The 72,089-nt window shown below is 38.6% G+C and overlaps 1 protein-coding gene across 1 annotated transcript; it reads left to right on the top strand.

Annotated features, from left to right (window-relative positions):
* Nucleotides 1-19,031: 19,031 nt before the first annotated feature.
* LOC137503273 (zinc finger protein ZFP2-like) lies at nucleotides 19,032-69,480 on the top strand. Its single transcript, XM_068230819.1, has 2 exons — nucleotides 19,032-20,220; nucleotides 68,681-69,480. Exons 1-2 carry the CDS (start codon nucleotides 19,032-19,034, stop codon nucleotides 69,478-69,480), a joined length of 1,989 nt encoding a protein of 662 aa, XP_068086920.1.
* The last annotated feature ends 2,609 nt before the right edge of the window (nucleotides 69,481-72,089 follow it).

Raw genomic sequence — 72,089 nt, 5'->3', positions numbered from 1 at the left:
CCGAAGAGCATACGTAGGCAGCCCATCTTGACTTCAAGGGAGGAAGGCATGCTCTGCATAGAATTATGGGAATCTACTTTACTCTTTACTTTTCCAAAGTAACCCCATATATCGTAAAATTTTGGACATGTATATGAAAACTTATGTCCAAATATGCATGTACATCTGGGGAACTGTGAAAGCTGAATTTCTAAAATAAAAACTTTCTTTTTAACGTATTGTTTGAAAATACATATTAATATACTCTCACAGTAAGTATTGGAAGAGAAGGAATTCAAGCAATTGCTTCCTTGTTGTACTGAATAACTGGCCATGTAGCTCTTGGCCTGCATTTATAAGATCCTGGGCTCGAACCCACTGTCGACAGGCCTGAAGTGCATGTTTCACATTTTCACAGCAAACAAATGGTGCGAATGTACCTTAATTAAGGCCACAATTGCTTCCTTCTCATTCCTAGCCATTTTTAGCTCATCATCGGCATATGACCTATCTGTGTCGGTGTGAAAGAGAAAGGTAGAAACCATCAAATAAACAATATGCCGTAGGTTATGTTCAATTAACTTTCATTAATATGGCTTAAATTTATGATTATAACTGGCCACTGTTCTTTGACTGATAATTACATTCAAACTTTTCACCTTTTTGTCTCTTTGATGAATCAAGGAAACTAAATTTTATGTACATAGTCAATTAATATTTACATTCTCATAAGTTCCATAAATTCATACTTTAGGAATATTTGTTGCTTCAGTTAAACTATTGTAGTTAGGATACATCTAAATGTGGCTTAGAATTATTGTAGAATAATTATTTTATTAGTAAATATCATTCTTGCTTTATGATTACTTAATCTTTTCATTCTATTGTTCCTGTTAACCTGTTGCAATTTGGATAATGTAAGTCCGGTTTAGAATTGAAGTGTAGCTATGTAATTAGATTTTAAGTTGCTCGCTTTGCAAAGGCTAGAAATCTCATGACATCGAAGATGTCTGTGAACTTATCTGCCAGGTTACATCCAGCAGGAATGGTGTTGATTTCATTGTGTTCGCAAGCATGCAAGATTGAGTTGCTGAGGTTCAGTGCTATTCCGACAGCCTTATGTGAATTACATTCAATGTTGCATCCTCTCGAACTTGTGTTTTCTATGTCACAGTCTGGCTGTGATGACCTGGATAAGGAAGTGCATTGGCAGGAACTACGAGGTCATGTTGCAGCGTATCCTGAAGATGAGTTTCCACTTCTCTGTGATGACCTTAATGCACATGATGGTCACTAAGAATTTTTATAGCTGCCATGGTGGTAATACTTTCGGTACCTGATATGATGATGGAGCTCATATTTGAGGTTTCACTTGTAACTGCAGCAAGCAAATTTACCTGATCCTCGTTCAGCACCGTGATCTACGACGAAGAAAGGATGTGAATGTCATATCATCTGACTGTATTCCACCTCTGCATAAGGTAGGCATAGCGGATTTAAGGATCTCTATGCCCCTGAGAACATCAAGTGGTGGAAGCTTAAAGACTAGAAGGAGACCCTAGCAACAACATAAATTTTCCTATTGTTGATCTTAATGCATTTGACAACATGTAGACACATTCTACAGACCTTACACTGCAACCGTCACAGTAAACTTGGGTACGATATAACCTAGTTCCTCTTGTATTGAATATCTAACGTTCCTATGGAAGATTGCAGTCCAAGAAGAGTTGTAGGATAAGACAAAGGCATACTGTATATAAATCTCAATCGAGACGCACTCACTGTAATGACCTGTGTACAAGGTGTATCAGAACTATACTGACAGAGAAATCAGGGATGCTCTTCGTGGAATGTTGAGAATGATGGTGCAGTCAGATTCTCGGGGAAATGTTTCCTTTTGAGGAAATGAAAGTGACCCTGTTACTTCCGGTCATGCAGTTCAGATTGATGAACTTGCTCTATTTGCTATGTCAGAGAGTCAACCGCAGTGCGTCAGAAAAGAGAAGGGAGGGGAAGTGAAATTTGGAGAAATAGGTAATTCTCGATGCGAATGCACAAGTTTCTCATTCTTTTGGCATAGTCGCTTCCACACTCCGGTAGGCACTGTACAGTTTGTTCTACACGAATTGACTACTATGTGAACCCTATAGAAAGAGAAGCATCTTGTAACAAGAATACAGGCAGCTTTCCAAACCGTTCGCCACACACTACACATCCTGGACATAGTCCATAGTCACTCACTACTACGCCATAGTGAACTATACACCAAAGTAGGAGGGGGCCTTATTGAACATACACTGTAATCAAATCACTCGGCGTGTTGATTCCTTCATTCAGTATTTCCTTGAGTTACATTATTATGAGGGAAGGAATACACAATCTTCGAGCATGTTAATTAATATAGAATATTACTGCGACAAACAGACGAGAGGAGAAACAATCTGGTGCTTTCCTTGACTAACATTTGTGTCTTAAATAGAGTGTGTTCTTTAACTGTGTGTGCAGTTACAGCTATTAGATAAATGGACTGTGGATATTGCCTGTTAGAGACAATAATATTGAAGTCGTATGAGGAAGCATTATCTCTGTCTGCGCATACACTCCACAACGCCTCCCCTACCCTTATCTTCCCTGAAAGGCGGCAGCAGCTCTTCAATTTCAATCGCGCACCAGGAAGTAACAATTTAACCTCATTTTCTCAAAAATATTATTTTTCCCGCCAGTCTGATTGAACCATTGTTCTTAACATAATACGAAGAGCATCCTTGAATTTTTGTCGGTGTAGTCCTGATAAACTCTGTACATCTCTGAGCTCAAGGGAAGAAGAAGAGAACTGTTTTCCATCTGATGAAAATTGACACAAGTATTGAGCACACTGTCTGCATTAGAGACAAAGATGACCAGTGATTAGAGGACAAACAATAAATCCTCAATCATCGGCAACAACATTTGTAGATATTTCCTGCATTGAATTACCACATCACCCTATTCCTGATGGTAAGTCCCATCTTATGCATCACATCAAAGGAAGTGGAGAGTGCCATTAGGAGTATGAAGGACCATAACGCGCCAGGACCGGATAACCATCCAGCAAACTTCTGGAAGATGAGGCAGTTTAAAGAACTCATTATCAACTGGCTGACAAGCTTATTCAGTGCCAGAGTTGACTCTGGCTCTGTTCCCAGTCATTGGACTGTAAACATCCTTGTGCCTATTTTTGAGCAAAATGACGATTCAGCAGAATGTGCAAATTACCATACAAATTGCACCCAATTGTACATGAGAAGATCTTTTAGAGTAGCCTTCATTATTGACTGGGTGAAATCGCCGGCATTATTGCTATCCAATGCATCTTCATTAAGGGTGCTGGAACAACTCATGCAATTTTCACTGCCAGAATGCTAATTGAAAAGCACTGAGAGCACCACCCGGTAGTGTACATTGTCTTCCTTGATACTGGAATTACTTTCAGCCGTGTTACTACGGCTTGTTGCTGTGTACGGTGTTGAATGTTGACAGATTTAGAAAGGTATGAAGTAGCAATTACACAACATGGGAATGTTTATACTTCATTAGTCGATGGGCATCGCAGCTGTCACTCGTGATGCATAGGATATGTCACCAATGTATGATCATGTCCTTTTGCAGTACCTGACACAGTTGACAATTTCACTTAATCCTTTGAAATTACTTTACAATATCCACTATAAGGAACATTGAAGGTAATATACAAAAATTTTAAACTAGTAATGCTGCTGGGATGGGTAAAATTTCTGGGCATATACGAAAGTGAGTTCTTTGAGATATTGATTAAAGTATGTATGAAACAGCTATACCAGATGAATGAGTACTTAGTGTAGTAGCACTCTGTGTATAGAGAAAATGTGCTAAACTTAAAGCTAGTAATTACACAATAGTCGTCTTGACTTGTGTTGCATGCAAGCCCTTGGAATGCATTGTTTCTGATTATGTTATACACATTTAAGAAATTACCAACTGGCTCGATAGAAGGTAGTTCAGGCTTAGGAAATATTATTCCACTGAAGCTCATCTTGTGGATTCCAGCAGGATATAGCAGATATATTAGATTCAGGAAGTCAAATGTATCACGATTGACATATCTAAGGATTTTCTTAGGGTAGATCTCGGGAAACTCCTGACAAAGAATTAGTGCGTTTGGGATAGATAAAACAATGGCTAAATGGGTGACTATAAAGATATGGCCAAATTATTAAACATTAAAAATTTGAGAATTGAACACTGAGATGTTACCAATTTTTTAGTTCATGACATTAGTACTTGGTATGCACCCCCTTAACTTTCATGAGCGACTTGATTAGACTGGGCATACCCTCAAACAGTATTTTACACTGACTCTTTAAATCGTCATCATGACACCACATCTGACCGAGCTTCTCAATCAAGCCAATTTTTGTCGTTATTTTTCTTTGGACTTTTCTTTGCTATCGGCTAAGGATATTCTATGGGGTTCATGTCTGGACTGTTTCTAGGCTTTGTGGCAAGGAGGCTCATCTTGCATAACAATAAATTCACTTTGGCCAAACTACTCTTGCACCTGAGCTACCAAAGGGTTCTTAATACTATACTGTTCACGTCTGATAGTTCCTTCTACAATATATAATCGTCCACGGCCATACCAAGAAAACTCACTCCAGACCATCACTGAAGTTGGATGCCTCACTCAATCTGGATGGAATGCTTCTCCTTATCTTTTGACATATTGACTTGTCTCTTCTTCGACAGGAAATACCAATTCGTCACTAAAGCAAACCTGAAATAAATAAAACAAATTAGCCTAGCATTAAATGCAATAAGCTGTAAGGTTTAAAAGAAGAATTTCTTACATTTACTGTGCTGTACGGTTACATCACTTAGATTGGGTTATAATGGAATAATGTATGATAATTTAGGAATTACAGTAATTGTCATGGACTTGCCTGTTTCCATTCATCAGATGACCAATTCTGGAGAGTCTTGGCACACTGGAACCTCTTTGCAGCCATAGCAGGAGTAAACTTCGCTTTGCCTTGAGGTCATCTTGCGTTCATTCCAGCATTAAACAGCTCTCGCCTCAGAGTCCTGGCTAATACAAATGATCCATACTCTTCTAATTTCTTACGTAAATCCAAACTAGTAACCTTGCGGTTGTTTACTGACAAATTAATCAGTTTTGCTTACTCCTTGGGGTTGGTTTCTTCTTTTGCCCACAGTTTCCAACACGTTGTTGACATTTTGTCTTGGGCCGATGACCTTCGATGTTAGGCCTCTTAAAACAACAATCATCATCATCATCATCATCATCACATTTTGTCTTCCCGTTATCTTCACATTTTAAAATTCTACTTACAGATTGCTGTGGTATTTGCAATTTAGAATCTATTTCTTGTTGTGAATGACGTTTCTCAAGAAGTAGCTCTCTGACAGTGCCTTTCTTGGCGAAAGGTATCTTCGTCTTCCCATAACCTCAAAATTTGACAGTTCTCTAGGACCACTCTTAAGAAATACAACTGAACTCCTGAATAGTATCAATAATACATGTAATTTACAGAATGCACAGTCTTAACAATAGGTCACATTATTTACTTCCAAACAGCAACAATATGTAGATAATAAAGATAAACAACAGAACATGCTCACTAACAAAAATGACACAAAACCATGTGAATAATGAAATTACATTGTGGTTCTCACTGTAGCCACTGTATGAAAAAATACAATAGTGTGGACCAGGATATCCCAAGTGGAAACTTTGCCTCCAAATAAGTTCAAGGATTAGGCTATAAAGGTTGATAGTTTACATAAAGGTAGAAATATACCTTTTTACCATTAAAATTTGGCCACATCTGGTGTATTTCTACAAAATAGAACTCAGAGCATAAGAGTAGGTGCAGCTTTATTTGATCCTGTAACAATTATGGGATTGTGTCCCACAGGGCATTATTATGAGACCTTTATTCTCTGATATATATAAACAATATGAATAATGAACTGAAATAAGTGATGAGGCTCTTTGTAATAAATAAGTTTCAGGATTATGAGTAATTGAAAAAGACCTTGACAATATTGTAAGATGGACATCGGGCAATGATATATTTGTAAACGTGGTGAAAAGTCAGTTTCTTTTTTTCACAAATAGAAAGAGTCCTTTCCAGTTTTATTATTATATTGATGGGTGAAATTTCTTCATGGGGATCTCTGTAAGTACCTAGCTATTCATAATAAGGATATAGCTTCATTATGGTAATCATTTAAACATATTGAAAATAAAATTTACAGACCTCTTAATATGATTATGAGGTTATTTAGGGGTTGTAAAGGAGAGGGAATATAAATCTCCAGCAAAGCCACAATGAGAGTGTGAGACCATCACCAGTATTACTTGAGTAGAGAACAGGAAATGATCCACAGAAATAGCTCCATTTCTTGTGGGTGATTTCTAACAAAAGAGTTGTGTTACAGAGATGTTGCAGAGTTTCAGCTGGGGAGACTTGGAGAAAGGAGACAAGTTGTTTGAATAAGCAGTATATTCTGAGATGTCATTGGAGAGATGGCTTGGAATGACATTAGTTGATGAATACATTTAAATCATGTTCTTTAAGTCTAGGAAAGGTCGCAACATGAAGATAAGTTTGAATTCAGGGGGTCAAATTTTGGCAAATGTTCACTTACAGGAAGATGATTTAGTGATTGAAATAATTTGTTTCATATATTTCCACAATTATTTTCTATTTAAACAACCAACAGCCCTAATTGCTGTGGTTTGATTGTTTCATTGATTGATTCATTCATTGATTGGGACATTAACTGATTTATGCTTTTGGTCTTAATGTGATGTACAGAGGGGGATGATGGATATATCTATGCTTATGATATAAGCATTGTCCAGTTGTTCGGAAAGTGGAGGGAGTACTGTGGGATAATTTGATATTACAGTGAAGTGTTTTTGGGAAGAAAGTATATAGGAACATGGAAATGAACAAAGAGGTGACAAGTCAAGTCATATGTAGGAAGATGGGAACAGGGGAATATGAATATAAGAGGATGAAGAAAATGGCTAGTCATTGTGGAATTAGGGATCAACAGAAAGAGAAACAGAAGCAAGGAATTGTATTGGGCAATGATTTGGGGATACTGCTTACTATTATTTAATTTCCTAAAATTGTACATGTTCACATACACGTATGTGTACATATGCTCTGCTGAATATTCACAAATATGTAGGTGATTTTAAATTTACAAATTTGCAATGTTCCTCCCTTTCTATGCTACTGTGTCTACTGCTGTCCATCAGTGTGTTCCTTTTCATGTTCTTATATCTCATCAATTGTTTGAAAAGCAGTGGCAAAAGGGACTCAGGTTAAAACACAGCAGGTCATTGTGCAAGTTATGTTCCAAAAAGGGTAAAAAATAAAATAAATAAGTAAATGCAATGTAAATTTTAACCTAATAGAATTTGTATAGTATTATTTGGAGTAGTTGCACAAGTGGTATGTGTGTTGATTATGTTTTTAAAACAGAAAATATTATGAGTAAGAGTTTGTAAATTCTTTACATTTATTAAGGATGAGTTGTGTGCTTAATAGAAAAAAATAGCAAAAATTGTATAATACTGTTTTTATGAAATTGTCTTCTTCTCTGTTCTTTTAAAATTTATTGCTTGATAATAATGTATTTTTGTGTACCATTTGCCACCAAGGTAGACACCTCTCTTGCATTCAATGGGATTTTCATTTGATTGTTCCTTTCCATTATATATTTTTTAAATGGGAGATAAATTAATTATAGTCTTCTTGTGCCACTATGAAATTTATTTTCTCAGCTGTTTCTATTTTAGGCCTATATATTTTTGTTTCCTTACTTCTTTATTCTACTTTTCTTATTTCTTACTGACAGCCTTCCGAAGATACTAAGGAGGAAATATTCATAGAGGAAGAAACTGATGATCAGCTGTTGCCATACATCAAAGAAGAAACAAAGTATGTATACTACAAGTCCTATACAATATGGAATATGTTGTACCTATTCACAGTTGTGTTCAGTTGTGGTTGGTTTATCTCCAAAAGTGGCCATTTTCATCAGTTCAATCCTGTCTCTACAAGGTTACATTTAAACACTAATATTTGTAAATCCTATTGGTTAAAATTATCTAAAATATTCAAGAACTTTAAGATCATTTTTAATGTTCCATCATGTACTCGTAGTTTTATTCAATATATATCTACAAAAAGAATCTCTGGTATAGCTAGATATTTTTGAAGTGTATTTGTTTACAATACCTTTAAGCAACCATGAAAAAGTGTTCTTTCTTTCACTTTCTCTGCATCATTTGTTCATCACATTCGTATCATCTGAAATGCTATCTGAAACTATTGCTTCGAGATATTCTGAGTAATATTTTTATACGTTCATTCCAACTGTGACACACAGAAAAAGCGATATTTGTAGATTAAAACTTAAATCTACAAATTCGAAATTGTTAAATTTTATGTACATTGTAAACAATAAATATTTAAAACTAACATAATCAGTTTCATTAATCAATATAATGATGGCTGAGTTGAATAATGTGATGACTCAAAGAATGTCATTTTGAAATTATTTGGTTAGATTCCTTTTTTCTGATCATTTCTGTTCTCTTGTGTGTTAAGTCAGATTCCTCCATTTGTGGATGCCAAAGCAGATAATGTGTTGTAGAAATGAAACTTTGAGGTCAGTTATGCTACATCTTCGGTATCATAGTTTTCAAATAAAACTTGTGCATTGTTGTAAGCATAAAAAAATTGTGCTATTGAATTTATGTTCATTCCAGTGATGTGGTCACACTTTCTGATTCATTTTAGTGTTCATTGTCAGTCAGGTGCTTCTAGTGTGTTGATTGCAAACATACTTACACAATTAGTATTAACTAATAAAATGGAAAGGTACAAGTGGAGTTTTAAATTTGTACAGGTTGCCTAAAAAAATTCAGAATTCTTCAAGTAAGTGAATTTATTATCTCATAAAAGTTGATAAATAGGCGGTACATTATTGCTTCACGTCTGTAGGTTTACCCTCAGAGTGCCCTACACGTGACCCCCATGTGGTGCTAAGAAAGCAATAACTGTAGCTGCTGGACCTATCTTTTTAAAGATCCTCCAGCAATGGCAGAAGTATTTCATGGAAACGGCTCTTCTCAGAGCTACCAGACAAGAAACATCGGACCTTTCATCCATGTTTTCGAGCTTAACGTAGAAAGCATCAGCAGAGCAAAATGTGGCTACCTATCCAAAGTTATCCTGAATAATAATATAGAGGTTGTGGGTATACATGAAATCCATACAGCCAATGAAGAAAAGTTTCGGAAAAGGTGCCTCATTAATGGTTTCACAGGTCTTGGTGCAACATATCACAGTGCACATGGTATAGCTACTTATGTTCGTAATAATATCCAAGATGCCTCAATGCTCTTTCAAAACGAAGACGAAGATATCCATTGTGTTGCTGTGCGAGTGGCAGATGTTACTATTTTTAACATTTATAAACCCCCAAACGCACAGTGGTCAGGTACCGTACTCCCGACTGCTCAACACCCTGCAGTTTATATAGGCGACTTCAACAGCCATCACGAACTGTGGAAGTACTCGAATGACAATGAATGTGTAAAGAAACTCATAGAATAGACAGAAATGAACAATCTCCATCTGATTTTTGACCCAAAAGATCTTGGTACTTTCCAGTCAGCTGCATGAAATAGGGATTTCAATCCTGACTTGTGATTTGTTAGCTGCAATGAGGCAGGACAGCCCTTACATACCAGTCGTAAAGTGTTAAGACATTTTCCCCACAGTCAACATGGCCCCATTGTAGTGGACATTGGCATCAAAATTCCTGTTGTACGGTCAATACCACATTGCTCGGAGGAAATTCAGAAAAGCAAATTGGTCAACATTCACCACTGAACTAGAAAAATGTGTTCGGTGGATTGCTCCCAAGCACAATTACAAGCGTTTCGTAGATGCAGTTATGATGGCGGGTAAGAAGAGTATGCCATAGAAAAAAATACATCCCTGGTTGGAATGTAGAGACTGATGCACTCTATAACGAATATCTGCATACTGGTGATGAAGACATAGCTGATGAACTTCTTTCCAGCATGGATACTACCCGGAGAGAACGGTGTATTGAGACAGTGGAGAATATCTACCTAACTCATTCCAGTAGAAGATCTTGGGGGCACCACAGAAAACTTGGAGGAAGGACACCTTTGGTGAAGCAACAGCCTGGAGTTACTCCGGATGAAGTAGCATCTCACATCGTCACAACTTCCCAAACTCCATCAGATAAGAAACATACCAAATACATACGGCGCCAGCTCCAAACTCTGGAATCAAGAACATCACGCACATCAAGGTATTCACAACCGCTTACGGTGCAAGACATCAATGCTGCTCTCAAAGACGTTAAACCAAGTACAGCTCCAGATTTGGACGACATTCATCCAGAATTTCGCATTCATTTAGGGAAGAATGCAAGAAGTTGGCTGTTAAGGTTTTTTACCGACCTTCTACAGAACAGACAACTCCCGGAAGAATTCAAACGAATGAAAGTGATTTCCATCTTGAAACCAGGTAAGCCTGCCAATGACCCAGGCAGTTATAGACCAGTTGCCCTTCGTTTTGAGAGGCTATTCCACAACAGAATCAGCGCAACTATTTTTTAGCGTATTACAGTTGATCAAGCTGGATTCAGGCCAAATCGCAGCTGCTGCGATCATGTGCTTTCACTGACATTCCACATGGAAGCAGGTTTCCAGAAACAACTCAAGACCTCAGCTGTATTCATTGATCTTACAGCAGCATTTGACGCAGACTGAGGTAAGGATTAATTTACAAGCTTCTCCGAATTGCACCCCATAGGACCATCGTGCAGGTTATAAGCAATATGCTCAATGACAAAAGATTTCGAGTGTGTATGGGAAATAGTATGAGTAGAGAAAGGAAGCTCAAAAATGGATTACCTCAAGGATCGGTACTGTCTCCCCTACTATTCAATTTGTATATCTCCGATCACCCAGAAACATCATCGCAAACATTTTTTTATGCTGATATCATAACACTAGCCACTCAAAATCGATACTTTAGTGTGACAGAAGAAGTGCTACAAAGAGACCTGATTTCACTTGAAACGTACTTCAAGAAATGGCAACTGTGTCCTAAATCTAACAAAACAGAAGTGTCATGTTTTCACCTGAATAATCGCCAAGCTGGCATTAAACTTCACATACGTTTTTGTCACCAAGAACTTCGGCATAGCAGCTATCCCAAATATTTGTGGATTACACTTGATCGCACACTATCTTACAAACAACATCTTATGAGTCTGTCAAAAAAGCTCAAAACATGTAATATTATCCTTCAGAAATTGTATGGCTCAAGTTGGGGTTCATCAGCATAGACTTTATGATCTGCTTTGGGACTGGTATTCTCGTGTGGTGAGTACTGTGCAGTCGTTTGGCTGGATAGCCCATATACAAGACTAATTGATACTCAACTGAATGTTAGCTTGCGGTTAATATCTGGTACTATCCAGTCCACATCCCTTTATTGGCTCCCAGTTCTGTCAGGTATAATGCCACCTGTTTTTAAAAGATAAAATGCTCCCATCCGAGAGTTCAAGAAGATAGAAATGAACCCTCAACCGCCTGTTTTGGATGATATTCCTGTTCTCAAGGTAACGAGGATGGAGTCACGACATCCATCTTTGCATGATGCTGTCGCATTGGCTGATGGGAATTTTCACCCTTTTGAAGAATGGAGAAGTCGCTGGAAAGTTGCCACAGACAGTTCCTTACACAACATCTTTTCTGGTGAACGTCATCTTCCACGTAAGATTTGGACCACTCTGAATTGGGTGAGAACAAATCATGGACGACGCAGGGATGTCCTTTATAAGTGGAAATATATCTCATCACCAGAGTGCGACTGTGGTGCATCTCGACAGATGATCCCCATATTATAAGTGAATGTACACGACGTTCCTACACAGGTAGCCCGAGTGACTTTTTGGAACCAACAGAGGAAGCTATACAGTGGATCACTCAACTGGACATTCTGCTATAAAACATGTTTCTTGTCTGTGTATATTTGTAAAAACTATATATTTGTATCTAACTTGTTGCCCTATGCTAATAATAATAATAATAATAATAATAATAGGTAAATAACGTAGTGATATAATATTCTTTCAAAATTGTAATTATTGTCACTGACCTTACAAAGTACCACAAGTGTATGTCCTGTTTTAAAACATTTAATGCAGTAGTGTTTTTGAACTGTAGTTGTGACATTGCTAATTAATTTTTTGCTGTCACACCTGTGTTGGTTACTGTGTGCAGTGATCTTTGATAATCCGTGGGAAATGATTGTATAGTCTCGGATTGGTGCTCTTAACCAAGCGCTTGTATCAGCAGGTCATGCGATGGCTAGTCATAGCCTAAGGTTTGACTTCAAACCAGATTTGTGATGGAAACTATGAATTCTGAATGGTTTATTTGATTTTGTGAGTGGTTAGAGTCTTCTCGGCTCTTATGTGATGCACTGACTTGCTCCTACTGTACTTTCACAACTAGTGGCAAGAAATATTCATGTCGGTCCTCAGAACTGCCAAGTACCAGCTCACACTCTCTGTTTCTTTGTAATTCGTGTGTAACAGGACACAATAGGCTACGTTAGAGAAGAATCTTGTATTATGACGACCTGTAAAAATGTTGCTTATGAATCCTTTTCACACACAATCATATTTCTATTTTTGATGGAGTCTAAATTAGCTTTCTACTTTCTAAACATATTTTGTGCAGAGACCAGCAAAGCGACATGCATTTTATGTGTCTTCTTTTTTCTTGGCATATATGTCAGAGGACAGTCCATTGTCTACGTAGCTTAGTCCATTTTACATCATAGATTTTACTGTAGATGCTTCTGAAGGATTCAGTCGACCGGATCTTATCTGCTACTTCCCACTTTGTTTTATATCTCACCTCAGGCGCTATTGTTTCCTCACTCTCATTTCAGCAGTCTACAAATATCATGCCACAACTTAAATGACTTCCTTTAAAATGTCTAAACTATTTGCCATGCCAGTTGGGTATTGAATTACATAAGAAAAGATTTTAAGATTCATAAAATTTCCTAATTGCTGACTTGTGAAAATACACGTATTTCTGAGATTACCAATTAGTGATGAGATTACCTTCCATTTGTAGAGAGACACATCGTCCTGAGCTAAATAGTGATGAGGCTTACTTCCGTTTGTGTAGTGACACATGGTCCTGAGGTAACCACTTAGTTATGTGGCTTCCTTCCAGCCTTAGAACGTTGAGTGTCACATGGCCCTGAGCTGACCACTTTGTGCCACTCCTCCATGGTCTTCATATTTATAGGCGTGATCGCAGTGAAAATAACAAACTGATTAATATGATCGTCTGCTGTCTATGACGTATGTAAGCAGACATATGAATTGCACAATTCTATTCAGGCTAGAATACACTGACGGACTCCCCTCTTGTAGGTACTCATAGAATTTCATCGGATATTCTAACTGTCCTTCCCATTTAACACAGATATACCTTTTTTTTTTTTTTGAGTTATAACTTTTTCTTCACAATGCATTTATAGGAGTCACTTAAACATGAAATCCAGAAGCGTTCAGCCATTCAAACATTATTTTGTGAAAATAAGTTTTTATAGATATCGGACGTAGGCATTAGGGGAGAAAATTTGAACATACACTAAACTAATTTGAATGTTAGGATGTGTAAAATATCCATTTCATTTCATTTTTGTAACAGAATATTCATCAGTCTGCATCTGGTGGTAGGGTCCGGTGTTGTGGTTCATTGACTCCAGTTAGATCAGTCTCGGGCCATGTCTGCATGTAGTCTTCCAACTTTCAGGCCGTTGTGCACTTTATCAGTCTATGCTGTCTGGTTCGTCCCTAGCGCCTCTTTTCACCGACTTTCTGTGTAATAGTCTGACTTTCCCAATATATCGTCCTCTACACGCAACACGTGCCCAAACCAGCCCACACGCCTTTCCCCAATTTTCTTCTGGATCGGTGCATTGCCAAAACGTTTTCTAATAACATCATTTGAAATGTGATCTAGTCTAATTATGCCAGCCTTCCACCTAAGCAACTTCGTATCCATGATGCTTAGTTGGCGTTCTACCTCTAGAGCTGGTCAGCATTCGTTGACGTAGAAAACAACAGGATGGATATCGATAGGACAGATATCAGTTCGGTAGAACTTAGTTTAGAGATGGCCCTTCGTCCAAAGTTCGGAAGGGCGCCTGTTGTCATTCTCTACTTCCGTCAGGCTTTGTATATCCTTAATTTGACTTCATCAGTAAGTCGGCCATAATCATAGATTGTGGAGCCAATATAAATATCTCTACTCGTGCTATATCTTCAACGTCAACATGCATGGTTCCAACTTCTCGACGATGTAATGCAATGTATTCTGTCTTGTTGTTGTTGAGGCGCGGGGCTTATTGCGCTAGTCGATTGTTCCAGTCTTCTGTTTGACGCTGCAAGTCTAGCTTATTCTCTTCAGCCAAATTATATCATTTTCTTAGAGAAGTGTCCATGGTATTGGACTGCGCTGGTTTGTGGTAATTATGTCCATCACAAGAATGAGCTGCAGTGGTGATAAGCCGGGGCCTTGATGGACTCCTACAGTTATGCGGAAGTCATCAGACGCTCCTGCGGCAGCTTGAACACAACTCATTTGTTCTTTGTAGAGCAATTATACCCTCTCAGCAAGGTGCTCTGGAATGCCATGTACTTGTAGGGCTGACTGATTAGGTCATGAAGTACCCGATGGAAGGGCTTCTAAGGGTCCAGAAATTTGTGATGAGGCCTCTTATTCTTTTCACAGTGTTTCTCAAGTAATAGTCCGGCAGCATGGGTTTCTCCTATTGCGCCACAATTTTACACAAATCCAGCTTGGCTTGTTGTATGTTTGTCTAAATCGCTAATCCTTTTGTCTAAGATTTGTTCTAAGTCTCTCATTGCGAGGCTCAGAAGTATGTTCGGGCCGTGATTAGAAAAATCGGCAGGGCTTCCCTTATTTCTGAATTGATACTCCATCGCTAGTCTGTTTGTTTTTGACCTTCTTTGGTGATATGGTTGAAAAGCTTGCTGTAGCCACACTGCTGCATCCCCCCATTGAGAGAAACAAAACTCTGCTGGAAGATAATTGGGACAGATGGCTTTCTCTGGTTTCATTTCCTTCAGCATAGTCTGGACTTTAGTGACGTCATTTTCCTACGTTGGACCTTCAACAGCGGAGGTGATTAGGATTGGTAGATTCGGAAATTCCAAGATTGAGATGTTGTCATAATAGTTCCACCAGTGTACTCGCGCTTCCCGCCTGTCCAGTAGCAAATCGTCTGTTACCTCATTGATGCCGTAAAAACGTTTTACTTCTGACGTTTTGCGATGGCTCGATTGACTACCCGTTAAAAATTCCGCTCGAATTCGCGCATGTCATGTTTCACATATAGACCTGCCTACCGGTTTGATTTTGTTACGCAAATACCTCCATTTTACGAGTGGCTGCCTTGTAGGCATTCCAACGAGCAAGAAACTCGTGGTACAGCTGCTTCTTCAACCGTACTGCATATTTAACATCTTCATTCCTTGGCCATATGTCATGTTTAATCCTTCGTTGTCGTCGCCCTGACTTAATTGTTCCAGGAATAGAGCGAAAGGCGTCTTTCAGGTTAGTCCGGCTCACTTCAACTATGGTGATTTGTGACTGTAACTTTTGCAACGACGTTAGTCTCCTTCTTCAGGGGCAACCATTTGATCCCAATTTGTCTATTTCCTGTGAAGTATTGGGCTCTTGGTGACTTTATCCACAGCTTAGAAGACTGGTCGTTGTTGCATCGCAAGGATTTAATAAGGGGCAACTGTTATCTCTAGAACATCTTCGAGATTTCACCCTCTCACAAGGATGTAGTCAATGCGAATTGGATGGGAGCCACTGTAGTACAGAGTAGATGAATATCACTCTTTTTGAACCGTGTGTTTGCGATGATCAGTTTCTGCATAATCGCGAATTTGTTGGGCATCGTCGTTCTTTTCTCCATGTCCATGAACGCCATGGACTGTTTGTTCTTCTTTCCTCGGTCCGACACGTCCATTCGGATCATCGGCAGTGGTCTTCTTGTCAGGCAGTGCCCAGAACGCATCTTTGGTTTCCATGCGCACGTCAGTTTGTGGAGCGTTGTACTGAAACATTGGAATTTCCTTCTCTCCCCAATGCGGACGAGTTACATCAAGCGATTGTCAAACTTTTGCACCTCGGAGACTGAACCGTCAAATTTAGCTGATATGACAATGACAACACCATGAGCTGTTCTTCGGTTTCTGTTGTACACCAGTTAGTAACCACACCTCTTTTCACATGACTTTTCTCTATTCCATCTTTTTTCCGCACCTCTCAGATGCCTACAAGCCTTCTCTCAAGTGCAGAGGCTTATTCGCTACTTCACCCAGGCATAATTCAATGATGGGATACAAAATGGGGGTACTAGCATGGTTAGCCGTCACAGCCCGTGCGATGGTAAACCTAGCATACTTTTCATGCTGACTGGGCACTGCCAATGCGCGTCCCTTCCAGGGGCTGCACTAACCTTGGCTCCGATACCATGAGACATATTTCTGTAATGATGTAACGGTATTATTTTACGGCCGGCTTGTCTTGAAGCATTTAAGGGCTCATGACGGAAGGTAGTAACGCAGCTGCGGACATGGAGAACAGATGCCTTTTGCAGCCACTCCTCTAGAGAAGAAACGCTATCCTCTTTTCTGCATTAACTTCCAGAAATTTAGTGTACCTCTTCAGCCATCTGGTCCCTAGTGAACGTCTCCATCTCCGCCAAAGTTGCCATTAAAGAATTTGTACATGTTTGGTACGCGAGAGCTTTTATATTTTGCTCAAGTTCATCGGCAGGCCAGCGGGGAACCCGTATCCGTCACCTGGGAAGCGCCAAATGTTACAGCAATATAGCTGGTTCGTGTAGTATATTTATCAATGCAAAATGAAACATTATTTTACTGAAAACTAATTGTGAACCTGATAAATTACTTGTCACAGGAATCACGTATTCACGTAATTAAGAAGGGTTACTGGCTTTTGCACCTTTGCTAGGTGTGTTATGCCACAGAACGCATGACATACAATCCAGTGTCGTATCTTCTGCCCCCTGTTGTCTATTGGTGTCAACATCAATATCTTGTTTGATGATCAAGAGATTTAGTCTGTCATATCTGGAATCAATGCCCCCCTTTCATTTGTCCACTTATTTTCTCCAAAGAGTGCAGTAACAATACATGGTCGAGCCTCCCATTACTTTGCTTGTGAGCCAGTCATGCATTCAACTGGGCCATGTGAATTCAGTTCATACAGCATGAACTGGAAAGTACCAGTTCATGTTACGATATATTTTAGCCCGCGTGATCGATTTTCCCATGTGGCAGTTGTAAGCGGATCTCACCTTTAACCAAGAAATTTGCATTTCCCGCCCTTCTTCCGTAGAATATGTAGAACAACTCTGTGGTGGGGAGACAGGCTCAGAATTGGATGCTATCCAACTATGTTATGAATCCACTAAAAATAATCACGTTGCCCGTGATCTTTTGAAATAAATAGAATAATATTCCTTCTTTTACATAGCAGCAATATCCACTATGGTGCAATTCAACGTCTTGTCATCTCGAATTTTGGCTCAAGCCTTGATTTTCATGCTCCGTCTATCCGTATTGTTAAAGTAATACGTGTAAGAATATTCAAGGACATTATAGGTTGCGTTTGGTTTCAAAATCAGGATATTAGAACATTGTAAAAAAACGCTACCACCAATGCCATATTCTGTGTTGCCTTCATAATGTCTTTAACAGCAGTGTCTTGAGGAGAAAAGACAGTATCAATGCTGGCGAGAGAGCCGTCTTATTCTTGTTATATTTCAGCTTTTCCAGGATTTCATCAGGATTAGTTTCTTCCGTGTTAAATACAGGAATTAAGACGTAGACTGATGTAGTACTTGGTAGTAAGTATGAACGTCCTTGTATAAACCTACCGTCCTATATGTAGGTTGGCTATGTTTGATTGCACATCAAAGATACATATTTCGGAAAAGCGACACAGTGACATAATAAAATGGTATAGTGATATAACAATGTACAAATACAATATGTATATTTGTGTGACAAAATAACATTCATAAAAGATTAGCCATATTTCAACAGATCTTGCTGAATGTCGACAAACGTTCTCAACTTTATTAATATCTACAACACAGACATTCTCTCAAACAACCTCAAGAACAAGGTCCTTTACAAAAATTATTACTTGCCTGCGACAAGGCGCAGAGTGCTTCAACAAGATCAAAACTCCAAAGCATATGCCATTCTTTATGTAGGAGAACAGACTACGGATTTCGATAGAATTATATGTGCTGGATTAAAGAGCTTGTACGAGTATTCACCCTTTTAGGCTGGACCACTTCTCATGCTTTCTTCAAAATTAACTCGTACATTTCTAAACCGTGACATGTTTCTTGCGCGTGATATCGTGATTAAGAAAAGACGCAACATATTCTCGTAAAAAGTGAGAGCTTTTGAAATTTAACCTCAGATGATGTTTCCTCTCCGGAATGTAAAGTTTGAGTAACGAGCTCTCTGCACTGGATATCAGTGATTGGAATGTCCAGTAGCAAATCCCCTGTGTGAGAGTTGTAGTGGATTTGGCTGTTGAACTAATGGTCACATGGTTTTAATTTGTCACTGTAGATCGAGACCCGAGGTGAGCTATAGAGATCATCAACCTCCTGACGGCGGATCATCTAGCCTGCTCCAAGTGTGCGGATTTTCTGATAAATGCTTTACAAAGAGGAAAATGCTGACGGGGGACACGCGATTGCATAAAGGTGGGATTATAAACGAATGCTCAGTATCTCATAAAAATTTCAAAAAAAAGGCCGGACGTTATGCGGTCTCACACGAGCGAGAACCGATACTATTGCAACATCTGTGGAAAATCCTTCAGCTGGAAAAAACTAGCAGGTCACATGGGTATTCACACAGACAACAAGTCACACCTTTGCACTGTATGCTGCAAATCATTTGTCAAGAAAAGCAGTTTATCTTATCACATGCTGACTAAAACAGGAGAGAAGCCATACAGGTGCAATGTCTGTAGCAAATCATTCATAAAGAAAGGCAGTCTACTCGATCATGTGCGGACCCATACAGGCGAGAAGCCATACAGCTGCAATGTCTGTGGCAAATCATTCATACAGAGAGGTAAACTAACCGCACATATGCGGACCCATACAGGCGAAAAGCTGTACAAATGCAACGTCTGTAGGAAATCGTTCATACAGAAAAGCATTCTAACCGATCATGTGCGAACCCATACAGGCGAGAAGCCATACAGCTGCAATGTCTGCGGCAAATCATTCATACAGAGAGGTAAACTAACCGCACATTTGCAGACCCATACAGGCGAAAAGCCGTTCAATTGCAACGTCTGTAGGAAATCATTCATACAGAAAAGCATTCTAACCGGCCATATGCAGACCCATACAGGCGAGAAGCCTTACAGGTGCAATGTCTGTGGCAAATCATTCATACGGAGAGGTCATCTAATCGAACATACCCGGACCCATACAGGCGATAAGCAGTACAGGTGCAATGTTTGTAGCAAATCATTCATACGGAAAGGAACTTTAACCGGTCATATGCGGACCCATACAGGCGAGAAGCCATACAGCTGCAATGTCTGTGGCAAATCATTCACAAAGAAAGGTAGTTTAACCAGTCAAATGCGGACCCATACAGGAGAGAAGCCATACAGGTGCAATGTGTGTGGCAAATCATTCACACTGAGAGTTAGACTAACCGAACATATGCCGACCCATACAGGTGAGAAGCCGAACAGCTGCAATGTCTGTGGCAAATCATTCACAAGGAAAGGTAGTCTAACCGATCATATGCGGACCCATACAGGCGAGAAGCCGTACAGCTGCAATGTCTGTGGCAAATCGTTCATACAGAAAGGCACTCTAACCGGTCATATGCGGACCCATACGGGCGAGAAGTCATATAGCTGCAATGTCTGTGGCAAATCATTCATAAAGGGAGGCAAACTTACCGAACATATGCGGAGACATACAGGCGAGTCATAAAGAGAGGTAAACTAACCGAACATATGCGGACCCATACAGGCGAGAGCCTTACAGGTGCAATGTCTGTGGCAAATCATTCAGAAAGAAAGGCAGTCTGACCTAACTGTTCATATGCGGACACAAACAGAAGAGAAGCCATACTGTTGCAAAGTTTATTCCACTGAAGCACAACTTGTAGGATTTCAGCAAAATATAACAGATATCCTGGATTCAGAAGGTCAATTGGTCTGTATCGCGACTGGCCTGTCTAAGGCATTTGATAGGGTAGATCATGGGACACTACTGGCAAAAATGAGTGCAATTGGACTAGATTAAAAGAATGACTGAATAGGTGGCTCTGTTTTAAGAAAATAGAACTCAGAGAATTAGAGTAGGTGAAGCTTTCTCCTGCCCTGTAAAAATTAAGAGGGGAATTCCTCAAGGCAGTAGTATTGGACCTTTATGTTTTGTTATATATATATATATATATATATATATATATATATATATATATGGTATGTGTAAAGAAGTGGAGTCAGAGATAAGGCTTTTCGCAGATGATGTTATTCTGTACAGAGTAATAAATAAGTTACAAGATTGTGAGCAACTGCAAAATGATCTCTATAATGTTGTCGGGTTGTTGCATTTTCAAATTAAAGCTCCCAAATGAGCTGTTTTCATTCAGTAATGGCTACTATACCCCACCCATATACAATCCCTCCTTCAACGATAACGCCCCTTCCTCCCAACATCAATAACCGACCCACCGCCGTCTCAATCTATATATGTAGGATTGAGACGGCAGTGAACCGAACTACCGAACCTTACCCCCACCACTACCACGTGCAAGGGTTTGACAGCGGCATAGGTCCAACCCTTCCGAGGGCCCGGCTCAGACTGAATACTTTTGCCCTCCACCCGCGTGGGCGCGCTGTTGTACATCACGTCACTCACCCTAAGCCCACGTGACGAATACGGCAGCTCCTATTGGTAGAAACATCTTCCGATTGCTATTGGTCGGTTTGAGTTTGACAACTTGGACCACGTGGGACGACCACGTTTTTGACATTTGTGACATTTTGCTTTACTTTGATTTGTATGCGCATATCGGTTATCTTCGTTTGCGTGTTTCAAGAAAAAGTACAAGATATTTGAGGTAAGCAACTTTACTGTTCTTGTTTTACTAATCTCCTGAGGCCAGAACATGAAAACATACCACACCAAGGCAAATGAATTTCGGATAATTTGAAACATAAGTGCGGCCAGTATCCAGTATTCAGGAGATAGTAGGTTCGAATCCCACTATCGGCAGCCCTTAAAATGGTTTTCTGTGGTTTCCCATTTTCACACCAGGCAAATGCTGGGGCTGTACCTTAACTAAAGCCACGGCTGCTTCCTTCCCGTTCCTATGCCTTTCCTGTCCCATCATCGCCATTAGACCTATCTGTGTCGGTGCAACGTAAAACAACTAGCCTTATCATATTTGTCCCCCCATGGGTAGGGCCAGTAGAATAACAGCCACAGCATCTTCTGCCTGCTGTAAGAGATGACTAAAAGGTGTCCCATGTGGGCTATGCACTTGGGAACTTGGGTAGGCTACCACAGAGCCCTTAATTGAATTTTGGCACCGCTTACTTGTGCCAGGCTCCCCAATTTCATCTATCCTATCTGATCTACCTCGATCACGACCTGTTCTTTTCTGCCCCCGATTGTATTATGTATGGAGGCCTAGGGAGTCTTATTTTCCCTCCATGGCCCTGGTCCTCCTTAGCAGATACCATCATTTTCCTAATGTCAGCCCCCTTCCATTTCTTCTCTCCGATTACTAATATATATAGGGGATGGTTGCTTAGTTGTAATTTCTCTTAAAACAATGAACTAGATTTTAGGCCCTTTTAATCAACAAGCATCATCATTTTAAGCAAGGAGATTTGTGGTGAGGGCAAGATGTTTGGTGGTCATGACATATACTAGGAACTGTCCCATCATTCGCCTTACTGCAGGCGAAAGGAAAAACCATTCTCAGGACAGCCAGTGGTAGGGGAACAGCCCGTTTCTGTGTCCCAAATGCAGAGGTGTAGAAACACGGTGGAACCATAGCCACCCCTCCTCTGCTTGGTTGGCCGGTTGGAGTGCATGCTGTCAGACCACAGATCAGCCTACTCTGCAACCACCAACATAGATTTCTGCCTTCGATATACAGTAGGTACAAAAAGCACTGTCTGAAGTGAGTTTCCACTGTCTTCAACTGGCATCTCGTCTAGGTCACAGCAAAGTCCCTTGCACACCGTAATGTTTTGGAAGTAGCAGCATATTGTTCATAATACTGTACTAAATTAGCAAGCAATTCCTTGGACATAGCTCTTAATAGGTGGAGCTATGTTGTGACTTGACATGGGAATGTTTTGTGCTGGATCAGCTGCCATATTATTGTATTTAGATCCTGACGCTACATATTTCTGTAAATTTATTAGAACTGCTCTCCTGCGGATGGACTGAAAGGAAGCATTATTTGTACCTCATGCATGTTGTAAGAGGGAGCAATCACAGAATCTGTAAGCTCTCTCTTGTCTTTTAAACCCTCAAATATATTCATGATTCCATCCTTTTCCATGTAGCAGAAAAATTTTGATATATCCTACTGTCACATAAAATAGAACATTTTTATTGTAAATAGTGTAGGTTAATGAATACAAGGGATGCATACAATTTTGTAGCTTGACATTGTTTATCATCTAAATGCAGATGACTGATTGATTGATATGTTGTGTTTTGGTGCAGTATGTAGGAACAGAGTATGTGCTATCATGTCTTGGTTTCTTCAAACACTACTCTGCCAGAGATTTGCCATCCCCTAGTAGATGCAAAAGAAGTACAAATCTCAATATTTTTCAGTGTGTGGCCCTAGGTTCCTCTTTTGACAGAGAAAGATGTATCATATAGTAAGTTCCTTGGGAAAATACAAATGGTGTTGCTGAAAACTTTTGAAATGTCAGTGCAACGTTAAACTGCAATAAGAGAGAAAAGTATTATGTTGTACCTTGTCAGTTCCAGTCTCTCTTTCATAAATGAATGATCTTGTATTTGTGTTGTATTGAATAGTTTTCTGGCTGATGAATATTAATTGATGATTAACACTGCTGAATATAATGTCATGCGATTATGATATACTATGATCACTAAAACTTTTGTTCAAATGTCTACACAATTTTATACCTGTAACACTGTGGATAGTAGGTAGAATATAGCTCCATAAATCAAAAAATCATGTTTCATTTCAATTTACCTTTGAATCCTACAAACTCCCTCCTTAGCATATGAGTTTCCTTTTATCATTTTGGTTCCTGTGTATGGTTTTCTTTCTTACATTGTATTTATATTTTATTTCCTGCATAAGTGGCATATCTTGATACTATTGACTGTTACAGTTGGCTTAAGTAGTGTTAAAGAGGACTGATGTATGAGGGGATGTTAGTGTCTATTTCTCTCATAGGTCTTAATCTGAGATAAGTATTGCCAATCCCATTCACCTTCAGGTCACTTCCTTCCTCCCTTTGTGAGTTAGCTCCCTTTTTCCTCAGCAGAATCAAACAAGAGCAGCACAGGCAAGGCCAGTCACTCCCATCCTTCAAGGCTTTGTGGATTAGTAAAAATAAAATATAGCTCCATAATTGAAATAATTATAATAAGCAGCACAAGTGGTAAGCTTCTTTTCTCCAGCAAAAAATTATTATTAATAATAATAATAAAGCACAGGCCAACCTCCAGGTGTATTGTTGTTCAGAATGCAGTATTTCAGAAAAAGGTAACAGAAGGAAGGAAAGAAAGAAAAGGAAATGAAAGAAAAATATAAGAGAAAGAAAAAAAAGAAAAAAATATATTTAATGTAATTTTTAAGAGTGGAGGGGGGACGAGAACCTTGGGGACCCTCCGCGCGCTAAACGATTTAAATCACCCGCCCGGTAATTTTAGTTCAGCCCTGTTTACACAAGAGGCGCTGGTGTGCAATTCCTGGCGATCTTTGCGCAGCCGTTGCGTACAGAAGTAAAAAATAACGTTGAGAGTCATCTCTTACTCATTCTCTTTGACCACGTGTAAAGCCCACTAGAACAGGACTATATTGATAGTTGATAGTTACAAATATAACGGGATATTGCACCCAGTGCTGTTTTCAAGAAGTGTCGTGTACTCTGGAGTTGTCACTGGTAATTCATCCTTTCCTAAATTCAGCCCGTTCTACTGACTGATACAAATCAAATCCGTTCTTTAAGTGTTTGTTTTAAATGATTACACTGAATTAAAATATCAGGTTTTGTCTCCAGGTGTGAGGTATGTGTTACATAAGACGCGTATTAGCCATTTGTACAGCCTATTCCGTTAATTTATTGTGCTACAGATTTTCGTCATTGAGAAATTGTGACTTCTATCATTTACACTGTGTCCACAATCTCTATTGTCGATAAGGTTCAAGTTCTATAATTTACTTTTGCGAAAATTATACATCTCAATTGGGAACAGTAAGAAGTTAATACTAATCTTTTTCAGTTTCAGCATTCTACATATTTTTAACATTTAATATTTTTAATTTTCTTAAATTTTATTTCTACTTAAGCATTAAAACTGTATACGCATATAACCGACATTCTTTTTGAAAACTCCTGGCCTTTGTGTCACAAGTGCCAGCAAATCTGTTCCTCGTGTGTTGTAGCAATATAACGTAACTTACCTTACCTATCAAAATTTTTTTGGAGTGAAGAATATATCTGAAGGGCTACGCAGATGAAGAATCGCGGATATTAGTTTCAGAAAGAAATTACAATATGTAGTGCATAATTTTAATTATTGTGTTGCTGTGTTATTTACCTATGTTTGCAGTTTAATAGTGACGCTGTGAATGTTGAGTTGTTCTTTACACTGTAGGCTGCGACATGTGGTAGTAGGGTTCGAAATTTTGAGAAGTTTCCGTTTAGGATATCATATGTAGAACTCTTGTTATGGTTATCAGTGTTGTTAAGGAGATTCTTCTGCATTGTATCAGTCATAGAAAACTTGAGGTCCAATAGGTATGATCACAATATTAACAGTCATGTAAAATTTTGAGTCTCTTAGGTATGTTCATAATATTGACGGTCATGTAAAATTTCAAGCATAATGCTTAGTCTGTTGACAGATAACCTAAGTAGCAATGACTGCAATAAGGTAACTTAATATATTTCTCTGGGCTATGTTTCAGTGTAAAATCTTTGGAAGTAATCAAGAAACCCAGTACCTTCTAACTACTTCAGTTGCAGTGTGAAATGGACCTGCAAGTAAAAATCTAAGAGGAACCAGCCTGGCTTGAAAGAACAAATGCATCACTTGTGAGTCTCAATGCAAATAACTTTATAGAGATCAGAATTTAACCCTTAGTAGCTGAATAAGTTTGGCAGGGGCATAATTTACTATGTGCTTCCCCAATATTAACCCCAGCAGTCGCCATTTGCTACATGGGCATCTAGGGAAACTATGTCTCTCTTTTGTTTCTTTGTCTGGGAGTATGTGATAATGTGCTACGCAAGGCAGCCAACTCTTAGGAAGTACAAACAACAGTATTTATATACATCTATAGGTCCAACTAGTGACAGAAACTTTGTTCATGGGGCAAGGAAAGGGGTTCTGGTGGCACCTGCCCCCAGATTATGGTCGCCAAGTGGACAATTGGCCTCTAGCATTTACTAGGGAGATGGCAGTGCATGCTATGTTTGATAGTGGCAAAAAGCTGAATTAAAGTTGTGGACTTGATAGTGATGGAACCTTGGTTAGGTCCAGCTACCAATGAAGTTGTGACAGGCAGCGTTTCAAGATCGAGGCATCAGGACATTTCAGGAGCTAAGTACCCATCAAATGACTGTTTATTGTTTATTGATTACCTCTGGCATTTATTGAAATGGATTTCTGTAGGTTGTATGGTTATGTTTTTATTCTCCATGGTTTGGTAATGGTATCGTTGTGGGATTGACATCATCTCCTATCGTACATTATCCAATTTTAGTGCTAGTAGCTGGTGAACTGAAGGACAATTGTGGGTGCTGGATTTAATTCGGTTACGGCCAGTAGGTCTTTGAATTTCATAGTGAACATATTTTTCCTCCAAAAGAAGTTCCAGGTAAGATTTGCATCATTTAAACTTCTTTACAATGTTACTAATGTTCGGTGATCTCATAGTAAAACTCTGCCTTGGCGGAGAAGCTGTAAAATAATTTTGGAGAAGAAGCGACTTATTGTCATCATCTATCCTTGCTCTGTCTGTTGCTACTGTAAACACAGTCCATTGTAATCTTCTGAATATGTGGCTTACAGTTCAGTCTCTCTTCATCTGATAGCTTACATGGTGATGTGATAACATTCTACTTTCATGTGGGAAAGTGTAATTTGGGTCCATTCTAGAGGTATTTGATGAAGCTGAATATCCCAGCACACGTCTGTAGTTATACTGGCATAAAAGTGAATTCCTGCACATCATTCTTGCACCTCAGAGTCTTTGAAAACCTTGAGAGTTGGAAGAGGGATATTCAGTGAATAATTGTGACTTGGCAGCAAAAATCTACTCCCAACACTGTGAACTGCTAATTTATAGATGTGATATTGTCCAGGAGTTGCTTAAAGGTGAAATTCTGCAGCTTATGCACACTGTTCTCTGAATAAATGTTTTCTGGTTGAGTTCTAAATTATAGACACTACAGAAGAGAACAGTGTCTGAACATATCTGAGATGCGAGTGCACTGCTATTCAAGATCTATACTCTTGACACTTCTTGTTATGTTCTATTCTTGGGTATATAGAAAAAAACAATAGCTGTCATCAACAACAACGGAATTCAAGAACTACAATGTGACCCTACAAATATATTTCAAAACAAAATAAAACAAGCTATCCAGCAAACAGACTTTATTCTCACAGAACAAGAAAAGGAAAGCCTCACTATCAAAAAATCCTCAACTCCCCACAGTATGAGCCATCCCCAAAATACACAAAAGCTCATGTCCCATTATACCAATAGTAAATTATGATGTGCCAATTTACAATTTAAGCTAACAACTGAAAAAAATCATAAAAGAGAAAATCTCACTTAAAGAAGACAGATAAATTAAAACCAGCCTAGCACTAATCAACCCCTTCCCGCCCGAAAGCGCCCGACTGTTCACTTTCCCTTACGGTGCGTATTGCCCTAAAACACCCAGCTGCATTATCTGCATACGTGTGCAATCTATGCAATAGTTTTGTATTTTTTGGTAGTGAATTGTTTACTAGGCTTTGATGAACATGCAGTACAATATACAAGGCTTAGGAAATAAAAGAAGAGTGAGAATTCGTCTTGAAGTTGTCTAGGGAACGGACTTGAACTTCCGCGAGTGCTGGTCAGCTGTTTAGTTCGTAAACATGACGGGATTGAATACTGCGGATATTGAGACTGAGCTGAATAACGGCATAAGAAATGACACAGAATTGTTGAGCAGGGGTAGAGGTAAATTTTAAGTGAGTAAATAACATATCAACAAAGATAATTTTACTGATAACTGTGATATAAGTGAAAACGGATATCTAGAAATCGGACCTGATGATGATGCGGCTGCAATTCAGGTAACACAAACATTTTGTTTCATTACTCAATGATTATATGGATGATGTTGAACCTATCAATAATTTCAAAAGAGTATTATGGGAAATAGGTCATATTTTTACATATGTTAGGTGGAGACAATCTATTCAGTGATGTTACCGATTGCGTATATATCAATGCAGCAATCAAACAGGCGCATTTCAGTAAAATAGAACCAGAATGGGAAGACACTTGCTAGAGGAAATGAAAGTTGATATACAAGGTCACCATTACACTTCCAGAATCTCATCTTTATTGGCTTAGGGGGATTTAGACAACATGAGAATATGACAAATACAGCCTACCTCAGTGTTGAGTATCTCCAGCACGGGTGGGGGTTTGAACCGACAAACTTATGACTCAATGAATAGAGAAATGGACATGATGGTATGTTAAATGTTGTAAATGATGGCATGTTTTCTAATACTATTGAAAATGAAACGGTGTGCTCTGCTTGAATATTTCCTAATTAATAGGTTGAAACCTGGGGATAAGCGGTGCAAAAATGTGGGTGGTAAAGGGTTAAAGATACCCCTTGACATCACTAACATGTACACCAACGTAACAATAGATGAATCCATTAAAATTATCGAAAATCTTCATAAAGAAAATACTTCACTGCAGGAAACCAATGAAATAATTAGCCTTATTAGAACAATGCTACACCAAAATTGCTTTGCATTCACTGACAAGATGTATTGCCACAAAGAAGGGTTAGCCATGGGCTCACCATTATAAGGTATAATAGCAAACATTTTTTGAATAACTTTGAAAACATCTTCTGAACGTATCAGCATTCAAAAGGAATATTATACTGGAGCAGGTATGTAGGCGACATCATGTGCATATTATAATGACTTCACTAATGCACACCAGTTATTAAACACACTAAATTATTAACAAAATTCCACCAGCTTCACAATGGAGCAAGAATCTAATAAGAAAATAACACCACAATCAGCAGGAATAATGGCAACCTCTCTTACAAAGTGTACAGCAAGCCCACTCAGGTGTTGCATGCTATTGACGAGTCTAACCATGCATACACACTAAAAATAGCTGGAATGAATACAATGATACACAGAGCTGTTTCCATACCAATGAGCACAATGGAGTTCAATGAAGAGGCACAAATTGTTAAATAAATCATGAAAGAAGACAACCACCCTCCAGGCACAGTAGATAAAATATTAAACAAACAAAAGAAAAGTCCCTGGAAAACCACCACACTTGGTTCTCAACTACATTAATAATAACACATAAAAAGTAGGTTATATCTTTAGGAAACAGGGTTTTAATTAACCTTTAGGATGAACAACACACTGCAGAGACACATCAACAAGTGCACCTAAACAAAAAAGACCCTTTCTCAAAGTCACGAGTCTATGAACTCAAGTGCCAAGAACTTAACTGCATTGCCACCTATATAGGTCAGACAAAACAAAATTTCCACACAAGATTCAAAGAACACAATAAACGATCAGATATAATCAGCATTCAGCCTTTGGGGAGCACATATACGACATTTCACACTATTTCACAGACATCAACACAGATCTAAAAATTTTACACATTGAAAATAATATAAAATCTTCGAATATGAGGGAAGCAATCGAGATCTACATCGCAGAAAGTGCTAACGTAACCAACTTAAATGACCATACACACTTAAAAAATTCCCCGCACATCGCTCTACTCACATAATATCTGGACCATACTTACTCATTAAATTGGCATTTATCACAATTATATCCTATAGATATTCTCTATTTCAATTCCATACATTATTCATCTAAAATCATTCAGTTGCATTCATCCATCTTACATAAAAGTACATTACAACATGAAGTAGGTTAATAACCTTCTCTCCCCTCTCCCGTGTGGAAAGAGTATTCCACAGTGCTCCACTCGTTCCATCCTACTTCCCCCTCTCCTCTCCATGGTACAGTGTACTAGATTTTAACATCCAGTAGGAGGGATCCACAATGTTCAGCACTCCCCTCTCATGCTTCCCTTCCCCTCTCCGTAAGGTTTGTGCTATACTCAAAACTTTCCATTTACCTCTCCATGAGCACAGTCCTGAAATAGTATTTTGTGACAACAAAGTTGGCATTGGCAGTCTAGATAAGTTCAGGAGTTTTCTTGATATATTAATACTTGTAAATTTCTTATTTGTCAGTACTGGCTCATATTATCACTGAACTCTCTATCATTGACAAGTTTATGCAACGTAAACAATGCTGTACATATATGCATATTTTGTGTGATTTCATAGAGTCTGAGGATGTTCTTGTAGAATGAAACATGTCATTCTTTGTATAATAGAGTGTTTATTTTTACAGGTATGTTTATAGTGTAATAATTTATGTTAAAATTGTATGTTTGACAAACTAGAAAGTTTTTTTGTTACATTTAACTAAGTCTACAATGGAAAGTATGGCTTCATCTTTAACAAACTCTCCATTTTGTTCGTCATTTTATCTTCCTTTCCTTAGTTCAGCTACTGTTCGATTTCTTCTGTATTAAATGGGATAAGTGAGTATATTCTGGAATTTTATACTTTAATTCTCTTTTATTAGTAAACTAACTTGTAATAGAATGTAAGCTTTTGATCACAGTTCCTCCTGCACCCCTGTAGTGTCAAAATGTTTCATGAATCCAAGTGAAAAATTTAAAGGTCTCGTAGTACGAGGGCCATCCGATAAATAGGTTTCCCTATTTTACAAAAAATACAAGCAGGCTATTTACACTTGTGCTGACCCTGCAGTGTGGGGGTAGCATGCCTGCCTCTTACCCAGAGGCCCCGTGTTCAATTCCTGGCCAGGTCAGTGATTTTTACCTGCATCTGAGGGCTGGTTGGAGGTCTACTCAGCCTATGTGATTAAAATTGAGGAGCTATCTGACGGTGAGATGGTGGCCCTGGTCTAGGAAGTCTAGAATAACGACGGAGAGGATTGTTCGTACTCACCACATGACACCTCGTAATCTGTAGGCCTTTGGGCTGAGCAGTGGTCACTTGGTAAGCCATGGCCCTACGGGGGCTGTTGCCCCAAGTTGCTTGGTTTTATTTACCTTTGAGAAATATTTAATTTTCATTCTACAACTCGTACACTACTTTTCCACATAGTCACTATTTCAGTCCAACCATTTTGTTATCTTGGCAGCAGTTTCTTGATACCTTCATCATACCGGGTCAGGTCCCATCTCTGTAGACAGCGGTGCACTTCCTCTTCCACCTCTTCATCTGTTGCAAACCGCTTACCTCCAAGGTGCAACTTGATTTGTGGATAGAGATGGAAATCACTCGGGTCAAGTTCCGCAGAATAAGGTGGATGGGGAAAAAGGTCCCTTTTGAATTTCTGCAGCAAATCCTGCGTCCTTTGAGCTGAATGGGCAATATTTTCTGAGACAAGACCAGAACGTTTTCGTTGGATTTCAAGTCTGAGCTTCGTGAGGACCGTGCAGGACCTCTCATGTGTGACCACACTGCATTGGGGCAGTCAGTCAACCAATACAACATCATTACAGTCCCAAAAGGCAGTAGCCAAAACTATGCCTACAGAGACTGAGGTCTAACCGGGCAAGTTGGCCATGCGGTTAAGGCCGCGCAGCTGTGAGCTTGCATCTGGGAGATAGTGCGTTCGAACCCCACTGTCAGCAGCCCTGAAGATGGTTTTCCGTGGTTTCCCATTTTCATACCAGGTAAGTATTGGGGATGTACCTTAATTGACGCCACAGCTGCTTCCTTCCCACTCCTAGGCTCTTCCTCTCCAATTGTCAACATAAGACCTATTTGTGTCGGTGCGATAGTAAATTGTAAAAAAGAGTCTGAGGTCTTGGCCCTTTTTTATGAGCATGTTCGCCAAGTTTCTTCCATAGCATGCTTTGTGGTTTTGTTTTTAGAGTTGAATAATGCACCCTGCTTTCATCTGCAGTAACAATGCGGGAAAACATTTGATCTCCCTCTCTTTGAAGCATTTGCAGGAAAGCTCAGGCTACTTCGTTCTGTTATTGCTTGTGAGCATCAGTAAGAAAACTTGGGACCCATCTTGCACAGACTTTTCAATACTGCAAGACATTCAACAATATCATTGCAATATAGAACTGCCCAGTTTCCGTGCTGGGAGGCAGTAGATTCATTATCTCATCAGTGCTGACGCATTAATCTTTGTCCACCACATTCTGACCAACAGTGGCTGTAATGGGCCTGGCGCTGCACTGTCATCATGTAAATCTTGCTGCCATTCCAGGAACCATGAATGCCATTATGCATCTTTCACTATAAACTCACACCAAATGGCAATGAATATTGGTAGCCATTTCATTTTTTGCCGTGGAAAAGCGAATAACAGGACAGAGTTCACAAGTGGAAACGCTTTCAAGTCGTAGCTCCATGGCAGGTAGCGCCGTACTGGTGAACACAGAACAAGCATGTGCGGTTGAAGATCACCTTACCCCAGCCATACGCCAGTGGAAGTTCCTACAGTACCAACTTAATTCTAAAACATGTGGTTTGCAGAGAGGAAATAAGGAAAATTATTTACTGGATGACGTTCGTAGATCATGTAAGAGCTTCTGTAACTGCAGATGTACACTCCAACACTGATGGTGTTCTCATCCCCGCAGTTCTTCACAGAACACTGCATAACATCCTTGTAGTAGTAAAACATTTCATTTGTAGTTGCTTTATGTTTGACCTGCATCACATCCTTCCCTGGTCTATGACTGTGATAAGCCTGCTTCTTTCATGTTCGTTTTTTATTTTTGCACTTGGATGAACAGAACTGTCTCAATGCAGTGTTCATCCCCTGTGAGCTTGGCAAAACCAGATTATAGAAAGTGATTAAAATGTTTCAGGGGATTTTGATCTGTCTGTCTAAACAAAATGTATGTTAAGAGCATATAGTATTAATATTTCTCACTGTATGGCAAAAGATTTAGAACAGTTTTAATACGTGGATGTGATTCAAACAACCTCAATGATTTGATAGACGTAATTGGATACATAAAATCAATTAATATAATTTAGTGTTTATGTCTGTGGCAGATTCCTTCCAAAATTTTGTGCGAGATGGCCCCAATTCCATCTCTGGTAGGATATCTTCTGATATGGCTAGAAAATGCTTCTCACTTTATATTTGGTTCTCAGTCTCATGCTTTCTCTGACATTAGGTTTGAGCAAGGATGATAACACCATTCTCAGTGCAGCCTTTGGTTTTGAAATCCTCTGCTGGTAGAAATCTCTCTTAAACAGTAGTAAAATTTTGAAAGTAACTGTAATACTTGGAAGTAGTAAATTATCATGCTCATTTGTTGGTGACAGTATTTGTAGATGTGTGTTACATGCATAACTTATGTATCTTATTTTCCACAGGAAAATATTGAAAATGTATCAGAAATGATACCACTGAAAAAAGAAGCCAAATCAGAGTTAACAGAGCCAGGGCCAATGCAGGAAAACTCACTTGAGGTAATGTACATAATTTGATAAGCCATTGTTAGGTACTGAAAATAGAAAATTGTAAACAGATATCAGTGGTTGACCCTTCATTTCAATACATATGACTGATACACTTTTTTTATGAGATTGACTGTTTACTTACCTAATTTTCACCTTTCCTTCATGTTTTTTAAGATCTTGCATTATGTATCACACAGCGGTTGGGATGGATCCAAAGACCTCTACTGTATATCATTTGGGAGGTGGTATCATTGCTACTAATATTTTTGACTTTGTGAATATTTTCAAACACGGAGTTGCTATAAGGAGCACTTTTTTGTTACTGTTCCTGGGTATTTTACTAGTTGTTCCAAATGAAACACCATTGTAATCTTGTTGATTATATTGACTTCTAGATAATACAATTATTTGTAGATACAAGTTGCAGGTGATTGCTTGCTTACTGTCAGAATTCACTTACAAGTAGAAAACATTCTTATCCTTCCTAATGTGGCCTGTGATGATACTAGTCTATGGTGACTTATAATATTACTTAAACTTTCAATGAATAAATGAGCCCTTCAAGAGTGATCTGTTTCATGTGTGGTAAAGGACAGGCTTTGTTTGTTCCCCATTACTCACCTGAACATTAGGATCACTGCCATCGTCCACTGTGTTGTTATGGGCTATTTATTGGGATATTTAATTGACAATCTCTTTCAGGAATTCTGGCTTGGCTGCTCAATATACAGCCATCTGGATAATGAGAGAGGAAGTGTAGTATTTTTCTCTCCTACAAGGAAATTAGATGTAGTTAGGTAAGAAGTGTCAAAAGGGTCGTCATTTAAATTTAGTGAGGAGATGTGAGTATGTGTTGTAAGAGTGGTCCATTCTTTGTTGGTCAAGAAATAAGAATTCATCACTCTTCTAAGGTGATATATCAGACTGTTGACAGCTGCTTCTCGTTTTCTATCAAAGTGTAATGCTGCAGGAGGGATGGAATGCTGCATCAGTCCCATGCCTGCAGTTGCAGGGAAGAGCTGGTTTTTCTCAGGATTGTTTTTCAGAAAGGCCTTGATTTCCTTAGCTGCTCTGAAGAAGTTTGTGCCATTATCACTGTAAATGTTCAGGGGGTGACCTCTGTGAAAATAAGTGAACAAAGAGAGGCGAGCAATGTAGTTGTTGTGAGAGCAGGTATCATGTCTATGTAGAGAGACTTGGTAGCTAGGCAGTCTGGTCTTGTTCCATCTCACGCAAATGTTTATGAGAATTGAGCCAGCATAGTCTATTCTAGTGTTAAGAAATGCTTACACGCACACTTTGTGTATTTCGCGTTAATTGTTCAGAAGTATCTGCATTCAACTTACGACCCTTGAGACGTGCATAAATGTTGCTTCTTTACCACCCCCTTGCTGATGGGATCCGAAACTTGCCTCTCAGAGATGTGATTAAGGGTTGAGTGCCATGATGAAGTAGTCGAAGTTGTTCCGCAGTGATAATTAGATTAGTGAGATGATGATATATATACAGAATGATCTAATATTTCCTCCCCACTAGAATTAAGGTATTGTGCAGTCTTCTGCCGACAAGGAGATGGCTTCTTGATCTATAATTATGGTTATAATCAATATGATTTAATATTTTCTACAGAACATTAATGCAACATTTGAGTGGAGTGTTCAACTCCGATATGCCACTCATTTGTATCTTTAGCAACTTGAAACTGGGAGCCTTTAATGTTTTCTTTGAGTAGTCTTGTCAAGAGAAAGGCTCCGCAAATCTCAGACCTTGAAGGGAGAGTTATGAAAAACCAATTTTTTGTAAAGCTTTGCTGCCTTGCATTTTACACAGAGCAACGTTTTATTGCTAAACAATCTGACATACACACGTAAATGCTATTTGTTGAGCCCGCAGTCAGATGATTATAGAGAAGAGATGTTCTTGAGTGGATGACCCTTCATGGTGTATGTAGTTGAGACTAATGCCATTGTCAGTCTTGACTGAAGCGTTGATATTAACAAGTGTTTTTGCTGTTTTACTTGAATGATTTATGACAGGGTAATGTGGAATTTAATAGTGTTTTTCTTCCTGCAGGTTTTCACATTCCTCTCATGTTATCAAGTGATTTGAATTCTAATATGAATTTAATATATTCCTGGCAGAACTTGTTATTTTTCAGACATTTTTTTCCAGGGACAGGACATGCTTAATTTCCATTTGTTTAGATCAACTAAGTTTTAAATCATTTCTTCACAGGGAGTTATACAGTGTATCTAACTGACGTGTCTGCCATCATGTGTTGCTGGAAGTTTGCTTCATGCTGTTTATCCATTGGTGTTGTTCTCTTATGTTATCCAAAATAGTGAATTTTGTTTTGTAGGTTGCATACGAGTAGAGATTGATGAGGCATAGGTTTTATCTTGTCAACTCCCCTCTGCCGCATTCGTCATTTACCACTGCTTTCTTCCTGGCATTTGACATGTGCACACTGCTGCAGTTACGGGACTGCAGTCAGCCGATTACCTGCATAAAACAAGGATGGCATCATCGGTTTTAGATTGTACACTCTACACTCTTCATGGATGTTTTTGGCGTTTCTAGTGCCATGTGTCATGACTTTTCCTCTACCTCCCCTCTTCATGTCGTCTATACAAGTATTTGTCTTTACCTGTTAACTTGATACACTCTTTGGCTGTTGGACAGAGGGCAAAATCTTTGTCTTATGCTGGTGTAAATCTTCACACTGGTATGGGACTTATTCTTGACCATAAGGTATTGTAAACTGCGCTTGATTCTCGAGTGAGCCGATGACCGTAGATGTTAGGCCCCTTTAAGCAACAAGCATCATCATCATCATCATAATCATCATCATCATCATCACCATCATCATCAAGACTCTTGAATGGTAATATTTGATTATGTATCCATAAAGGCGCAGCTGCATGTGTAATTCCTTTATTTGGAATGCTTTTGGAAGTTACGTGAAAATGAACTTTCTCTGTGTCAATTCTCTCAAAAATCCTGGAATTAAAAATTTGTTTACATTCCTGAACTGCATAATAGTCTTATCTTGAACTTGCTTTGCTCATATTTTCTAGTCATTTCAATTCTTACTGTATGCCCACATTATGTAATTGAAAATGCTGATCTTATATTCAGTCACCTGTTCTTATTTTTTTTCTATAGAGACACTAAGTCAGCGGGTTTCTCTTTGGAGGGCACATGGTGCCACACATTAGTATCTTTAGCAACTTCAAACTGGGAGCCTTTAATGTTTTTTTTAATAGTCTTGTCAAGAGAAAGGCTGTTGGTTAGGAAATATCTGTTCTGTTTAATGTAACTAATTGTAAATGTTGGTGACACTCTCACTGATCTTTGTAGTATTTCCTTTGTGTTTGGTTGTGAATTACCTTTTGACTGTTTTGTGTTATACTGTTTGTAAGTTGTTGTGGCTTGGCTTTCAATATATCTGAAGTAGCCAGTTCTTGTTCATGCACTAGTGTCCTTGTATTTTCCTGACTGCTTGTGCATTATTTATATCTTACCCCTGTGTACAATCCATAGTATAACCTTTCTTGGCTAGCACGTGCATATGTCTCTTTCATGTTCACCTTTTATCTTTCATAAGTAATTGTACTAACCTGTCCATCAGAGATTCATCTCAATTTTGTGTTTTGGAGAACTGGTTAGTTTTTATGAGTTTGCTGATACATTATTAAATGGTGTATGAAAATTTGAGTTCTTATGAATAGGTCCATTTGAGGAGTATGTGAAATGGGATCAGCAAGTGTTAAGTCTCTAGGAATGTTCCAGTAGGAAATTGGCATTGTTGAAATTGTGGTTCTTTTTCAGAAGCTCACTAGCCAGGGTAAAGTCGGTGATGAAATTGTCTGTAGTGACGTTTCTCCCTGTTCCCTCAATATCTTTGACAAGTCTCAATACCACATTCCTTCCATTGTTCACTTCTCTCTCTCTGTTTACTGATGTAGCATTGTCAACTGCAGAGGCGCACACATAAACCGTGTCCAAATCCGAGAGGAGGCATAATTTTGTTCCATATTTTCCTCTTGGTTTGGTAGATAAATACTGCTTAAAGAGGCATTTTCCCTAAAGGAAGCCAGATGTTCATCCACAGTATTCTTTTCAAATGGAACAAACACTTTAGGTAGTTGTGAAACGAATATGTCATGAACATCTCTTCTTGCTGTTAACTTGCCATTACATCTATGGGCTGGTCTCTCTTCCTTATTATCGAAGCTCAAAACTGGGTTATCATTTGGGACCATTGAAGAGATATTGTAGCTCGAAGGATAGGGTGACCGTCTGCTTCATTCCATACTTCTCGCAGTGATTTGCCCACTGATTTGTAGACTCCAGCAAAATCAAGCCTGCAAATATAGATAACTGCATGTTATTGTTGATTGTGATTATTAGCAGTTAACAAAAAACAGAAACTGCTATTGTTTCCAAATTGTGTAAACCGTACATATCTAGAAATGCTTCAAACTCTATCAAAGAAATGGGCTTGGAGCTTTCCTTTTATCTGCAAAAACCCTCTTCATTTCAATATTTGTTTCCCATAAATTGGTTTCCAGCATTTTATAAATGATGAATAGCTGCATTGCCAACATCTGGGATCACCTGTCCTCTGAAGAGCATATCTCGTGGGTCCAGGTGCAATTCTCATTATGTTACTCAATCTGGGATACGCATAATTGAAATTTACGTTTCTCTGAAGTATTATTAATATAAACAACTAAAATATTGAAGAGAATATAGGCCTATAGATATAGGTCCATGATGTAAATGAAGCAATTGCATTGTTCATATTTCAGTGCAACCCCAGTTTTGTGTGACCTCGATTTAGCACTATATTCAATTTTTAATAATTCAAAATTCAAAATACTGTAGGGCAAAACTCGCATTTAGCGTTAAGGAAATGTTAAAATTTTCCTATATTTTGGTTATAGGACATTAAGAACCACTGCAAAAGGCGTCGTAAGCTTGCCAAGGATGATTCAAGGCAGAAGAGGAATTTGGAGCATGGGCACTTAGAGCTAAAATGAGATGTCTGACTCTGATTGACATCTGTTCGCGGCCGATGTAGTAGAACAGAACCCCCGTTTTAATGACAATGTTATTATAATCTATGAAAATTCCTGTATTAATATGTGGAATATCCTTTAGTTACAATACAATGAGAATCCTTTTACCGTTTCATCCATTATCACAGGCAAATTCAGGCATGTTAGTTTTCATCCATTACCAGTACTCATACACTTTACTCCAGGGTTTATATTGAATGTGATCAATCGTCTTCTGTGTTGTTTCATTGCTACGCATGAGTGAATTGATCTTGAGTGAGTCTGAGGTTTCTCACAACACAGACTGGTGTATTAAACATCGGGATAACCTATTTTTGCAATAAGTGCAATGACAGCACTTGTTAACTCTTAGAAATAAAAGCTGAAGTAAAAGATTCCTTAATTTACTATGTTCTGAAATTAAATAAGAATGTGATACTTCTCAAGATACAGTGGTGTGCATAACTAATTTCAGAGGTTAGGTTATGTACTTTTGCATCTTGTTAAATTTCAGATTGGCTGTTCCCTTGTATGTTTATAGTAAAATTGCTTTTATTGTACAGGGATCTTGAAATTTATTTTTATAAAATGTGCACGGTAAACTTATGTTACAAAGAAACAATAACAGTAAAAATTTCCACCTATTTGATATGTATATTTGCATTAAGCAAATCAATTAATCATACACAGTACATGTTTCATTCCATTTCGGAACATCTTCAGCTGTATTACATTGCTTAGGTGAAAACACTAAGTATTTATCTTTTGAAGAATATCTCAAACAGGTACCTTATTTTTCTAAAAATCTACGTAAATTTAAAATTTGCAATAAATTAAAATGAATGTGGATGGTTGAATGGGGTCGAAGGCTGCATTAGCTGTGCTCCTCCAAGGACATAGTAGATTTTAGCAACAAGACTATGGGGAAGCTCTTTTATTAATAGTAAAACAGCAATAAGCTTCAGGGATCCTGAACTAACCAAATTCAATAGATATTTTTGTAAATTTAAAACAAATAGCAATCACCTTTGAAGGAGCAAACGAAGAGAACACCTTGCAATATTCAGGACGGTGACAAAGGAAAGTTATATTTTCAAAAAAACATTTTATTAGAAGACAAGCAGGATATTTTGGTGATGAAAGTGCTGGAAACATTTTTTACAACATCTGTTCAAGTGAATAGATATTTTTAAAATAGGCTAACCATAAGCAGATCCATTTCCCTCTCATTTCACCACCCCATTCAACCATCCAGATTGATTTTAATTTATTTCAAATATTTAATTTATGTAGATTTTAAGAAAAACAAGGTACCTGTTTGAGAAGTTCTTAAACTGATAAATACTTAATGTTTTCACGTAAGCAATGTAATACAGCTGAAGATGTTTCAAAATGGAATGAAACATGTACTGTGTGTGATAATTGATTTGCTTAATGCAAATATAAGTATCAAATAGGTGGACATTTTTACTGTTACTGTTTCTTTGTAAATATTATTTGATACGGGAAATGAAGCTGATTTCTTGCAATTGATACCTAGGTTAGGTGATGCCGCTTGAAATAGGAAACTGGCAATGTTTGCAACAATCCTCTGGACTGATGCTATTGCAGTTCTTAAAAAGGAAATATAATATGGGTGTTCAGTCTATTGGAATTAGAAAATGCATGCTAATGAGTCAGCTGCTGCTTGGAAAACATCCGCAATAATGTTTAAACAAACTGATTGCTGTTCTGTAGTAATTTTAATAGGTTTGTGTGAGTTCAGTATCTTTCCTGCCTTTTATGAAAAATCATGCATAACCTTATAAGAAAAACCTTAAATTGAAGATATTTGCATTCACCAACAGAAAATTGCCAAAATGAAGCACAAACTGTAACTACAGTACAGTGTATAATGTAGATATCTCCATCTTTTATTGCTGTCATTGTGTAAATAATGTATGATGGCACAATTTACGTTAACCCCCATTTAACAATAAAAATTCAGGTCCCTGTAAAAACGTTAAATAGGGGTTCTGCTGAATGTGGAACGTACCTTACACCTGATTGTCAATATGGTTGCTTTCTCCATCCCGTCCCATTTTGAGATATGTACACTTCTTTATGTACAGAGTCAGTCTCATCTTGTAGTTTATAACCAGATACTTGGAGCTCGTCATTTTCTTCTCCCTCCAGAGAAACGTGATCGTCATCAGTTTTTTGGAAAGCACAGATTCAGGATCAGCCAATGCATCATCAGCTTCCTCTTCATGTTTACTCTCACTAATTTCGTATAATATATTTCATATAGATTTCTCAATAACCGCTGATGACCAGCCATATTTGATTACAGAAACAATGCAGCACTCCCTAGTCGTGGAGGTAGTCGAACATTGTTTGTGTAGTGACCAGCAGGTAGGGCAGCATTGATATTAATGGATATGTCCATTTGATCCATTCATCATATATGTAATTTTTTGAACTGGTAGAGTAGTCAGCAACTGAAAAATATTTTTTAATCATGTCAATACCTACTAAAGGAGATGAACAAATACACAATTTTTTTGGTATATACAGTTCATATTTTGTCAGTTACAAGCAATTGAATATTAAATCTGGGTCGATGCAACCCATTCAGATTAGAAGGATTAAATGGGGTAGAGACGAGCCTTAATGAACATGTCGAGATGCTGATAATAATGTCTAACTTCATTATAATGCTACAAGTGGGGCAGAGCTTATTTATACATTCAAAGATGTGCTTCACATACTCCAATGCAATCAGCTTAGGGCAGTGGTAGTGGTTATGAAATAAGTTCTACAGTATGGTTATATTTGGTTCAATCATGGCAATGTTTTTCTAGGGTTTTCTTTGTCTAAACTTTCAGGGACAAGGTGATATTTTAAAACTTTTGATTCCAGTTAGGCCTTAATTTCTAGTGATCTTATTTCAAAAATTGCCCTTGAAATATAGTCACAACATTATGTCTCTGTCGAAACTTGGTAATTTTAATTTTTGGAAGGCAGACCTTTGTCTGTCTGACCAATTCTCTTGATTTAAATAAATCTTTGCTTCAGTTTCATTATTATTAGCTACTGGTTTTAGGGAGGTTATCATTTTTGATTCCAGTAAGTCGTAAAAGACTTTGAAATCTTTTTCATATGTGTCATGTCCATGTCAGTGAAACACCCCATCTTTTAGAGAATAGTAATATAGTTGTACTTAAATAGTGATTTTCTTGATACTGAAACGCTATTTGGGGTATATTCCAAGGAGCTCCCACAAGGAAGGGTGGAATATTACGATCAATTTTCCAAGAATTAGTTTACCCCAAAATAAAAATAATAATAATAATAATAACGTCCACGACACAGGGTAGGAAAATATGCCAACAGGGAGAGAAAAATACCAAAGTTAATTAAGAGAAAAACAGGTTAAACAACTCACAATACTAAATTCATAACAGGGAAATCATATCATTTCCACCAACATCCATCAACAATCAGCATCACCATCAATTAACATAATATTCCCATGGCAACAAAAACACGCTAGGTAGTTAAGGAAAATGGCCAATCATAGGCCACCAAACAATAGGCATGTACATATTAAGAGACAAAAGAAAAACAGGACGTCGAAAAATCACGAAAATACCAAAGAAATTAATTTAATAATATAACCCAGAAGTAGGAAAATTAAGATGGAAACGAACGTTTGTTCCAGATCCTTGCAGCAACTCGCTTGGTTAATAACCCTGCCAAAGCATTGCATTAACCCCTACTTATTAGGGCTAGAAAGCCGCTACCAAACATTGAGTATTAAATTTACAATTTACAAGAATAAGAATTAATATTAATTCACAGCAGGTGCAAGTCCCTCGTAAACAAAAGTAGTTTACATATAAGTTTTTTGACTCAAATAATGTTCAAACACCGCAGGGCTAAAACGTAGAGTTAAGTTGATGCAAAGTTACATCCTGTCGTGGTACGCACTTCACATTTTGAAATATTCAGTTCACTAGTTGGAACATATTAAAGATGAGTTGAAAAAACACTTAGTGTATCTTGCCATAGTCTTGAGTTCGCTTCAGCGTCATATCCTTACTTACGTATGGTAAAGGTAATCCTTAGAGTGTACTCCAAAATTCCAGGCGAGATACATTAAATGGTAATAAAATTTAAAATTAACTTTCACAGTTCAAGAGTGCATAAGCCGTATCAAGCGAACGTTACCCTGGGTCCATGATAATCGCTCTATCCATCCCGGCAAGTGGAGAAGCACGCCTTCCTTCCATCACAGCTCACTAGCAAAACCTTAATGGCGACTGGCCAGAAGCCTACATGTCAGACCACAGTCGCAATGTTTACGTCCACATACTCGCTCGGTGGAGGGGGAGAGTGGCGAGATGGTTCATACCGACGACACTAGAATGCATGAGAATATTGGAAAAGTCACTGTCTGGCCATACACCACAGATGGGCACATTAATAACTTTAAAGCCGGTGGAAGTTAATGTTTATAAATATTGAAAACCATGGTATCTGTGACCATGAATCACTTGATGAATAACGCAGCAGCAAACCACATTAAAGAGTAGAATTTCAATGGCCATGCAGCCAGCACTAAAGTATTCACAGAGAGGTATAAATTCTTAATCCGGTAATAGTCTCCTTCCCCGAAGCTCCACATATACAACATATAATGACTTTCATAAGGTAGTGGTCTGGATACAAGCTGAGTTTTTGATGGAATAGTCCGAATAAGAAAATGACCACCGATCTCATGTCCCAGTTTATGCACCACCAGCAAGATGAATCCAATAGTCAATTAGGAACCAAAACATGTATGAATTGAGTAAAAAACAATTGAGTGCATTTCAATGACACTAGCTGTCCAGTTACTTTCAATCATTAAGAAGTCCCATGCATTAAAGTGGTGCTACACGCAAGTCGCAGGTAAATCTGTTAATGTTCTAGATAAATGGTGACACTCATGCTCCAGATCATTTGCTAAGTTTTAATTCCAATGAACAAGTCTCGCAAGTTCATATGTATCAACTGTTCAAAGATTTCGTTACTTTGTGGTGCACACACACAACTGAACAACTTCTTAAATGTTCACTGGTAGAATAATAAACCTTCTTAGATTTAAATGCACGCGATTATACACCCAAACTGAGATTATCACATGTTGGACATTCATTTTAGTATTATTTATCGGACTTGCGCAAGTTAAGAAACGCCTTCATTTGGTTTAAATTTTATTATTATTGCCAGGGTGGCATAAACCAATTTAACAAATGAAAAACGCCCAGAAGGGCAAGGAAAAGAAATGAACAAATATAGGAAAACAAAATTGGTGAGCATGTAATAAGATCACAAAATCCAACAGGTAAATCCTTTACATAATCTTAAATTGGATTAACTTGACTTAAGACTACAGTATGGCATTGGATACAACTACTAGTAAGAGCAAAAGGAGAACAGGATTACAATAGAATACAATGATTACCTAAACAACCCTTGAGCAGGTACTAAGTAATATATAACCATAAATATATCATGCTAAAATGAAATATATCGGCAGAAATTTTATGCACAACATATAAGGAAAAGAATTAACTTGAAAATTAAAGATAGTCATCTCCTCAAATTAGTTTTCTGTGCACGTCAGCAACCCTATCGGAATGCCACATAATAAAGACACCACCAGCAACAATGAAAACGAGAAGCTACCGTTGCATAGACATACAACTTCAAACATACACAATACACAGAAATAAGTTAAGCTTAGGAAAGAAGATACTGACAGAATACAACAAACCACAAGCATGGTAAGTTCAATAAGTCCAGACATCAATCAAGTGAGAACACGCTACAGATCATAACAGCTGATCCAGCAATGCATGATAACAACACAGCAAGGAACACATCAAATTATCGAACACAGCCACAGCGACAGTACTCTTCATATAGATAACCTACCCAGAGATGTCAAATCATTTCCAGAATTGAAATACTAAGAGAACAGCAATCCACACATAATTTCAAAATAACCAGACGTTGACCAAGGGAGAACATGTTGCGAAGCAATAACACATTACACAGTAATCCAAGTTAATTAAAATTACAATAAATTTTTTAAATCAGTGGAGTAGAATCACTTATCAGTGAGCCAATAAATAAATTTTTAAACCCATTAAATACACGACCAAAATCTAGAAATTATATTTTGCAATTAATCAATTGTAATGCTACGTATACACTCCATGCATAACCCGTCTAAAGAAGAGATAAGATCAGATATAGTTACTCTCACAAATAAGAGAAACACTGAGAAACTGGATATGAGAAAAAGATCAATATCCATGGGTTACGGTAAATAATTACTCAAGGCAAGATGAATATAGTTAGCTGCAGTTCGAGACTTCAAGATCTTTCAGATGGTGGATACGCGTATCAGCAACACCAAGTCAAGAATAGTATTAGGATATAGGAACTCATAATAACACAATCATTAACACCATGGTGGAGCAGGACAGAAAATGGCATAAAGAAATTCAGAAGTGTCACCCAATCTTAAATTATATTCCTCACAACTTCACCGAATTTTCAAACATATACATCAACAATGGTATACTCATTTAAATAAATGGTTTAGAATTATCCCTCAATTAAGTGGCCAATTTGGAAATGAGAGCAGAGACCTGACACGATTCCCTACCGGTTATCCACAAGGGATCTCGGACAAATCCGGAATAGTAACAAGTGACATCCATAGACTCACACTGTAGCCACACAACCACAGGTACCTTGCGAAATATATATATATGAAACAAGGTAAATAAAATTTAAATGTTAGATCTTGAACTAGGACGACGGAAAACGCTCAATAGAACGGTGAACAAGGAGAAAACACCACGAAAAGACCCGATCATCGAATAGTGGGAGGCTTCAATACCACCTATGAAGCACTAGTTAATCCCATACTCAACTGGTGCCCCGCAGAACGGCAAGATGACCAAAAATTAATAGCAACGAATACTAACACTCTGGAGAGAAAAGGACCAATAGACTGGCAGGTTAATCCAAAATGAACTTTATAGTACAGGATAAATACATGATGACGTCAGATTACCTGGGTATGCAGAAAATTAAAACAAAACAAGAATAGACCAGGTCATACAGGTATCACAAATTACATGCAAACAGACCAGGTTTTTCTAAGAAGAGTGGTAAACACATGCCAGGATTTATTTCCCAATCTACGGGCACACAGGGGTAAATTAAATGCAATACCGACCATACCGAAGTGTTATAACCATTTAATTATACAACACAATAACAATACAACCTTAATGAATCTCAATGGACATGCGTTAGCAAAAAAGGGGGGAAGGGAGCACTAACTATCCTCAACGACATGCCGTTAAGCCATCATGCCACCTCACAATGCAAGCTTAAAACAAAATCACGTACCGTTACAACATAACTAACTCAGGACCAAAACCATTACCTACTAGGTTCGAAAGGAGAGAATCCATTGGTGCAATTTGTGAAAAATAACACCACCATAACAAGTAGACGAGGTAGGACGACATGGACGTTACAACTCAATAGATTAACACACTTCGTGAATAATACACCAATTTAGAGACAGAAACCAGGCAAGTAAGGTCTGTAGAAGAATGCAGAATTAATACAACATGCGCCCCAAAAATACAACAAATAACAACGTAGTTAACCACCATTATCAGAAAGGAAAACCCAGATGCCTAATTCTGAGAAGGTAGATTGGGTAAAATTTTACTCACCAGAAAATCAAAAGGACAGGAATGACTAGAAATAGATCACTCAGTTAACGGGTAATTCACAACTGATTACAGAAATGATTAAAAGTCTTGCATGAGACCAATCGGAAATTAGGAAATCGTACTACCAGAAGTTGGAGACCGAAAGCAGAGAAGACAGTTAAGTCCATGCCGTAAAGGCAAACAGCCAACCACCACCAAGTCCGATCGACAGAGTTCCGCAATAACCAATATCCACAGGCAAATCCAAAACTCAACAAATAGGATCTAACACCGGGTACTATCCAGTTCCTAGTCAACCCCCCAAATAAAGAAACTAACCTAACAGATTACTCGGTTCGTTTAATGCACACCTAACAATACCACAACCGGAATAGACAGTTATATCACCAAATTAAAGTCGGATAACAAGACATAGGCAATAGAATACTAGAACAGTTACAAGATAAATCCAGGTTAGGACGCCTTAACAGTTTTCATACCAGTGAACAACAATGCACAGACCTAATATTATATACAATTTTCCAAAATTTGCTACAAGACAAAGGCTACTACATAATACATAATTAAATTAATGATCAAAATTTAGTAATCTTCAATGATCAGGATAGAATCAATTTATGATGGACAGAGCAGGCATGCGCCCAAACCAAAGGAGCAATGAGATATTAACGATTAAATAAATAGGTGCCAATAGCACAAGTGAAAGGATCCACACGCCACGAACCACAATCACATTTTAAAATACAATGGTAACAAGTACACGGTAGTAAGTTACTACACAGTGATATTAAGATTCACATGAGACATGAATGCAGAAGATTTGGTGCAGAAAATCATAACACGTTGTAATTAATTCGCACACTACTAAACAACAATTTCTGGAGAGAAAAAGGTCATACGGTCAGGAAGCAATACTCAAAACAAAAATACTATACATGGAAAAGTTACTAAATAAAATTCACACGCAACCAGAATAGTTACAAAATAATCTAAAGATAATTAAACAAATTTTCTCACTGAAATGTAGCCCTCATCCGCAGGTCCGAACTCTATACCATACGTATTTTCAAGAAGCCCTTAAGAGAGAAGAGGGATCACACATAACCTGATTTTAACTGGGAAAATTGAACTCGCCTAATCCACTTGGTGATGGGGTCACTCCCCAGTACCGATACTGGAGATAAAAACTGTAAAATAGTACAGGGACTTTGATACCTAGGAGCAAGCTTAGCATAAAATTTGTTAATTTCTTTACTAATGGTATAGGACCTGACAAAAACTTGATTACCAACTTTCAACCTAGTTGACTTTCTACATTCGTTGTACTTATCTCTGCCTGTCTTACAGGATACCGACAATTTCTTCTTCTGAACATAGTTGGGTTTAGACAGGTCGGGAAGATTATCAATACCAAGTTCGTTGGACATAGGAGAATACGGGGTGTAACAGAACATAAGGAACATGGGAGTTTTACTATGAGATTCGTGTGTGGCAGAATTGAAGGCATGGGCTAACCAGTGTTGGCAAGAATCCCACTTGGATTGGTTATTGTGATGATATGCAATCAGGGAAAATTTCAGGTTCCTGTTCATTCTCTCGGCGTAAGATGGGTTTGGATAGTTTGGAGTTGTAGTAGCATGGGAAATGCTCAACTCGAATAGGTACTTCTTAAACAAGTGGCTCCCTGGCATTGTCATAAACCAGAAACTTGGGAGGACCAAAGGATGCGAAGATAGAATTAAGGCAACTTAATAGACGTACGAGAAGTCATAAATCTAGTGGGAATAATCCCGGAAAACCGATTACGCATCAATACACACAAAGATATGAATGTTTCCCAAGGTAGAGCGAGGGAGCGGACCTACAATATCGATGAATGACCTTTCCATCTGCCGAGAGGCATCTGAAGATGAAAATAAACCAACACGGTTCTTCAGGTTGGGTTTACTGATAGCACAAGTTTTACAGGACTTAACCATTTTCCAAATGAAGAATTTTCTAATTTTCTGCCTAGTTCTAAATGTGCCAAAGTGACCACCAATGCGTCAACAGTGATAATATTTGAAGATGATTGGCAGTAGGACCTTGGGAACAACAATAATGAAATTAGCATCAATTCGACCTTTTCAACATAGAACACCCTTCACCAGAGAATAAGGTTTTACTACCATTCCGTCACTAATCTTGTCGGTGATTTCATTCAACTCAGGATCAGCTTTTTGATCGCCAAACTCATGGTATAACAAAGGTAGATCCGGAAGAATGGCGCCCACACTAACAATATTAGTTTCATCAATGTCTTCAACTTCAGATTTTACATCAAGGCAAAAGCTTCCGTCAAACATTCTACTTAAGCTGTTAGCGGTGACATTCTCCGAACCTCTGATACGCTTATCCTGAAAACTAAAAGCGGGTATCCTAAGTGCCCATCTAGTGATTCTGCCCGTTCTTTTGGGTCGGTTCAAGGTCGAAATTTACATGTTCAATAAAGGGTCCGAATTTCTCAAGTGCAAACAGCACGCCCAAACATTCCAACTCATAGATTGAGTACTTACTCTCCAGATTATTGAGTATCCTAAACACATAGGCAACGAGTCTACGACCTTCCTCATGGTCCTGAAAGAGTGCACCAGCAACAGCTTCTCCAGAGGCATCAGTTTGTGCAATGAAACGTTTACTAAAGTCGGGTATGGCCAACAAGGAGCATTCGATAAAGCAAGTTTCAGAGTTTCAAAGGCTTCTTGCTGGGAGGGACCCAGATGAACTTGACATCCTTACGCCTCTGATAGTTAAGGGGTGAGGTACCACAGCAAAATTCGGGATGAACTTGCGGAAGAAATTTACCGTACCCACAAAGCGTGCAACACCTTTTACGTCCTTAGGTGGTTGGAATTCCCTGATAGCCTGGGTCCTAGATTGATCAACGGAGACTCCGTCGGGCGACACGACATGGCCAAGAAAGGATATATATAGCTTGGCGAAGGTTACCTTGGATAGTTTCACAGTATGACCAGCCTATTTCAAACGCTCAACGACTTCCGTGACATGATCCACGTGTACTTCAAAGGTATTCGAGAAGATCACAAGTCATCAAGGTAATTCAAAACTAACTTAAACTTGATATCCCCTTGAATAGAATTCAGAAATCTAGTTAAAAAAGCTGCTCCGCAAGATAGTCCGAACATCAACCTGAGGTACTCCTAAATATTCCAGTCCGTGATGAAGGCGGTTCAGGGAAATATAAGTTTTAGAGAGCGGAATCTGATAATAGGATTGATTTAGATCTAACACGGTAAAGAACATGGGCGGAGAACCACCCAAAACATGTAAATCTGGCAAAGGAATAGATTGCAGGATGATTGTGCGATTAAGGGATCTGTAATTGATAACGGCACGGTATCTTCCAGAGGGTTTAGGTACCAGGTAAACCAGAGAGGCATAAGGAGAAATGGACGGTCTGATGACACCATTGGCAAGCATTTGGTCGATAATCCTTTAGAGTTCTAGCATGCGAGGAGGTGAAAGAGGTGAGGAGGAGTTCTAACAAGTTGGCTGTCAGACAGTTCAGTATCGTACTCCAATACATCCGTCAGTCCTAACTTGTTGGTAAATACCTCAGGAAATTGATGGCACAAGTTACGGACCTTATTAGCTTGTTGATAATCCAAATGATCAAGATCCAACTGATCGATTTCATTGTTCTTCCCTGGTTGCGGCCTACCTACACAAGAAATTCTGAAGGTACCCAAAGGAGCATCAATAATATCGACGTTACAATTTGAGGAAAATTTAAAGTAGAATTGTCTAGCCTTGAGTCTAAAACGAATCCGGTCCTTGACAAGAAGTCAGTGCCTAAAATAATACTACAAGCTAGCTTCGGAGATACCAAGCAACGAACCTTCCAAGTAAAATTACCAATACGCAATATCACGTCAACAGATCCAAAAATTTCCATATTATCATTATTAGCCGTGACACATGCAATTTTGACTTTCTGCAACTGAGGCAGTTTACAAGAGGACCTTATTTCATCATACCAACTGGCATCAATTAATGTGGGCCGTTGACCTTCGATGTGAGGAGGTGAAAGACGGTAAGCACCGAGCTCGATAGCTGCAGTCGCTTAAGTGCGGCCAGTATCCAGTAATCGGGAGATAGTGGGTTCGGGCCCCACTGTCGCCAGCCCTGAAGATGGTTTTCCGTGGTTTCCCATTTTCACACCAGGCAAATGCTGGAGCTGTACCATAATTAAGGCCACTTCCACTTCCTAGACCTTTCCTATCCCATCGTCGCCATAAGACATATCTCTGTCGGTGCGACGTTAAGCAAATAGAAAAAAACAACAAGCATCATCATATATTAAAGTGACAACGTTACCCGAGTCATTTAAAGCAACAATCGGTTCATTATTCAGCTCTGCCTTCGCGAAGGTACTTTTAGACTCAACCAAATCGGAGATTTTATTACATTCCTGCCGACAAATAACTCTCTCTGAATCCACAGAAAATTCAGGGGCAAGATTCACAAGTATTACTATTAACCTTTAGTCATTGATTGCGTTTTTTGAAAGAGGTTGGGCAATTATTCTTAATGTGCTGCCTCGACCCACACAAATAAGAAAAAGGACCAGTACTACGCTTTATTGACGGGCGAGCATTCCGAAGGTGGTCACGTAATCCACAATTATACCATTTTTAAGATTTCCACTATCCCTAGATTGAGGCGAGGCCGGGTTAAAAGGAGAAGGGTGGCAGATGGGTCTGGCCGCGTCCCCGTGCTTGACATATTCAGCAAAGGTACAAGCAGCCTCTAATTCCACAAAATTAGTCGGGCTCTTCCGGAGGAAGAGGTAGGATCGGTTGTAGGGAGGAAAACCTTTCAGAATATGTGCCACCATTTCTTCTTCTGGCACCGAAATTCGAAATACCATGCAATAAAACCTCGAGTCTAAGGTATAGTTGAGTCCTAAAACAATATTGAGGAAACAAATTTTGCAGTGCTAAAGAAGGGATAAATTTTGATAGTACAAGCTCATGAAATTCCGTAATCCTTATATTCTTCGAAATAGCTTCAGAAATTTCACGTTTCAAGATTGCCTCACAATGGCGGAACAAGGCATTTAGAAGTATTCAGTTCACCAGTTGGAATAAGTTAAAGATGAGTTAAAAAAACACTTACAGTGTAGTATCTTGCCGTAGTCGTCAGTTCGCTTCAGCATCATGTACTTACTTACGTATGGTAAAGGTAACCCTTAGAGTGCACACAAAAATTCCAGGCGAGGTGCATTAAATGATGACAAAATTTCAAAGGAAATTGCAAAGTTCACGAGGGCGTAAGCCCTATCAAACCAACGTCACCCTGGGTCCATGATAATCACTCTATCCACCCCGCCAAGCGGAGAAGCACGCCGTCTCTTCATCACAGCAAAACCTTAATGGCGACAACCCAGAAGCCAGAAGTCAGACCACAGTCCCAATGTTTACGTGCGCATACCCGCTCGGTGGAGGGGGAGAGTGGCGAGATAGTTCATACCGACGACACTAGAATGCAAGAGAATACTGGAAAAGGCACTGTCTGGCCATACAACACAGATGGGCACATTAATAACATTAAAGCCGGTGGAAGTTAATGTTTATAAATATTGAAAACCACGGTATCTGTGAACATGAATCACTTGATGAATAACGCAGCGGCAAACCACATTAAAGACACGAATTTCAATGGCCATGCCGCCAGTACTAAAGTATTCACAGAGAGGGTATACATTATTACTCCGGTAATAAGAGGATAAATAAAATAGCTAGTCATTGTTGAAATAGGGATCAGCAGAAAGGAAAAAGGAAGAGAGGAATAGTATTGGGTAATATTTTGGAGATAGTATTTATTATTAATACTATTATTTATTTATTTTCCTAAAATTCTACATGTACAAATACACGGAAGTGCCTCCATCCCCGTATGTATGTGTGCATATTCTCCGCTGAATATTCACAAATATATAGGTAATTTTAAATGTACATATTTACAAATGTTCCGCTTTTTCTACGCTAAGTTGTCTACTGCTATCCTACAGTGTGTCGCTTTTCACATTCGTATCTCTTATCAGTTGTCTAAAAAGCAGTGGCGAAAGGACTTTGGTTAAGACGCAGCAGGTCGCTATGTAAGTTAGGTTCCAAAAAGTGTAAGAAAATAAAATATATAAATGCAATGTAAATTTTAATCTAATAGCAGTTGTATATTATTGTTTGAAATAACCCCACATGTTGTATATGAGTTGGTAATGTTTTTAAATACAGAGGATATGAGTAAAATTTCCACGAACCTACTACGCTGGCGTAGCAGGGGGAGAAGTGATACTCCCACGTGGCGCGTCCCAGGTGGCGGATAGGGGGTCCTAAGCGGCTTGCTGGCGGACTTGGGGGAAATATAATACCTCTCGCGGACCAAACACACAACCCACCTGTAGGTGGGGGACGTAGACGAAGAATATACCCACGGTATTCACTGCCTGTCGTAAGGGGCGACCAAGGAACCACGAAACTACTTGCGATTAGTACCACCATGCGAGAACATCATGGTTCGCTTTTACTTTCGCGTAGTACCACTATATTAGGTACCAAATAGGTTTGTGATTAGTATCATAGGGGCACCGTGCGGTCGGGTTTTGCAGTACCTGTGATTAGTACCACCATATGAGCGGGACCATGAGATAATAGCTACCATGGTCCTGCCTTGTCTGTGATTAGTACCCACTCTATGAGGAACACCACGGGATAGTGCAGGTCCCTGTGGCTAGTACTCTTATGTGATGAACACCATAGGTTTGCGTTGCCTGTAAATGGCGCCACAATGTGGGAAAACCCATAGGTCTGTATTACATGTCGAATTTCATAACCTGTGTGTAGTACCATAATGTGTGGAATACCGCGAGTCTCTGCTACTTTTGATTAGTACCGCAACATGACATATACCATGTTCTACCTTCCTAGAGGTAAGTAGCGTTATGCCGGGCCGATAACTTGGATTTTCGACCCCTTTTAGACTGCAAGCATCATCCATTCAGTGTTATGCTATAGCAACAGTCCCTTGGTCTGTAATCCTATTGTTTTACGTCAGTTTCTGTGAATGTAAGGCATTGCGGGTCGCATCCACTGATTGTTTTAAATTCATGTCCATCCACTCATTCTTCGTCCTCACGTATTGAATTCTGGTCAGTGGAGAATTTTGGACTTAATTTGTCATACCATTTCGTCTCATTTCGTACCATTAGGGGCCGATGACCTCGATGTTAGGCCCCTTTAAACAACAAGCATCATCATCATGAGTTAAATTTTGTAAATAATGTAAATTTAATAATGATGAGTGTGTGTTTAATAGAAAAAGTTAGTGTAAATTGTATAATACTGTATTTTAGGATATTGTCTTCCTGTCTGTTCATTGACAATTTAATGCTTGATAGTAAGGTATTTTTGTGTACCGTTTGCCACCAAGGTAGACACCTCCATTTCATTTGAAGTGATTTTGATTTGATTGTTCCTTTCCACTCTTATATTTTTAAATGGGAGATAAATTAATTATACTCTTCTTGTGCCACTCTGAAATTTATTTTATCAGCTGTTTCTTGTTTAGGCCTATATATTTTATTCTCTTACTTCTTTATTCTACTTTTCTTATTTCTTACTTACAGCCCTCTGAAGATGTTAATGAGAAAATATTCATAGAAGAACATACTGATGATCGGCTGTTGCCGTACATCAAAGAAGAAACAAAGTACGTACAGTACGAATCCTATACAATATGGAATATATTGTACCTATTCACAGTTGTGTTCAGTAGTGGTTGGTTTATGTCCAAAAGCTGGCCATTTTCATCAGTTTAATCGTTTCTTTACAAAGTTTCATTTAAACGCTATCTTAAAATTCTGTTGGTTATATTTATCTAAAATATTCAGGAATTTTAAGATCATATTTTTGTTCCGTCATGTAGTTATACTGAATATATATATATATATATGTATACAAAAACAATCTCTGGTAAATCTAGATATTTTTGAAGTGTATTTCTTTACAATACCTTTAAGCAACCATGTAAAATGTGTTCTTTCCTTCACTGTCAATGCATGATTTGTTCATCACATTCTTATTATCTGAAATGCCGTCTGCAACTATTACCTCCAGATAGTCTCAGTAATTTTGTACGTTCGTACTGTACCAGGAACCATGTGTGGCCTGGAACATAATTGTATTTAACACGTTCCGTGCGGTTCGGGTCACCATGTGCCCCGAAACATGTTACTCTTATCCGTCGGTGCGAACTTCCCAGAATTGCGAAGTAAGTAACTACGTCCTAGTTACGAATTTCTGTTAACTAATGGCAACATAGTGATCCAATTGAAGTAAAGGATCGAGGCATACTGCTAGTTTTGATCGGCCCACCGGTGACCCAATTATTTCCGGGGTAATTTCTGTTTCACGCAATTGTTGAATCGGAACACTGTCGCACAGGTAAATACGCTGGAATGTCTCCTCAACAATAACGCACACAACAAGTGCACTTGCATTGTTTAGGATTTCATACTAGGGAATAAACAAAGTCAAATTCGTCAGGTCACCGGTGACCCGAACCGATAATAACTAAAGGCACCATCGGGTCACCGGTGGGCCGATACGACGTAACATTAAGTCATCGAAATTCACTGCCGCAGGGAACGTGTTAATGGAAGTCAGCGCAGCGGGGGGAATCTAGCATGCGATGTAGCGCAACAGACCGGTTCGAGCATGCATACAGCAAGCAAGATACATCACGCAGAGCGTGATGCAGCTATCACGTGAACACCTCCTGATATTGTCGAACATACTACAAGAAATTGTACTAACTTTGGAACCCACTGATATATCAGTTAATGAGATACGCCATCGTATAGCCTATTATATGAAGGCAAACATACTGCAATTTCATTAATGTCGTCCTACGGACTTAAAGAATAATTCAGGTATAAAGAAACTTGATTTTTCCACGAGAGGAGGAAGCTGAGCTCGGCAGATTGGTATAAAAGAACGGGGTTTTGCTAGGTCAAGTCAGTTCAATTCTCAAATCGCTGCCGTCGTGTAGTCATGCTGTCTCACATGAACGGGTTCGCGAGGTTCGAACTCAAAACATCACATCGTACGAACTCTGCGGTAAAGTTTTCTCCAAGACTTATAAAACAATAACTCGTGTTGGAACTTAGAAACTTTTCTAGCGATATGATACTAACTTAATAATTTCAAAGTGTTGTCAAAGATTTATGATATTTAATCACTTTTCAGACTTACTACTTTCCACTGCAAATCGAACAAATTTAATTGATTTAAACTTGTATTCATATTCAAATGAAACTGACTTTAAATATTCATGAGAAATAAGCGTATGAATATTAAGACGATTTTCAAGTGAAATAATTAAATACATAATCTGTCAAACTAATCCATTTCATAAAGTTACCTTAAGTACGTGTGTAATAATTACTGGTTGAAGTTTTAATACGGTTAAACCTTCATCACAAGTGAACAGTATTTGACAATGTATGACATTGCCGTCATAGGAACGTGTGAATATCCACGAATTAAGTATTTCGTTATGGCGAATAAGACTGATTTTCGTGTGTAAATATGTTATAACTGTGCTTCAACATAAACAGTGAATCCAATCTAATGAGCAATAACAATCATCTACCAGTGATTAAATATTAGAGGAAATTCACGTAGTAAAATACAGTGCCAATTTTATGACTTACAAGCATAGAACACTCAGCAGTTAATCTTTTCAGTTGAACGTTTTCTTGTTTATAAAGTTTATAAGTGACACGCTGAAACCCTGACCGAGTGCCTATTTTGTCAGATAAAGCTGCTGTCATTTCGACTACGTGGGAGTTGGAACGTGGTGACTTCATAGAATTTAAACGTGGTTACTACACGGGAATCAGAAGTGGTACCATGGGGATAGCATCACAACACCAGCTGTCGAGGACTTCATATGATGTTCGTTGAACCGCATTTCTCTACATTTTCAGTTTGATATTTGGATGTTTCTGGTGATATGAGTGCCACTGTAAACAAACTTGAGATTTAAACAGACTATATTAGAAGTTGAACTGTAGAATCAGTGATTTCATTCATAATTCAACGAACTACTTCGCTCATTGGATTTCACATTAAATTTTATAAATGTTGAGTGACAGTTCTAAAATACACTATAGCACCGAACTTCAGAAGAAGATAAAATTTGCCAAATTTTGAAGTGCTAAAATATTGAAAGTGGTATAGGGAAATTCATTTTTCAAGTGAAAGGGTGTTACATTCATTTTCAGTTTTTATCATTTGAACCAATACTTGAAGAACTTTATGAACATTATCAGGAAAGAACTTATTGATTTTCAACGAAAGATAATCGTTTCATGTTAAAAGATGGACAATCATAAATATTTATTTTGTTTTAATTAGCCAGGCGACATGAACTTGCTCAGACAATATTTTAATTTGGTTTAAATGCTACGAGCCAGAAATAATAGGGAACTTATTCATCAAATTCTCCAGGTGAATAAATTAAGTTTTAAAATCTATCCATTATTTCGCTCTGCATCTAAATCTTTCTGTATCTGCTACCTAAGGACCGTTCCCCCTTCACAAGATTCTCATGCCCATATCCTTAATTTTTCCTGGTACAGTACCAACAGTGACACACAGAAATAGCCATTTTGTAGATCATATACTAAATATACAAATTCGAAACTGTTAAGTTTTATGTACATTGTAAACAGTACAATAATTTTAAACCAACATAATTAGGTTCATTAATGAATATAATGATGCCTGAGTTCATTAGTGTGATAACTCAAAGAATGCCATTTTCAAGTATTTACTTGGATAGATTCCTTTCTAATGATCTTTTCTGTTCTCTTGTGTGTTAAGTAAGATTCTTCCATTTGTAGATCCCAAAGCAGATAAGTTGTAGTAGAAATGAAATGTTCAGGTCAGTTGTGCTACATCTTAGATATCATAGTTTTCAAATAAAGCATCCACATTTGTGTAAGCAAAGGAAATTTGTGGCATTTAATTTATGTTTGTTCCAGTGTTGGCGTCACACTTGCTGTTCGTCGCCAATTCCCACTTTTCATTTTAGTGCTCATTGTCAGTCAATTGCTTGTAGCTTGTTGATTGCAAACACATTTACACAATTAGTATAAACTAATAAAATGGACAGCTACAAGTGAACTATAAATTTGTGCAGGTTGCCTAAAAAATTCAGAATACTTCAAGTAAGTGAATTTATTATCTCCTAAAAGGAGGTAAATAATAATGCAATGATATAATATTATTTCAAAATTGTAATTTTTATCACTGAGGTTAAGAAGTAGCACAAGTGTACATCCTGTTTTCAAACATTTAATGCAGTAGTTTGTTTGAACTGTAGGTGTGCCTTTGGACTATATGCTAATTAATTTTGTGCTGTCACACCTTTGTTCGTTACTGTGCGCAACGATCCTTGAGAATACCTGGGAGATGATGGTATAATCTCGGATTGGTAATCTTAACAGAACCCCTGTATCGGCAGGTCCTGCAATGGCTAGTCATAGCCTATGATTTGACTTCAGACCAGATTAGTGATGGAAACTTTGAATTCTGAAAGGTTTATTTGATTTTGTGGGTAGTTAGAGTCTTCTTGACTGTTATATGATGCGTTGATTTCTTCTTACAGTACATTTGCAACCAGTAGCAAAAAATATTCATTTCAGACCTCGGAACTACCCAGTACCAGCTTACATGCTTTCATTAGTCAGAGTAGAACCATGCACACAACTGAAGATCGCCCAAATACAACTCTTCGAGGAGGAAATTCTGCTGTTTCTTTGTAATTTTTATGTGAATGGACACAATAGGCTGTTAGAGAGCAATCATATATTATGGCCACCAATAAAAATGTTCCTTATGAATACCTTCCACATGCAAAATGCACATTTCAGTTTTTGGATGGAGTTTAAATAGCTTTCTTCTTCCTAAACATATCTTGTGCAGATGCAGTCTTGAACCAGAAAAGCGACAAGCATTTTGTGTGTATGCTTTTCCGTTGGTATATAAGGCAGAGGACAGTCCATGGTCTATGTAGCTTAGGCCATTGTATATCATATATTTTTATATGCTTCTGAATGATTCAGTTGACCGGATCTTATCTACTGCATACCACTTTGTTTTATATCTCACCTCATGTGCTATGTTATCCTGACTTTCATTTCAGCAGTCTACAAATATCAAGCAGCAACTTTAATGACTTATTTTAAAATGTGTAAGATATATGCCTTGTCAGTTTGGTACTGAATTACATATGAACAGGTTTTGAGGTTCATAAAATTTCCTAATTGCTGACATGTAGAAAGGCACATGTTTATGAGCTTACCAATTACTGATGAGATTTCCTTCCATTTTTGGAACGAAGACCTCATCACCAATAAAATCCCAGTTGGCAAAGGAGTTCGACAAGGTGACACAATCTCTCCAAAGCTGTTTACCCTTGCCTTGGAAGATGTATTCAAAACCCTTCATTGGGATAATAAAGGAATAAAAATCAACGGGTTATATTTGAACCACCTGCGTTTTGCCGATGACATTGTGTTCATAAGTGAAAATCTAGATGAGCTAGAAAGCATGATCCAAGAATTTAAACTGCTTCTGCTAAGATTGGTTTGGAAATGAACATTAATAAAACGAAAATACTAAGCCCAGAGAGTCGACCACTTAAAATGGGATACCAATATATAGAAGCTGTTGATGAGTACATTTATCTTGGACACAAGATAAAACTTGGAAAAGACAACCAACGTGCAGAAATTCCTCGCAGAATAGGTATGAGTTGGACTGAATTCCGAAAACTAAGATTCATCCTCACCAACAAGGATGTTCCAATTAACCTGAAGACCAAGTTTTATAATACGTGCGTGCTGCCAGTTACAACTTACGGTCTGGAAACGATGACTCTGACGAAGGAAAGTGATCGCAAGCTTCAGCGAACACAACGAGCCATGGAGCGACAGATGCTAGGGATCAGCCTTAGGGATAAGATCCGTTCAGAGGACATCAGGAGAAGAACTAATGTAACAGACTTCCTAGAGATAGTAGCAAGACTAAAATGGCAGTGGGTAGGACACGTAGCTCGAAAAGACTACAACAGGTGGACCTCTAGGATTGTTCACTGGAGACCATGGGGACACAAGAGAGGCATTGGAAGACCCCAGAAGAAATGACTCGACGACATAAAGCTGTTGGCTGGAACACGCTGGTTCCAAGTGGCTCAAGACCGAAGACGATGGAAGCACATGGAAGAGGCCTATATCCAGTAGTGGATTGAAATAGGCTAGAACAGAAGAAGAAGAAGAAGAAGACATCGCCCTGAAATAAATAATTAGTGATGATGCTAACTTAAGTTTGTGTAGACACATAGTCCTGAACTAAACATGTAGTGATGCGGTGTCCTTTCAGATGTAGATGTCGAGTGTCACCAGGCCCTGAGCCGACCTCTTTTTGTCACTCCTCCATAGTCTTCATATTTATAGACGTGATTAGGGTGGAAATAAATTAATTATTATGATCGTCTGCTATCTATGACGGATGTCAGCAGAAATATGAATTGCAAAATTCCAATCAGGCTAGAATACACTGAAGGTCTTTTTGTTACTCGTACAATTTCACCGGATATTCAAACTGTCACTCCCGATTAAAACAGATACTCCTGAATTTTTTAATTTGTTGAGTTATATATTATTCTTTATAATGCGTTTATAGGAGTCACTTAAACACGTAATCCAGAGGTGTTCTGCCATTCAAACACTGTTTTGTGGAAATAAGGCATAGATATTAGACATAGGCCTTAAGGGAGAAAATTTGAACATAGTAAGTTAAATGTTAGGATGAGCAAAATATCCATTGTATCCCATTTCTATAACAGATTATTCATCAACCTGCTTCTTGTTATTCTGCTCTTTTAATATTAGTTCTGTCTGATGTTGTGATTCATTGTCTCCAGTTAGTTCGGTCGCGGGCCATGTTTCTATGTAGTCTCACAGCTTTCAGGTCATTTGTTCTATGCTGTCTTGTTTGTCCCCGGTATTCATGTTCGTTTCATTACAAAATCCATAATTTGACACAAAAATTTTAAAATTGTGTTAGTAGTTAACAGGAAGGTAAATGAAAACTGTTATACTATAGGATTGCCGACTTTATCATTTAAGGGCTGTCCAAGAATTTTTTGTTAACAAAAATGGCACTTTTTGAGACTATCTAGCAACTACAAAAATGCATTTATTTTAATGTTTCTTTCGCCGAACTATCATCGTTAGTGTTCTTGATGTCTCCTACTAAATGTAATAGTTTATCACAATTTCACAATGAATTATAACACCTTCTTTCAAAAATTCAAAATTTCAATAATAATTTTTCATTTCTTCGTTCTCAGTTTTTGAACGGGGATATATATTTTTTCTCAGTTCTAGTACAAGATATTCCTAAATTAATTATCATCAATTTAGGACCTTTTCGAGGTAGATATCCGATTTATAACTCGACTCATTGTTGTTCGAACCTGAAAAGAAAACATAGTTTTTAGTTTTGAGTAAATTTAAAGGGTTGTATTATGATTAGACCTCTTTCTTTTTACCTGAAAGTATTAGAATTCTCCCGCTGCATAGGTGCGACCTTCCCCTTCAAGTTTCTTGTCCTATTTCAGCTTTCTTCTTCCCCTGAGGTACCTCCTTCGCTGTCTTTGTTCAGAAGTGCTCTGAAGCTGACTTATGCGTACACATGCCTCATCAGCTTGTGACACTCCTGATGCTGAGTACATATCAGGCACAACCTTAATTCTTCCTAAAACCTCTATTTCAACCTTGTTTCCACAATTAAAGTATAAAACTGCATCCATGACACCCAGTTTGAGAGTGGATAGCCCCACATATGTATCTTTTCTACACCTCTTCCATACCGTACCGTTGCATGACTCATTGGTATTTTGAGTCAAACCATGAAGACATTTGAATAACATTTTTGGATTACAGAGCCTTTCATACACAGGCTTCATTGCATGTGCCAACGGCCGTAGCCGTGTTGAAACACCGGATCCCGTGAGATCTCCGAAGTTAAGCAACATTTTGCGTGGTCAGGAGTTGGATGGGGTGCCACGCGCTGTTCGTGGGGTAAGAGAATGGAGGAGCAGAAAGGAACTGGCCACCCTTCTGCACGTAAACTCCGGCTTAGGACACCTCTGCGGAAGTTCGGACATGCCTTCGGGCAGAATAACCCTTACCTTGCCATTGCATTAGGACTTCCAGTGGTATTCCTGGTTTATGCTTATAATTTTCAAGTAGATTGCCAGCTGTGGCTCGTTGGTATGAACACCAGCTGTCTGTTCCTATAGGGCACCTGTGGTGGGGAGGCGCTTTTTGGGCAGTCAAATGATACAATGTTGCCAATACAGCATTTGTCATATCTTTTATGAAACTGTAGTTGGAACGCAAAGCAATTCCAAAATAATTCTGACACTTCTCTATCAGTGTTCCAGTTAATTTGCCTCTATCACCCATGGTTTGTTATGTTGTACAATTTTTCTAAGAGCTGTTCCTAAATGCTTCTTATAGTGGCCCACACATTCCAGTTTATTGACTTCTTTACCATTGTATGGATTGGAATCACACACTACCTTGTAACTTTTGGAATCCCCATCCCCATAGAAATCTACATACTCCAGATCTCTACTCTCACCTGAGGGAGAAAATATTTTTACTGTTCCATATTAGGCGAAGACCCACTGTAATTTTTGGCAAAGACTGCAGCATGATCCAGCTTTCCAACCTAAATAGAATGGGGAATGCTTATAATCATTTGAATGCTTCTCACATCCAATACAGTTTCTGGACATTATCTCAACAACGAATATACATCCAAAGGCACACAGGCAAACAGGCAACATGACAATATTTTCACTAAAAACACTCAGTTATGGAAACCATGGAAGCTCTCAATACCAAATAGTATTACTGCTGCATACAAAGAATGGGCATATGGAGCCATCTATGGAGAGCTATTCTGTAACAACGAGCGCCAAACTTGAATTAAATCGAAAGGAACAATGAAATTCTCCGTGCAGCGATGCCACGCCCATCTTAGACCGAGACACGGGTGCACTGTTCCCTTTATATCAATTTTCTGTGCATATTTATGCACGAAACATGTAAGTACTATACATTTTCTTAAAGTAGAAGAATAAATCTTTCATCAGGGAACAAAAATGAAAAAGTGAAAATTCTGTCTAAATACGCCATTTCAAACGTTTATGAATACCTTAAACACGTAATCCAGAGTGCTCTGTCATTCAAACACTATTTAGTGGAAATAAGAACATATATATTAGACATAGGCTTTAAGGGAGAAAATTTGAACATAGTAAGTTAAATGTTAGGATGTGCAAAATATCCAATCTATAACAGATTATTCATCAACCTGCTTCTTGTTTTTCTGCTCTTTTAAAATTAGTTCTGCCTGGTGTTGTGATTCATTGTCTCCAGTTAGTTCGGTCACGTGCCATGTTTCTATGTAGTCTCACAGCTTTCAGGTCATTCGTCTTATGCTGTCTTGTTTGTCCCTTGCGCCTCTTTTCACCTACTTTCTTTATATACGCTAAATTTCTCAATATATCGTCCTCTACACGCAAATATACCCAAACCAGCGCACACGCCTTTCAGAAATTTTCTTCTTTATCGGTGCAATGCCAGAACGTTTCCTAATAACATTATTTGAAACGTGATCGAGTCTAGTTATGTCAGCCGTTCACCTAAGCGTCTTCGTATCCATGATGCTTAGTTGGCGTTTACCTGCTCTTTAGCTGGCCAGCAATCGTTGCCATAGAAAACAACAGGACGGATAACAGTTCAGTAGATATTAGATTTCAGGTGGTCCTTCATCCGACGGTAGCATGGGCGCCCGTTGTCATTCTCAACTTCAGCCAGGGTATGCTTATCCGTAAGTTGACTTCGTCAGTAAGTCGGCCATAATGAGAGATTTTGGAACCAAGATACTTAAATTTCTTTTCTCGTACTATATTTTCACCGTCATCATGCATGCTTCCAACTTATCGGCGATGTAATGTAATGTATTATCTATCCTTTTTGTTGAGGCGCGGGACGTATTGCGCTAGTGGATTGTGCCAATCTTCCGTTTGGCGCTTATTCTCTGCACCATTTTCATACAAATGTGTCCATGGTATTGGAATGTGCACGTCTTATGTAATGGTGTCCGTCAAATAATGAACAGCAGTGGTGATACTGAAGGGCCTTGGTGGAATTGTACAGTTTCGCGGACGTAATCAGACGCTCTTGCGACAGCTTCAGCATAACTCCTCGGTTCTACATAGATCAATTATTCCCTCTCAACAAGGTGCTCTGTAATGCCATGCTCTTGTAGCTCTGACTGATTAGGTTATGATGTACCGGATGGAAGTCCTTATCAGGGTCCAGAAAGTCATGATGAAGCCTCTTATTCCTTTCGAAATACGTCTCACGTAACAGCCTTGCAGCTTTTGTTGCTCCTGTTGCGCCACAATTTTACACAAAACCAGCTTGGTTTGTTGTGTGGTCGTTTAAATCGCTAATTCTTTTGTCCAAGATTTGTTCGAAATGTGTCACTGCGTGGCTGAGAAGTATGATCGGACGGTAATTAGAAAAATCGGCAGGACTTCCCTTATTTTTGAATGGATAATCCGTCGTCAGTTTGTTGGTTCCTGACCTTCTTTGATGATCTGGTTGAAAAGCTGGCTTTAGCCACACTGCTGCATCCACCCATTGAGAGAAACAAAACTCTGCCGGAAGACAATCAGGACAGATGGCTTTCCCTGGTGTCATTTCTTTCAACATAGCCTGGACTTGGGTGACGTCAATTTCCTATATTGGACCTTCAACTGCGGCGGTGATTGGGATTGGTAGATACGGATATTCCAAGATTGACATTTTGTCAAAGTAATTAAGACAGTGTACTCGCGCTTCCCGCCAGTCGAGTAGAAAACCGTCTGTTTCCTAATTGATGATGTAGAACGTTCCGTGTTTCGATGCCCCGATTTGACTAGCCGTTAAATGTTCCGCTCGTTTTAGCGCATGTCAATTTCATATATAGACCTGCTTACCGCTTTGCTTTTGTTACAGCGACAACCTCCTTCACTTTATTACTGGCTGCTTTGTAGGCATTCCAACGAGCAAGAAACTCGTTTTACAGCTGTTTCTTCAACCGTATTGCATACATAACATCGTCATTCCGAAACCACGTGTCATTGGTAATCCTTCATTGTCGTCGCCATGACTTAGTTGTTCCAGGAATGGAGCGTGCTTCGCCTTTCAGTTTAGTCCAGCTCGCTTCTAATATGGTGACTTGTGGCACTGTGACGTTTGCAACAACGTTGGCCTCCTTCTTCAGGCGTCACCGTTTGATCCAATTTGGTCCATTTCCTGCGAAGTATTGAGCTCTTGGTGACTATCCGCATCTTACAGATAACTGGTCGATGTTGCATCGCAACGGTTTCGTAAGGAACCACTGTTGTCTCTAGAACATCTTTGAGATTCCTTCGTCTGACAAGGATGCAGTCAATGTGCATTGGATGGGAGCGATTGTAGTACGTGACTAGGTGAATATCACGCTTTTTAAACCGTGTGTTCGCGATGATCAGTTTCTGAATAATCGGGAAATTGTTGGCCGTCATCTTTCTTCTGAACATATCCATGAAGGCCATGGACTGTGTGTGCTTCTTTTCTCCGTCCGACACGTCCATTCAGAGAAACTGGCCACGATAAGATAGTAAGCAGTGTTCTAGTCAGATAGTGTTCAGAAGTGATTTTTGGTTTCCTTGCCAACACCATTAGTTGTTCTTCGGATTCCATTGTACTGTGCCGTTTTCATATGTGACATATGCTACAGCGCGAACAAAACCAACTAACACGAGGTCCGGAAACATGGCGCCGGAGCAGTTTAGGCGAGGACTGGTTTATAAATGTTTAATACGCAATGAAGTGATTGTGAAGAAAGGACTTTACTTTCATCTCTAAGCGGAGAATAACGTGTATATATGTGTAAATATTGTTCGAATTAAATCAAATGTAAAATGTAGAATGTATGAAAACAAGACGAAACCAAAGATTGAACTCATAGGGTATTGTTACGGAGTATAAAATATCGATATTTGTTAATAAGAATGGTAGCGACATCTAGGTGTTAGTAGATGTAACTAAATACATAAGATAGATTTCCACATCTAGTATCTAATTTTATTATTCTATGCCTGGTGTAATACGTTAAAATATTATTTTAAAAAATCTTCTTATTCATTGTTAGTGTCAATGTGATGGTGGTATGGAAATGATACGTAAAAATTAGAAATTGTATGCAAAAGGAAGTTATTAAGGAATATGTATATGCAGTTAAACGAATGCAAATAGCCTGAAATAACGGTGATATGCTTATGATTGTATAAAGGCCAAGGCATTATAGAAGGAACAGCACGATATATAATAGAGATTGTCCGTGTCGTAAATAACTTAATATGATCAGAGGTGTATGTGTAATTGACTTACTAGTGGCTCTGTGTGTTGTCAATGAACTAATATTAACCTTTTTCAGGTGTGATCTGCATGAGTCTAAAATGATGTTGTCAGAAATGTATTCAAGGAGTACTAATTCACAGGAGAATATGGAGTGCTAAATCGTGTACGAGCATGTCCAGCTGAGATGATGGAGTGGTTACCGGAATGGATAACTTAGGCCAGTGATTCCCATAACCCTAGCCATTCAAGTCAGTAACTGCTTTCCATTATAATGATGTCTTTTTATTGTGTGCATTTTATTTGAAGCAACATATATCTGTATTTTATTTTAGTTACTAGTTTCTTTATTGTAGGTAGTAATGTATATGTAGAACATGTCCTGAAGTAGTTCGCCAAGGCGTAATAGTAATTACACGTCGAGCGGCGAGACATTATGTTGTTTGGTATATAGGAATTCATATATGCGTTTGGTGACTCGGCATTCGAAATGCTACGATACCATGCGAGTGAATGAATGGTTATGTTAGTGGATGACTTCGACATCGCTTATATTATGTTGTAGTGCCGTAATTACTGGAAGACACAAGCCTACGTATACATAAGTAACATACATGAATATAGAATCAGCATATTTATCGTGAAGCTAACATTGATAATGCAGGTAAGTGATACAAATGTAGTAATGTTATGAGTAATGATACTAGTGTGAATCAACGTGAGATAATAATAATAATAATGATAATGATGATGGTGTGAGTGTCAAATATGTTAAGTACCTGCGATGATGGTGGTCATTGTGTTGATGAATAATTCAAGTGTATTAAGTGCTTGTGGTGGTAATAGTTATTGTGATGATGAATAATAAAACATGGGGATGACATCGCGATATGCCAGTGATGTGTGGGTTAGCTTACATAAAATTTAGTAGTTGAAATAATGAAAAGTGCTGTGCTGTGATGATTATTTAATAATATGGGAGGTGACAATGAAAATTATCTTGATGTCGCTACATGGAACATATTATTTAATTGCGTTATGCAGGTGTGAAGTTAGATAAAGCAAATGGAGGTGTGATACTCGTATATAAGCTAATGCTGAAATTGTAATGCCCAAGTATAAGATAATGTTAATGTTATAATACTCTTACATGACTGAATGCTGGGATCGTAATGTTGATATGTAAGTGTAGGCTAAGATGATAAGGCAGAAAATTATTGATTGCGATGAGATGTCGGCCACAATTGGCCTATAGATTATCGTTACGTTTCGGATGTCATATTCAAAATTTATGTCAATCATTAGGGTTTTTAACCGGTATGACGGCGACGTATCTGAGGTTTGCATAAGGCTTACCACGCGTACAGCTTCGAGGATATATGACATGATATTAATAAGTTAGATGTTTACTTCATGGACATTGTAGTTTAGTAGACGTAGTACAGATATCATATGTGGTTTTATTGACATTTGAGTGTATATATTCTTGTCCTTGCGTATATTATTTTTTGATTATTTATTCTATGCAGTAGCATTAATGTAACATGATCCTCGAAGGTATGCGTGAGAATGGACGTGTAATTATTGTCGCGTTAAGGCGAACCTCATCAGGACGTATGAGTTAGTTAATGTGGTGATGACCATTTATTTCATTTAGGTAAGGTATCACATATAAAAAGACATTATTATCAGCTGAATTTTACATGAACGAAATTCTCCTATTGTAAATCAGATATCAAATCAAAACTGAAAGAATAAGAGTACCCAAAACTTGTGGAATAAAGTACGTTAATGAATAAATATAGACTTAGGTTCGGAATTTCATATAGCTCTTATAAAATGAGGATTGATGAAGTTGAAATCACTGCATTATGTTGAATCGGGTTTAAATTAATTAAATTGCGACAGCCGTTTTATGTCATTACCAATTTGTGTTACAACAATATTTAAAATCTGGGTTATACTTTGGTTTCTTCTTAGCCAGTAGGATCATTTAAATAAATAAATATAATCCGATCCAGAATATCTCCATCTTTTAATTATAAAATAGATATCAATGGCCATATTTATGAAATTAATTCAAATTTCAAGATCGTATTTGGTATAATCAAATTTAATTCAAGACAAGTTCTCGGTTGTTACAAGCACGTCATAAATTATGAAAACAGATGAAGCAAACATAACAGCGATTGACTTAAAAACCTTAATATAGAGCTTTGATAATAAGCCTCCCGGTAGGATTCCGAATCCAATTTTCCACCATAGATGCGATTTTTATTCGCCGGAATATATTAGCTAGCTGAGGCACATACAAAGTCCTGCGACCCTATGAAATAGCCCCACAACAATAAGAAGAACCCGTCAAGACCCTGGGTGTAGAGTGCTCCCAATGACAATCTACGGGGCAATGCCGCGAATGGGGTGGCGCAATATTTGGCGCCCAACGTGTCGGCTCGATTGTTGAGAGGAATCGCAGGCTCAATTGCTGAGAAACATCGTACACCGGATGACTACGATAATGGTCACGATCACCAAAAGAGAATGGGTCGCAAACTTCATCAAGCTGACATGATCAGTGAGCATATGTTTGAGAAAGAAGACGCAATGGCTTGGTCGGAAAAGGTATATAATAACGCCTTGCCCTAAAGGTCAACAAATACAAAAAAATGTCTGTGAACATGAAAGGAATGTCGTCGAGGGAACGAAAGTCAGTCGCGAGATATTAATAATAAAACATAAGAAAAATTAAATGACAGAATTGTAAACACATTATACCAAAATCACCGGAGAATATTCTGGAGAGGCGTAGAGTAGGGAACAACGTAACGCAGTGATGTTATAAATGGTTAGGAATGATTAGTTATAAATACAACAAAACGAACACAGTACTTAAGTTCAATTTCGTTTTTGTCAGGTCCAGCAATCCTCCTTGTAGCCATTAAGTTGTCTCAATTGGACTTGCTTTCTTTCATGATAAATAACTCATTGTTTGAAGGATCATTAGAAGTTAAGCGTATACTTGTGGAGGTAGATAAATCAGAATTAGCAAAGATGAGTTCGTTAAAAGAGGTGAAGGCACTCTTCGGGATGTTGAGAGAGGAGTTAGGCAAGGACATTAGTTCTATTAGAGGGGAAATTGCCGAAAGTAGAAAAGAGAATGCAGAAGCTCAGGAGATAATGCGTAAGGAGATTCACGAGAGCAGGAAGGAAATGGTTGATGCGCAGGAAAATGCACGAAAAGAGAACGCAGAAGCTGAGCAGACGATGCGCAGGGAGATGATCGAGGCACAGGAAAATAGACACAAGGAAAACATGGAAGTTCAGGAAGCTATGCGGAGAGAAAACTCGGAAGCTCAGGAAATATTACCAAAGGAGCTGGCAAGCGCACAGCAAAGGTCAGAGAAGAACCTAAAAGAAGCCGCGCAAACAATCAAACAAGAAATCAGATCCATAAGCGAAGAGGTCAATACGATTGGATTGAATCTGTCCCAAGTACAAGAGGACATGAAGACACTGAGAACGGAAGTGAACGATTCAATAGTAGCCAACCAACAAGAAATGCAGAAGCGACTCATGATCGTCAAAAACGAAATAGTACAGAGCATGCAATGGAAAGTTGACCAAGATATTGACGGAATAAGAAGCGAGGTCACGCAGTTGAGGAACAGCTCAACCAGGACCAGGAAGAACGGCAAAAACAAATGCAAAGCTTGACTGACGAGATAACGTCAATGGAACTAGTGACGAGACATGAGCTCACAAAGACCAAAGATCAGCTAGGAAACAAGCTAATTATCCTAACACATGAACAGCAGGAGCACCGAGAGCACTTGAATAAACGCGTAGGAGACCTACCAGAAAACATAAGGCAACTGGAAGAAGAGGTTCGGAAACTGAAATTGGCGGAAGATAGAGCAAAACCCAACATTCCAGTGGAAGCAATGTCCAGGGATTATCCGAACTGGCTAAGTTCAATTCCCGAAAATACAGAAACCGCGGAGACTATCACACGGTCGTGACGAACAACCAACCCATCATTCACATCATGAGAACACACGAGGACAGGCCCAAGAAATTTAACATGGGAAATGGTTTGACGCCGAAATCAATCTTGCGTGACGTAGAGGACTACTTCAAAGAGGTAAAGATAACACCCGAACGAGAGCTCAGAACGGTGGAGAAGTACCTCTAAGGTCATCCCCTAATCTGGTTTAAGGCGTTCAGATACACGTTCGCAGACTACGGGGAATCCCGTAGGGCGTTCCTAGCCAAATTTTGCAGCTAAGACACACAACAAAACCTACGCTTGGAAATGTATTCAAAAAGATACTCAGGTGCAGGCCCAAGTCGATATGCGTAATATTTCACGTATCAATTTCACAAATTGCGTGAACTAGATACACTATCTCCCGAATCCGAACTGATACGTGCCATAGAGAAACAGTTTCCATCCGAGGTGCAAGGGTTGCTAACAGCAGCAAACGTACAAACAGCAGTACATGCTGAGGAAGTATTGAGACAGTTAGACAGTACGTCGGTACAGACCAGTACTTGTAAACCGAGAGTAACGGAGAATGCGATAAACACTATCGGACCAGTTTATACTCCCGGAGTAGGAGGTGAGCATCAACCGCGGCGAAGAAGGTTACAAAGATTCGAAAACTGGAATGACCGGAAAATGTACGATTCTAATAGAGGGAGGAGAGTACGTTTTCAAGAACGACAGGTCGAGAGAAACGACTCGAGATACTTTCCGAGAGAAAGAGGTCGACCATACTACAGACGTGAATCCAGAGACGCGCGATACGCGAGAGACCAATCTTACAGAGACCGAAGTGATTTGCCTGACCGAGAGCTGGACAAACGCAAATACGTCGAAGAATTGCGACGGAACACGGAAGAGCGCAGCAAATGGGAACGCGCAATTCAAGAACAGGACGCAGATCCGAACTGCACAGGAGCAGAAAGCTTGGAATACCAGGAGTACCGCCACGAACAAGAGAAGAAAAGGAGACTGAACCCGAAAGCCTCAGCTTACGAGCCGAATGAGAGGCTAAGAAAAGAACTCCGACACAATAACGACAGACGAGATTGGTGAATGGTACGACGATGTTGAGTTCAAATGTGTGATTACTAACATCGAATCATGGGACATGCATCCAGAGGAACTCTTAGAAGAAGCCACCAGAGTGGGAAGTAACGTCACACACAGGCTACCCATTATCGTGGTTAAGTTCATGGATCTACGGGTACGGTGTTTATTGGACACAGGAGCGACCCTATCGGTCATATCAAAAGCTCTATTTCAAGAGATACAAAGGAAGGGAGAAATACCAGTCATCCCGGTATCCAACGTCAAAGTCAGAGGAATCATTCCACATCGTAGCATGGTATGCAAGATTCAAACCTACCTGGACATAACAATAAATGACGTCGATTACCCGCACATATTTTTGGTAAATGAACAACATACAGTATAACTTAATCTTGGGGGCGGATTTCATGAGAATTTACGGAGGTATCACCGATATGAGCAGAAAAGAAATTCGATTTCGCCGTGGAGACGAGAACACGGAAATAATAGGGAAGATGGTCGACGCGTCGTTCAATAATGATAAACACGCAGAGATATGCAGTTACAGTAATGAATTCAACGAAACGTCGAAATGTATAGCGCAGAGGGAAGGTAAAGAATTTGTGGGGAAAAAAACTTATGGTACCCAGGAGAGAAAATGAAAGACGATAAAAAGAAAACGATATCTCCAATGATAATATTTTGAAAAAGGTAGAGGAAACAATTTGCTCTCGAGAAGAGAAGGAACAGTTATGGAAACTGTTATGTTATTACCATAGTGTGTTTGATACAAAACCAGGACGAATACCAAACTACGAGTATAAATTGAAGGTGACTGACTTGTGTCCATTTAAGAAGAAACCGTATCCGATCCCAGACAAATATTTCAGCGAAGTAGCCAAAATCATCGAGGAGATGGAAGAGAACCAGATAATATCAAAGAGAACTACTCCATTCGTATACCCACTGGTGGTAGTAAGGAAGCCGAATGGATCCTTAAGGATATGCATGGATGCAAGAGCCATAGACGATAAGATAGTGCCCGAGAACGATCAAGCCCCGAACATCAAGGAGATCACTCGATCATTTCAAGGTAACCGATATTTCACGAGTATGGACTTCACGTCTTCGTACCATCACGTTACACTAGAATACAAGTCAAGACTGCTCACTGGCTTCATGTTTAACAACCACACGTACGTATTCCCGACAACCCTTTGGAATTAAGACCGCTGTTTCCGCATTGATC

Source organism: Anabrus simplex, chromosome X, assembly GCF_040414725.1.
Source record: "Anabrus simplex isolate iqAnaSimp1 chromosome X, ASM4041472v1, whole genome shotgun sequence".
In the NCBI taxonomy this organism is placed as follows: domain Eukaryota; kingdom Metazoa; phylum Arthropoda; class Insecta; order Orthoptera; family Tettigoniidae; genus Anabrus; species Anabrus simplex.
This window is presented reverse-complemented; position numbering and strand designations above follow the sequence as displayed.

Bases quoted from the DNA above. Each gene is read 5' to 3' on its own strand.
- LOC137503273 (XM_068230819.1), top strand. From the start codon at position 19,032: ATGCGGTCTCACACGAGCGAGAACCGATACTATTGCAACATCTGTGGA. The intron at 20,221-68,680 runs GCGAGTCATAAA...CGTTTTTGTCAG, and splicing joins ACATATGCGGAGACATACAG to GTCCAGCAATCCTCCTTGTA.